Source organism: Ornithorhynchus anatinus, chromosome 5, assembly GCF_004115215.2.
Source record: "Ornithorhynchus anatinus isolate Pmale09 chromosome 5, mOrnAna1.pri.v4, whole genome shotgun sequence".
NCBI classification, from domain to species: domain Eukaryota; kingdom Metazoa; phylum Chordata; class Mammalia; order Monotremata; family Ornithorhynchidae; genus Ornithorhynchus; species Ornithorhynchus anatinus.
Genome location: NC_041732.1, coordinates 66,250,753 through 66,321,923, shown reverse-complemented (window position 1 = coordinate 66,321,923; position 71,171 = coordinate 66,250,753). Strand labels below are relative to the sequence as shown.

Below are 71,171 nucleotides of genomic sequence, written 5' to 3'. Positions count from 1 at the left end.
GTCACGCTGGACGGCCCGCCTGCCTTTCGACTCCCGGCTCGGCCGCCGAGCGCCGCCCTCGCGACGCTGGACGGCCCGCCTGCTTTTCGACCCCCGGTTCGGCCGCCGAGCGCCGCCTTCGCGACGCTGGACGGCCCGCCTGCCTTTCGACTCCCGGCTCGGCCGCCGAGCGCCGCCTTCGCGACGCTTGACGGCCCGCCTGCCTTTCGACCGCCCGGTTCGGCCGCCGAGCGCCGCCCTCGCGACGCTTGACGGCCCACCTGCCTTTCGACCCCCGGTTCGGCCGGCTGCCTTTCGAGCCCCCCCCCCCCGGTTCGGCCGCCTGCCTTTCGACCCCCCGGTTCGGCCGCCTGCTTTTCGACCCCCCCCCCCCGGTTCGGCCGCCAAGCGCCGCCCTCGCGACGCTTGACGGCCCGCCGGCCTTTCGGCCGCCTGTCTTTCGACCCCCGGTTCGGCCGCCGAGCGCCGCCCTCGCGACGCTTAGCGACGCTTTCCGGCCCGCCCTAGAGACCCGGCCGAGGCTCGGCTCCCCCGCCTTCAGCGCCGCCCGGCGGCCGGAGCCCGGGCTGGGGAGGCTCAGGGCATGGGTTCGAATCCCGCCTCGGCCCGTTGGCTGCTGGGGGACTGAGGGCCTCGGTGACGTCAGCCGTCAAACGGGGAGGCGGACTGGGAGCCCCACGCGGGACCACCTGATGGCCCTCGGTGGCCCCCAGCGCTTCCAACAGGGCTCGGCACCCAGGAAGCGCTTAACCAAGGCCGACATTATCATCCAGGCGCGGCTGACGGCCGTCAAGCGCCGCCACCGCCGCCGCCGCGCGACACTTTTACGACACTTGGAGGGCGGGAGAACGGCGGCTCCAGGAGGCGGCGGGCCGGTCCACGCTCCACCCGGACGCGGGGGGACCCTGGACTGCTCCAAGTGGCGGCCTGGGCCGGGGGGGGGAAACGGCGGCTGAGGACCGGTCCACGTTCCACCCGGCCGCGGGGGAGGCTTAGGACTGTTCCAAGTGGCAGCCTGGGCCGGGGGGGGACGGCGGCGGCGGACCGGTCCACTTTCCACACAGCCGCCGGGGAGGCTTAGGACTGCTCCAAGGGGCAGCCTGGGGCGGCGGGGAACGGCGCCTAAGGACCAGTCCATTCTCCACCCGACCGTGGGGGAAGCCTGGGACTCCTCCAAGTGTCAGCCTGGGGCGGGGGGGAGGAAAGGCGGCTACGGACCGGTCCACGTTCCACCCGGCCGCGGGGGAGGCTTAGGACTGCTCCAAGTGGCAGCCTGGGACGGGGGGGGAATGGCGCCTGGGGACCGGTCCACTCTCCACCCGTCCGGGGGGGGCCTGGACCGCACCAAGTGTCAGCCTCGGACGGGGGGGGGGAGACACCGACTCACTAGCGCCCCCGAGCAACCGACATCGAAAATGCTCCATTCTGCTCTTAGTGGGCGGCGGGAGGGAAATCTGGAGCGGGGGGGAAGTCACTAAATAATAATAATAATGTTGGTATTTGTTAAGCGCTTACTATATGCAGAGCGCTGTTCTAAGCGCTGGGGGAGATACAGGGTAATCAGGTTGTCCCACGTGGGGCTCACAGTCTTCCCCCCATTTGACAGATGAGGTCATTGAGGCCCAGAGAAGTGAAATGGCTTGCCCCAGGTCACACAGTAATCAGGTTGTCCCACATGAAGTTCACAGTCTTAATCCCCATTTTACAGATGAGGGAACTGAGGCCCAGAGAAGTGAAGTGACTTGCCCACAGTCACACAGCTGACAAGTGGAAGAGCCGGGATTCGAACCCATGACCTCTGACTCCCAAGCCCGGCCTCTTTCCACTGAGCCATGTGGCTTTTCATAGCCACAGTCGTACACGGGAGGTGCTCACTAAGTACCATTAGTAGTTGGAGTAATAGAGAAGCAGCGTGGCTCAGTGGAAAGAGCCCGGGCTTGGGAGTCAGAGGATGTGGGTTCTAATCCTGCCTCCGCCCCTTGTCAGCTGTGTGACCTTGGGTAAGTCACTTCACTTCTCTGGGCCTCAGTGACCTCATTTGGTAAATGCAGATTAAGACTGGGAGCCCCACTGGGACAACCTGATCACCTATTCATTCATTCAATAGTATTTATTGAGCGCTTACTATGTGCAGAGCACTGTACTAAGCGCTTGAGATGAACAAGTCGGCAACAGATAGAGACAGTCCCTGCCGTTTGACGGGCTTACAGTCTAATCGGGGGAGACGGACAGACAAGAACAATGGCACTAAACAGCGTCAAGGGGAAGAACATCTCGTAAAAACAATGGCGACTAAATAGAATCAAGGCGATGTACAATTCATTAACAAAATAAATAGGGTAACGGAAATATATACAGTTGAGCGGACGAGTACAGTGCTGTGGGGATGGGAAGGGAGAGGTGGAGGAGCAGAGGGAAAAGGGGAAAATGAGGCTTTAGCTGCGGAGAGGTAAAGGGGGGATGGCAGAGGGAGTAGAGGGGGAAGAGGAGCTCAGTCTGGGAACGCCTCTTGGAGGAGGTGATTTTTAAGTAAGGTTTTGAAGAGGGAAAGAGAATCAGTTTGGCGGAGGTGAGGAGGGAGGGCGTTCCGGGACCGCGGGAGGACGTGACCCAGGGGTCGACGGCGGGATAGGCGAGACCGAGGGACGGCGAGGAGGTGGGCGGCAGAGGAGCGGAGCGTGCGGGGTGGGCGGTAGAAAGAGAGAAGGGAGGAGAGGTAGGAAGGGGCAAGGTGATGGAGAGCCTCGAAGCCTAGAGTGAGGAGTTTTTGTTTGGAGCGGAGGTCGATAGGCAACCACTGGAGTTGTTTAAGAAGGGGAGTGACATGCCCAGATCGTCTCTGCAGGAAGATGAGCCGGGCAGCGGAGTGAAGAATAGACCGGAGCGGGGCGAGAGAGGAGGAAGGGAGGTCAGAGAGAAGGCTGACACAGTAGTCTAGCCGGGATATAACGAGATATCACCTAGCATCCCCGCCCCCCCCCCCCAGCGCTTAGAACAGTGCTTGGCACATAGTAAGCGCTTAACAAACACCATCATTATTATTATTAATTAAGGTATTTTCTTAAGCGTTTACTATGTGCCAAGGACCGTCCTAAGCGCTGGGGTGGATCTCAGGCAATCGGGTTGCCCCACGTGGTTGACTCAGACTTAATGCCTGTTTTACAGATGAGAGAACTGAGGCACAGAGAAGTGAAGTGGCTTGCCCAAGGTCACAGAGCAGACAAGGGGGGGAGCAGGATTAGAACCCACGTCCTCTGACTCCCAGGCCCGGGCTCTTGCCGTTTAGACTGTGAGCCCGTCACGGGGCAGGGATTGTCTCTACCTGTTGCCGAATTGTCCATTCCAAGTGCTTAGTACAGTGCTCGGCACATAGTAAGTGCTCAGGAAATTCCTTTGAATGAATGAACTAAGCCATGCTGTTTCCTTGTTGTTGTTAATAATAATCATAATAATAATGATGGTATTTGTTAAGCACTGACTATGTGCCGAGCACTGTTCTGAGCCCTGGGGGAGATACAAGATCATCAGGTTGTCCCATGTGGGGCTCATAGTCTTCATCTCCATTTGACAGATGAGGTCACTGAGGCCCAGAGAAGTGAAGCGGCTTGCCCAAGGTCACACAGCAGACAAGGGGCGGAGGCGGGATTAGAACCCACGACCTCCGACTCCCCAGCCCGGGCTCTTGCCACTGAGCGATGCTGTTGTTGTTGTAGGAGTAGGAATGAGAGGAAGAGCTGCTACCACGCATTTAGTAGCAGCATGGCGAGTCAGAAGGCCACAGGTTCTATTCGGCTTCAAAGCTCTCCATCCCCTTGCCCCCTCCTACCTCTCCTCCCTTCTCTCTTTCCACCGCCCACCCCGCACGCTCCGCTCCTCTGCCACCCACCTCCTCGCCGTCCCCCATTCTCGCCCATCCCGCCGTCGACCCCTGGGCCACGTCCTCCCGCGGTCCCGGAACGCCCTCCCTCCTCACCTCCGCCAATCTAATTCTCTTCCCCTCTTCAAATCCCTACTTAAAACTCACCTCCTCCAAGAGGCCTTCCCAGACTGAGCTTCCCCTTTTCCCTCTGCTCCCCCTCCACCCTCTGCTCCTCCCCTCAGCTGAACCCCTTTCCCTCTGCTCCTCCCCCTCTCCCTTCCCCTCCCCTCAGCACTGTCCTCATTTGTATATATTATTTATTACCCTATTTATTTTGCTAATGAGGTGCACATCCACTTGATTCTACTTGCCGTGATAATGTTGTCTTGTTTTTGTTTCGTTCTGTTTTGCTCTGCCGTCTGTCTCCCCCGATTAGACTGTGAGCCCGTCATCGGGCAGGGACTGTCTCTATCTGTTGCCGAATTGTCTATTCCAAGTGCTTAGTACAGTGCTCTGCACATAGTAAGTGCTCAACAAATACTATTGAAAGAATGAATGAATAATCCCAGCTTCTCCGCTTGTCTGCTGTGTGACCTTGGGCAAACCACTTCACTTCACTGGGCCTCAGTGACCTCAACTGTAAAATGGAGATGAAGACTGAGTCCACCGTGGGACAACCTGATTACATTGGATCTACCTACCCCAGTGCTTGGCACATAGTAAACACTTAATAAATATCATCGTTATTAATTAGTAGTAGCAGTAATAATAATAGTGTTGGTATTTGTTAAGCACTGTTCTAAGGGCTGGGAGAGATACAGGATTAACTTCTCTGTGCCTCAGTTACCTCATCTGTAAAATGGGGATGAACTGTGAGCCTCACGTGGGACCACCTGATTACCCTGTATCTACCCCAGCGCTTAGAACGGTGCTTGGCACATAGTAAGCGCTTAACAAATACCAACATTATTATTATTGTTAATCAGGTTGTCCCACGTGAGGCTCACAGTCTTCTCCCCCATTTGACAGATGAGGTCACTGAGGCCCAGAGAAGTGAAGTGGCTTGCCCCAGGTCACACAGCAGACCGGGGGGCAGCTGGGACTAGAACCCATGACCTGTGACTCCCAAGCCCGGGTTCTTGCCACTGAGCCACGCTGCTTCTCTGTAGTAGTACAGTGCTCTGCACCCAGTAAGCACTCAATAAATAGACTTGATTAACGAATGAAAGTTGTAGTATTAGGAGGAGTAGGAGGTGGACTAAGCCCTTCTTTCCTCTTCTCCCATTCCCTCCTGCCTCACCCTGACTTGCTCCCTTTATTCATCCCCCTCCTAGCCCCACAGCACTTTTCATTCATTCATTCAGTCGTATTTATTGAGCGCTTCCTGTGGGCAGAGCGCTGTACTAAGCTCTTGGAAAGTACAATTCGGCAACAGATAGACACAATCCTTGCCTAGACCGGGCTCACAGTCTAGAAGGTGGGAGACAGTCATCAAAAGCAGTAAACCATCAATTGAAGCAGCGTGGCTCAATTAAAAGAGCCCGGGCTTGGGAGTCAGAGGTCATGGGTTGGAATCCCTGTTCTGCCACTTCTCGGCTGTGTGACTGTGGGCAAGTCACTTCACTTCTCTGGGCCTCAGTTCCCTCATCTGTAAAATGGGGATGAAGACTGTGAGCCCCCCGTGGGACAACCTGATCACCTTGTATCCCCCCAGCGCTTAGAACAGTGCTTTGCACATAGTAAGCACTTCACAAATACTATTATTATTATTATTATCAATATAGTTAGAATGATAGATGTATATACATCATTGAGGAAATAAATAGAATTATAAATATGTACATATACACACACAAGTGCTGTGGGAGAGGGAAAGGGGGTTAGAACAGAGGGAGGGTGGGGGCGATGGGGTGGGAAGGGGGAGCAGAGGAAAAGGGAGCTTAGTCTAGGAAGGCCTCCTGGAGGAGGTGAGCTTTTAGTAGCAGCATGACTCGGTGGCAAGACCCCGGGCTTTGGAGTCAGAGGTTATGGGTTCGAATCCTGGCTCTGCCTGCCACTTGTCAGCTGTGTGACTGGGCAAGTCACTTCACTTCTCCGGGCCTCAGTTCCCTCATCTGTAAAATGGGGATGAAGACTGTCAGCCTCACGTGGGACAATCTGATGACCCTGTATCTACCCCAGCGCTTAGAGGAGTGCTCTGCACATAGTAAGTGCTTAACAAATACCAACATTATTAGTAGGGCTTCGAAGAGGGGGGGAGTTTGCTAGTTGGGCAGATTTGAGGAGGGAGGGCGTTCCAGGCCAGAGGTAGGACGTGGGTCAGGGGTCGACGGCGGGACAGGCGAGAGCGAGGCCCAGTGAGGAGGTGAGCGGCGGCAGAAGAGCAGAGTGTGCGGGCTGGGCGGCAGAAGGAGAGAAGGCAGGTGGGGTAGGAGGGGGCACTTATGTACATAGCTGTCATTTATTTATTTATATTCATTTTTGTCCCTCCTCTAGACTGTCAGTTCGTTGTGGGCGGGAAACCAATCTGCTTATCGTTTTATTGTGTTCTTATACAATATATTGTATTGTAAAGTGATCTGCACACAATAAGCACTCAATAAATATGATTAAATGCAGAGTAGTAGTAGAACAGTAGTAGCATTTACTGAGCTCCCACTTGGAGTAGGATACTGTACTAGTGTTCTGGTAAAGTGCAGAATAACAAGGTGTCTTCCTCCCCTGACCACTCCGACCCTCTAAAGGGGACACAGAGATAAAAGAGCATAAAAGATATCTCAAACTATGCAGAAGTGCCCAGAGGTGTAGGGGGAAAAGACCGGAGAATCCGAGATTGTGATCATGTGGAACTGGAAAAAAAAAGTGTTTCCCAAAGAATTAAAGAAAACCATTCCCAGGATGGCAGAGAAGTCACGGAGCAGCTGTGTCTAAATCGTTGATCCTCGGAGGGCAATTAGCGCAGCTTGTGCTCGACTGGTGCTCGTGCACGCAACTGGGAGTTTTCAGTCAGGTCATACGGTTGGTTCAGACACTGAAATGGCTCACAGAGCTGATTTTCATGGCTCAATGGAAAGAGCCCGGGCTTGGGAGTCAGAGGTCATGGGTTCAAATCCCGGCTCTGCCACCTTGTCAGCTGTGTGACTGTGGGCAAGTCACTTAGCTTCTCTGTGCCTCAGTGACCTCATCTGTGAAATGGGGATTCAGACTGTGAGCCCTACGTGGGACAACCTGATTACCCTGTATCTACCCCAGCGCTTAGAACAGTGCTCTGCACATAGTAAGCGCTTAACAAATGCCAACATAATTATTATTATTATTATCTTCTCCCCTCCTTCCATAGTGACTCTGGATTTAAAGAAAAAGCGTAGGTTCCAAATTTTATCATTTTCTCCCGTTTAGCGAGCCCAGGATATCTGCCACAGGAAAGGAAAGGACGATATATGAGATCTGTGCCTCTGGTTGACTTTCAGGAGAGGAAATGAGCAGTAGGCAAGAAGAGCTTTCCTCACAAAAGAGGCATAGCTTCATAGATGGTATTTGTTAAGCACATTACTGTGTGTCAAGCCCTGTTCTAATAATGTTAATAATAATAATAATGTTGGTATTTGTTAAGCGCTTACTATGTGCCAAGCACTGTTCTAAGCGCTGGGGTAGACATAGGGGAATCAGGTTGTCCCACGTGGGGCTCACAGTCTTAATCCCCATTTTACAGATGAGGGAACTGAGGCACAGAGAAGTTAAGTGACTTGCCCACAGTCACACAGCCGACAAGTGGCAGAGCTGGGATTCGAACTCATGAGCCCTGACTCCAAAGCCCATGCTCTTTCCACTGAGCCACGCTGCTTCTCCAGCCACGCTGCTTCTCCGAGCTTCTTCTAAGAGCTCTTCTTCTCTTCTTCTAAGAGCTGGGGCAGATTCAGGGTACTCAGATTGGGCACGGTTCCTCTCCCACCTGGGCCTCACAGTCAAAGTCACAGTCACGGTCCAAGTCATATCATTCAATCAGTCAATCAATCAATCAGTGGTATTTATTGAGCACTTACCGTGTGCAGGGCACTATACTAATCCTTCGGGAGAGTACAATACGACAGATTTAGTAGATGCATTCCTTGCCCACAGGAGCTTAGTATCTGCAACTTTAGCCTACAACCTTCTTAAGGCTGGCCTGGGAATGTCTTTGCAAGTGAATTTCTACCTGGCCGGAGAAGCAATATGAGCTCGTTGTGGGTAGGGAATGTGTCTGTTAATAATAATAATAATAATAATGTTTTTTGTTAAGCACTTACTATATGCCAGGCACTGTTGTAAACAGCTATTGAGGAAAGATCACTCTCTTACCGGATCCCCTTATTCTCCTTATTTCTGGCAATCCACTAACCTACTTGATGATCTGTGGCTCACTGAATTATCCTGGCAGAACTGAGTTTCTCTGGCCCCCAGCAGATGGTGACTCTAAACCACTTGGATAAATGAATTTAAAAGGCTTCATCCACTTTTTCCTGGCTTAACAGCCCATAACTGATTCGTAGCATGATTTTGCCGTAAATCTTTCCCTTTCGTCTGAATTCACACACTTTTGACTTTTAATGTGTCGCCAATGAAGCCACTGTGCTATTGCCTGTGAATTCCTCTGTGCCATACTGAAGGCTATGGACCCTCACAGCAGGAAAGAGGAAAAGAGAGAAGGATAGATATAAAAAGAGACAGAAGCCAACAGGTAGTGAGAGAGAGCTTGAGTGAGAACTAGGGTATTTTTAAAAGCTGTGAATGTTTCACAGGTTTTAATTCATCTTCCCTTATTTTAAAAAGATGCAGTCACCAAAATATTGTGGAGGCTGTGATATATATGGCCACAACAAAATTTTGCTTTTAGAGTTCTTCTATAGGTAAGCTCCTTATGGGTAGGGTACGTGTCTGCTAATTCTGTTGTGTTGTACTCTCCCAAGCACTCTGTACAGTGTTCTGCACAGCATAAGCGCTCAATAAATACCGCTGATTGGTCGATTGATCTTGTTGGCCAGCTTCTGTTTCCTAGCTCTAAGTGACTTGGTAGATATCCTTGTTTTACTGTATGTGATAACATCATCCCATTTCCCGCCTGGCTTTCCTGAACACGCTAACACCGAGTATAAATTCGTTAAATGTAGTTTCATTAACGTTATATGCTTCCGTGGAATGCTTGTGTTCGTGAGATTCAGAGGTTTGAAATATTCAGTAAGATTTCAGATATCTCACATGCTTTCAGAGGATTGAAATAGGACAACTACACTTTGGAATCAGATTTTGAGCGTATTTCAAAGGAATTTCAATACTTTTACATGTATTTCAATGGACTTCAGATTATTACATCACTCTTAGTCACAGGTGACAAATCTATCAGGGCAGGGGAGATGAGGGGGCGATTGCCCCCGAGACTTTTGAATAATAATAATAAATAATTTTGGTATTTGTCAAGTGCTTACTATGTGTCAAGCACTGTTCTAAGCACTGGGGGAGATACAAGGTAATCAGTTTGGACACAGTCCCTGTCCCTCCTGGGGCTCACAATCTTGATCCCCAAAAGGCCCATCTCCTCCAAGAGGCCTTCCCAGACTAAGCCCCACTTTTCCTCATCTCCCACTCCCTTCCACATCACCCTGACTTGCTCCCTTTGCTCTTTCCCCACTCTTCCCACCCCACGGTATTTATGTACATATCTATAATTTTAATCTATTTACATTGATGTCTGTTCATTTGTGCTGATGTCTGTCTCTCCCCCTCTAGACCTTCAGCTCAATGTGGGAAGGGATTGTCTCTCTTTATTGCCACACTGTAAAAATAATAATAATAATAGTGTTGGTATTAGTTAAGTACTTACTATGTGCAGAGCACTGTTCTAAGCGCTGGGGTAGATACAGGGTAATCAGGTTGTCCCACATAAGGCTCACAGTCTTAATCCCCATTTTACAGATGAGGGAACTGAGGCACAGAGAAGTGAAGTGCCTTGCCCACAGTCATCCAGCTGACAAGTGGCTGAGCTGGGATTTGAACCCATGACCTCTGACTCCCAAGCCCGGGCTCTTTCCACTGAGCCATGTTGCTGTACTTTCCCAAGCACTCAGTACCATGCTCTGCATACAGTAAGCGCTCGATAGATACGATCTAATGAATGAATGAATTTTACAGATGAGGTGACTGAGACACAGAGAAGTTAAGTGACTTGCCCAAGGTCACATAGCAGACGTGTGCCAGAACCGGGACGAGAACCCTCGACCTCTGACTCCCAGGCCCGTGCTCTTTACACGAGGCCTGTGGATGTCTAGCCTAGCCCATCCCAAGGGTACTTTCCAAGTGCTTCGTACAGTGCTCTGCATACGTAAGCACTCAATAAATACGATTGATGAACGACATTCATGTTAGGTTCAGAGCACCCAAAATGATGGCTTTCTAGCGTCTTTACTCTCAAGCTTTTCCCTCTGTATCCTGTAAACTCTCTGTGGGCAGGGAACATGTTCATTCATTCATTCATTCATTCATTCATTCAATAGTATTTATTGAGCGCTTACTACGTGCAGAGCACTGTACTAAGCGCTTGGAATGAACAAGTCGGCAACAGATAGAGACAGTCCCTGCCATTTGACGGGCTTACAGTCTAATTGGGGGAGACAGACAGACAAGAACAATGGCAATAAATAGAGTCGAGGGGAAGAACATCTCGTAAAAACAATGGCAACTAAATGGAATCAAGGCGATGTACATTTCATTAACAAAATAAATAATGTAAATATATACAGTTGAGCAAACGAGTACAGTGCTGAGGGGATGGGAAGGGAGAGGGGGAGGAGCAGAGGGTCTACCAACTCTGTTGCACTGTACTCTCCCATGCACTTAATGCAGAGTTCGGCATATAATAAGCACTCAATAAATACAGCTAACTGATTGACTGATTGATTTTCCCCTCCTTGTCCCTGCCTCTACTAAAATCCCTGTCCCCTTCCCTTCTCCCCCCGACCCCTCTCATAATCATCATCATCGGTATTTATTGAACCCTTAGTAGGTTCAGAGCACTGTACTAAGAGCTAGGGAGAGTACAATACAACAGAGCTGGCAGGCACATCCCCTGCTCACTATGAGCTTACGGCCTGGAAAGGGAAAGAAACATTAATCTAAATAAATTATATATATATAACTTAATATATAAAAATATGTCTATATTTATATACCTTAAAAAGCTGGCAGTCATGCTTCTGATGACCTTATCTTAATCTTTGCGTTTTTGAGGCGGCCCTCAGGTCAATTAAAAAAAGATTCAGGGGATCTAGAGACGTTTCGTGGCAGTTGTTGGCTCTTCAGACAGGGCAGGTTTAGCAGAAGACTCATGGAAAGCAGACCCCGTGCCTTTAAAAGTCCTGCCAAGTTTCTGGAGCTGCTCAAGCACGTGTTGCACGTACTAGGGGTAACATCTGTGTTGGCAGCGACCTCTGTTTAAAGAGACAGTGAATTCTAAATAAAGTTTGGATATCATTCAAACTAGAAATCAATGAAAAAATGATTGGGAAATGAGTGTCATGGATTAGGCGGTGAAGCCAAATCCATATAGAATAAGGAATTCCGTGGAAATGTTCTCCTTCTGGCTATAAATCTGTCGGATCCACAGAAATCTCAGCTTGGGTGAGGAGTAGGGGCTGGGTCTTCTGCTCAGGATTGACTCACTTTGGTGACTCAGATTTACAAGGAAAACTACTCATGTTTAACTGCCTCTTGGAGTAGGTGTGCCATCAATTACTGTGCCTGGAGTGTGAAGAAGTTTCATAGACCTTGGAGACTTGAAATTTGATCCCTCTAATATTCTCAGTCTCTGGTAGGATTATATGAAAAAGAATGTGACGTGTCCGAATGTGACGTGTCGGAATGTGACGTGTCCTCTAAGTTAAACCTGGGCCCCTAATCCTTTTTCCTGAGGGCTTTTTCATCCTAGCATTTCCCTTTCTCTGGGCGACACATCTTTGTATTTCCTCTCTGCCTTTGGCCACGTCTGGAATCCAGTTGGGGATTTGCTTTGCGCGCCTGAGCTACATCCAAGATATCTCGTTCATTTCCGGGACAGATTCCCTGTCCCTAAGCCTACTAAATTCTCCTCAGTTCTTTCTGGGTCGTGAAGATATGTTTTGCTTTTGTTGTGCTTTTTCCAGTGCTTAGTATACTGCATTGCACTAAGTGGATGATCATTAAATATTACCGATTTTACTGCAACTATCCAACTACCACTACTATTCTACTGGCCTCTTCCCACTTACCACAGATCTTTTATACAGATGATATCTTATCTCTCTGGGTTGGTTTAGATGTGAACCTGCCTAAAAGCTTATTGTGGGCAGGGAATATGTCTATCTTTTATGTTGTGCTCTCCCGAGTGCTTAGTATCGTGCTCTGCACACAGAAAACACTCACTAAATATGGTTGAATGAATAAATGAAGGCAGAGGGATGGATTGACGATTTCTGAAAGCCCCTTCCAGCTCCATGATATGATGGGGTTTCTTTATTCTCCGATCCAATTTGGACTTTGAGTTCTTGTATCCCCGTCATCTTGTACACTTCCCCTGACAATCTCCCCAGTGTTGTATCTCTGGTTACCTGGTAAGATCTTTAAAGGCAGGGAAGGATTCCCTTCGGAATAGAAATGGCTCCATTTCCTATGACCTATTTCCTTTTATTGTGGATTTGGATTAATCCACTGGAAAGGTTAGAGGTGCTGTATAGCATCCAAAATCTACAAAAACAGTTTTCAAAGTTAAAGCAGTAGTGATAAGAACCTTTGAGGGTCAATAGACAAGGTCAATTCCCATTTTGCCTTGTTTGCACTGACATTTTGCTTCCAACAGCATGAATAGAAAATAAGTTCCCCTTTTGAAGACTTTTCCGCATTTTCAGATTCGTCTGGGACTGACCGTAAAGGCTTGCGCAGTAGAGAAGTTTGTAACAAAAGGGATACACAGAAGAGTGCGAAACAGCCACAGTAAATTAACACCTTATTGGCTTTGCAAATTTTGTACATTAGAGTTGAGTAGCCTTATGAAATAGGATGGAATACCTAGCCCCACGACCACGTGTGTTCAAATCCAGGGAATCCCTAGTAAAACAGCCCATCATCGAGTAGGATGAGGCGTTCATAGAGTTCCTCTAGGATGCACAGCATCGGCCTTCAGCACCTTCTACTGGCACATACCTCAGTCAATGTAGCGATCAATATTTATTGAATGTTTATTATTCACAGAGCACTGTACTAGCTGCTTGGGAGAGTACAGCACAATAGAGATGATAGTTATGATCCCAGCCCTCAAGGAGCTTACAATATAGCGGGGGAGACAGACACGAAAATAAATTAATCCTCTGGGTTTTCACCCCACTTCTGGAAGGCAAAAATTAGTCTGGAGCATTGAAGCAATCCCTCAACTCTCTCTCTCTCTGTCTCTCTCTGTGACTTATCATCTCTCTTTTCCCATGATCCTCCAGCTCATACTCTTCATTCCTCCCAATATAATCTTCTCACGATGCTTCATTTAGTCTCTCTTGACCCCTGGCCCTCGCCTGTCCTCCTGCTTCCTGCAAATCTCTTCTTCCCAACCTCAAAGCCTTCCTAAAATCCCACATCCTTTATCAATCGATCACATTTTTTGGGTGCTTACTGTGTGTAGAGCGCTGAACTAAAAGCTTGGGAGAGTACAGGACAGCAGAGTTGGTAGACACGTTCCCTGCCCGCAGCAAGTTTGCAACCTAGAGGAGCCTCTAAGAAGCTTTCTCTGAGCCACCAATTTTTGCCGCTTTTGGGGATTAAACTATGTCTTCAAACTCTCTTCCCATCTACCAGCACAGTTGCGAACTCATCAGGGCAGGAATTATACCTACCAATTCTATTGAATTGTACTTTCATTCATTCATTCAATCGTATTTACTCCGCGCTTACTGTGCGCAGAACACTGTACTAAGCGCTTGGAATGTACAGTTAGGCAACAGATAGAGACAATCCCTGCCCAACAACGGGCTCACAGTCTAAAAGGGGGAGGCAGACAGCCAAACAGAACAAGTAGACAGGCATCAATTCCATCAAAATAGATCAATAGAATCGTAGATATATACAGATCATTAATAAAATAGAGTAACTCTCCCAAGCACGGAGTACAGTGCTCTGCGCACAATAAGTGCTCAATAAATACCAATGATAGTTTGGGCAGTCACCTTCCTGGAGGCAGGGGACTGTGATTCTCTGATTTTGTGACAGTGAAAATCTTTACTGAACCGTCTCATTAAGTCAACACTAGGCAAGCAGCTGAGCGAGCAAGATGCCCATTAATCAGTCACTGGTATTTACTGAGCACTTACTGGGTGTGCGGAGCGCTGCGCTAAGTGCTTGGGAGAGTTTAGTACTACAGAGTTGGTGGACAGATCCCTGCCCACAAACGAAACGCCAGCCTTCATGAAGAAGCGGATTAAATCACTTTCAATCAATCAATAAGATTTATTGAATGCTTACTGAGGTCCTGGGAAAGTAAAATATTCAATCACCTTGCCCCCATCTACCTCATCTTCCTATTCCTACTACACCCCAGTTGGCACACTTTGCTTCTCTAGTGCAGAAGAGAATGAGAGCTCACCTCCTCCAGGAGGCCTTCCCAGATTGAGCCCTCCTTTTCCCTCTGCCCCTCCTCCCCTCCCCATTCCCCCTACTCCCTCCCTCTGCTCTACCTCCCTCTCCTCCCCACAACACTTGTGCATATTTGTATATATTATTTATTATTCTGTTATTATTTTATATCATATTATTTATTATTTATGGAGAATATTGGATATGTTGAGAATATTATTTATTTGTTGAGAAGCAGCGTGGTTCAGTGGAAAGAGCATGGGCTTAGGAGTCAGAGGTCATGGGTTCTAATCCTGGCTCCACCACCTGTCAGCTGTGTGACTTGGGGCAAGTCACTTCTTGGTGCCTCAGTTACCTCATCTGTAAAATGGGGACTAAGACGGTGAGCCTCACGTGGGACAACCTGATTACCTGTATCTACCCCAGGGCTTAGCACAGTGCTCAGCACATAGTAAGCGCTTAACAAATACCAACATTATCATTATTATTATTACTCTATTTTATTAATGATGTGATGTCTACGATTCTATTTATCTTGATGGTATTGATGCCTGACTTGTTTTGTTCTGTTGTCTGTCTCCCCCTTTTAGACTGTGAGCCCGTTATTGGGCAGGGATGGTCTCTAACTGTTGCCGAATTGTACATTCCAAGCGCTTAGTACAGTGCTCTGCACACAGAAACCGCTCAATAAATACGATTGAATGAAATGAATGAATAACGACTACCTACTCACTGTACCTAGATCTCATCTATTTCGCCGGCAATCTCTCGCCCCAACCTGCCTCTGATCTGAAACACCCTCCCTCTTCATATCTGAGAGACAATGACTCTCCCTCCCTTCAAAGCTTTATTGAAGCCACATCTCCTCCAAGAGGCCTTCCCTGACTAAGCCCTTCATTCCTCTTCTCCCACTCCCTTCTGTGTCACCCTGACTTGCTCCCTTTATTCATCCCCCCTTCCCAGCCCCACAGCTCTAATGTACAAAGCTGTAATTTTATTTCTTTATATATGTCTGTCTCCCCCGGCCCCAGACTGTAAGCTCATTGTGAGCAGGGAATGTGTCTGTAATATCGTTCTATTCTACTCTTCCAAGTGCTTAGTACAGTGCTCTGTACTAAGCAGTGTGGCTCAGTGGAAAGAGCACCGGCTTTGGAGTCAGAGATCATGGGTTCAAATCCCGGCTCTGCCACTTGTCAGCTGTGTTACTGTGGGCAAGTCGCTTAACTTCTCTGTGCCTCAGTTACCTCATCTGTAAAATGGAGATTAAGACTGTGAGCCCCACATGGGACAACCTGATTCCCTTGTGTCTACCCCAGCACTTAGAACAGTGCTCTGCACATAATAAGTGCTTAACAAATACCAACATTATTATTAAGTGCTCCAGTCCATACTTCACTCTGCTGCCCAGGTGACTTTTCTACAAAACCCTGCAGGGCATGCCACCCAGCTCCTCAATAATAATAATAATGACGATGATGGTATTTGTTAAGCGCTTACTATGTGCAAAGCACTGTTCTAAGTGCTGGGGGGGATTCAAGGTGATCAAGTTGTCCCACGTGGGGCTCACAGTCTTAATCCCCATTTTACAGACGAGGCAACTGAGGCAAAGAGAAACTCCAGTTGTTGCCCATCCACCTCCACATCAAAGAAAAACTCCTCACTATTGGCTTTAAAGCACTCTACCACCTTGTCCCCTCCTAAATCACCTCACTATTCTCCTTCTACAACCCAGCCCGCACACTTTGCTCCTTTAGTGCTAACCTTCTCACTGTGCCTCAGTCTCCCCTGTCTTGCCACCCACATCCTGGCCCATGACCTGCCTCTGCCCTGGAACGTCCTCCCTCCTCAAATCCAATAGACAATTACTCTCCCCCTTTTCAAAGCCTTATTGAAAGCACATTTCCTCCAAGAGGATTTTCCAGACTAGGCCCCCGCCGCCCTTCCTCTTGTCCCACTTCCTTCTGAGTCGCCCTGACTTGCTCCCTTTGTTCTTGTCCCGGCCCCACAGCACTTATGTACATATCTGCCATTTATTTATTTGTATTGATGTCTCTCTCCCCCCTCTAGACTATAAGCACGTTGTGGGCGGGGACTGTGTCTGTTTATTGTTGTAGTGTACTCTCCCAAGCATTTAGTACAATGCTTTGTACACAGTAAATGCTCAATAAATATGATTGCATGAATGAATGAATGCGCTTCCTCTTCATATCCGACAATGACGCTCTCCTTCAAAGCCTTACCGAAAGCACATCCCCTCCAAGAGGCCTTCCCTGACTAAGCCCTTCGTTCCCCTTCTCCCACTCCCTTTGGCACGTTGCTCTGAATTGCTCTCTTTATTTATCCCCCCTCCCAGCCCCACCGCACTTATGCACATATCCGTAATTCTATTCATTTATATTTATGTCTGTCTCCCCCCTCAAGACTATAAGCTCCTCGTGGCCAGAGAATGTGTCCATTACACTGTCTGTTGTACTCTCTCAAGCTCTGAGTACAGTGCTCTGCACACAGTAAGCGCTTGAGCTCATTGTGGGCAGGGATTGTCACTCTTTATTGCTATATTGTACTTTTCCAAGCGTTTAGTACAGTGCTCTGCTTGTAATAAGAGTTTAATAAATACGATTGAATTGCTCCACTGGGCTGGAAGTGTGCAGAACGGCTCTGGGACTGGCTTTCCCCCAGCTGCAGGCCCTCCCTGGAATAAGAATAAGAAACCTTCCCAAACTAAGCCCCACTTTTCCTCAACTCCCCCTCCCTTCCGTGTTACCCTGACTCGCTCCCTTTTCTCTTCCCAACCCACAGCACTTATCTATAATTTTATTAAGCAGCGTGGCTTAGTGGAAAGACCACGGGCTCGGGAGTCAGAGACTGTGGGTTCCAATCCCGGCTCTGCCACTTATCTGCTGTGACCTCGGGCAAGCCACTTATCTTCTCTGTGCCTCATGTACCTCACCTGTAAAATGGGGATTAAGGCTGTGAGCCCCATGCGGGACAACCTTGTAACTTCCCCAGCGCTTAGAACAGTGCGTGGCACATGGTAAGCACTTAACAAATACCATAATTATTATTATTTATGTTGATGCCTGTTTACTTGTATTGATGTCTGTCTCCCCGCCTCTAGACTGTAAGCCTGTTGTGGCCAGGGATTGTCTCCTTTTATTCATTCAATTGTATTTATTGATCGCTTACTGCATTGTACTTTCCAAGCATTTAGTACAGTGCTCTGCACACAGAAAGCGCTGAATAAATAAGATGGATTGATTGATTGATTGATTGGCCTCCAGACCCCTCTCCCGGACCTGGCCCCGGAACAGCCCATTGTGGGCAGGGACTGTCTCTCTTTATTACTGTATTATACTTTCCAAGCGCTTAGTACAGTGCTCTGCACACAGTAAGCGCTCAATAAATACAAATGAATGAATGGATGAAGAACCCAGACCCTTCTGAGATGGGATTAGAACTCCTCTAGATTGTAAACCCAGTGCATGGCCTAGTGGCAAGAAGGTGGGCTTGGGAGTCAGAGGACATGGGTTCTAATCCTGGCCCCACCACTTGTTTGTTGTGTGACCTCGGGCAAGTCACTTCACTTCTCCATGCCTCAGCTCCCTCATCTGTAAAAAGGGGATTAAGACTGTGAGCCCCACCTGGGACACCCTGATTACCTTGTATCTACCCCAGCGCTTAGTACAGTGCTTGGCACAGAGTAAGCGCTTAACAAATATCCTAATTATTTTTATTATTATTGTCTCTATTGTTGAATCGTAATAATAATAATAATGATGTCATTTGCTAAGTACAGTGCTTGTCACAGAGTAAGCGCTTAACAAATATAATTATTTTTATTATTGCCTCTGTATTGGTGAATTGTAATAATAACAGCGATGGCATTTGTTAAGTACAGTGCTTGGCCCAGAGTAAGCGCTTAACGAATATCATTATTATTGTCTCTCTGTATTGATGAATTGTAATAATAGTAATAATGATGGCATTTGTTGATGATGATGTTGTCTTGTTTTGTTAACTGTACTAAGGGCTGGGATGGATACAAGCTAGTCAGGTCCCACAGCTGCCAAGTGGCAGAATCAGGATTCGAACCCATGACCTCTGACTCCCAAGCCCCTGCTCTTTCCACTGAGCCACGCTGCTTCTCTCTAAGCCCGTCAAAGGGCAGGGACTGGCTCTATCTGTTACCGATTTGTCCATTCCAAGCGCTTAGTCCAGTGCTCTGCACATAGTAAGCACTCAATAAATACTATTGAATGAATGAATGAAGTGACTTGCCCACAGCTGCCAAGTGGCAGAGCCGGGATTCGAACCCGTGACCTCTGACTCCCCAGCCCGGCCTCTTTCCACTGAGCCCTGCTGCTTTCCAAGCACTTAGTCCAGGGCCCGCAGCAAGCGCTCAGTATTAGCTGTGTGACCGTGGGCAAGTCACTGCACTTCTCTGGGCCTCAGTTCCCTCATCTGTCAAATGGGGATGAACTGTGAGCCTCAGGTGGGACCACCTGATGACCCTGGATCTCCCCCAGCGCTTAGAACAGTGCTCTGCACAGAGTAAGCATTTAACAAATACCAACATTATTAAATGGGCAAGTCACTTAACTTCTCTGGGCCTCAGTTCCCTCAACTGTAAAATGGGGATGAAGACTGTGAGCCTCACGTGGGACAGCCTGATGACCCTGGATCTCCCCCAGCGCTTAGAACAGTGCTCTGCACAGAGTGAGCGCTTAACAAATACCAACATTATTAAATGGGCAAGTCACTTCCCTTCTCTGGGCCTCAGTTCCCTCATCTGTCAAATGGGGATGAAGGCTGTGAGCCTCACGTGGGACCGCCTGATGACCCTGGATCTCCCCCAGCGCTTAGAACAGTGCTCTGCACAGAGTAAGCGCTTAACAAATGCCAGCATTATTGTTATTATTATTAAATAGGGGTGGATGGATGGATGACTGAATGGATGAGTGAATGAGTGGGGAGAGCCCTCCCCCCCAGAGCGGGCCCCTCCTCCGGGCTGGCCTCCAAGCCCCCTCCTCCTGCAGTGGGGCGGAGCTGGGTGGGCGGCTCCCAACTGCGTGGCAAGGCCGAGCCGAGGAGTCCAGCCCAGCCCAGGGCGGTCCAGTACAGTCCAGCGTCCCCGGCCGGTCCTTTGTCCCCTCGGGACCTCGGCCTCCTTCCCCCACCATGCGCCCGGCCCGTCCCCTGCAGCCCCTGCTGCTGCTAAACGCTCTGCTGAACGCTCTGCTGCTGGGACCCCCGCCCGCCGCCGCCGCCGAGACCGGACAGCCCAAGCCCGAGGGTAGGGGGGCGGCCGGGACCCGGGGCTGGAGGGAGGGCCGAGCGGACCCTAGCCCGAGAAGGAGCGTTCAGTAGTAATAATAATCATGTTGGTATTTGTTAAGCGCTTCCTAGGGGCAGAGCACTGGTCTAAGCGCTGGGGGAGAGACAGGGTCATCAGGTGGTCCCACGTGGGGCTCACAGTCTTCATCCCCACTTTACAGAGGGGCAAGTCACTTCTCTGTGCCTCAGTTACCTCATCTGGAAAACGGGGATGAACTGTGAGCTTCACGTGGGACAGCCTGATGATCCTGTCTCTCCCCCAGCGCTTAGACCAGTGCTCTGCACATAGGAAGCGCTTAACAAATGCCAACATTATTATCGCCTCAGTTACCTCATCTGTAAAATGGGGATTACCTGTGAGCCTCACGTGGGACAACCTGATGACCCTGTATCGACCCCAGCGCTTAGAACAGTGCTCTGCACATAGTAAGCGCCTAACAAATGCCAACATTATTATCGCCTCAGTTACCTCACCTGTAAAATGGGGATTAACTGTGAGCCTCACGTAGGACAACCTGATGACCCTGTATCTCCCCCAGCGCTTAGACCAGTGCTCTGCACATAGTAAGCGCTTAACAAATGCCAACATTATTATCGCCTCAGTTACCTCATCTGTAAAATGGGGATTAACTGTGAGCCTCACATGGGTCAGCCTGATGACCCTGTATCTACCCCAGCTCTTAGAACGGTGCTCAGCACATAGTAAGCGCTTAACAAATACCAGCATTATTATTATTAGATGCGGTAACTGAGGCACAGAGAAGTTAAGTGACTTGCCCACAGTCACACAGCTGACAAGTGGCAAAGCCAGTTAATATCTGCACCTAGTAAAATCTCCATTAACACCAGTGATCGACTGATGGATTGACCCGGGGGTCCTCAGCGGAAGGGGAAGCCAAGCCCCTCTCTGCCCTCCCCCGAGGTCACTCTTTCTTTCCTGCCCTTCTCTCCCTACCCACCCATCTCCATTCAATAGGATTTTTATTGAGCGCTTACTCTGTGCAGAGCACTGTACTAAGCGCTTGGAATGTATAGTTCGGCAACAGATAGAGACCATCCCTGCCCCATGACGGGCCCACAGTCTAAACGGGGGAGGCAGCAAAGAAGACAGAATAAAACAAAACAAGACAACATCATCGAGATAAATAGAATCAAGGAGATGTACACCTCATTAACAAAATAAATAGGGTAATAAATAATATATACAAATGAGCACAGTGCTAGGGGGAGCAGAGGGAAAGGGGGGCTCAGTCTGGGAAGGCCTCCGAGGGCCATTCCCATCCTAGGTTCTCTGCTGAGGCTTGGGAGGAGCGTGGCCTCCCTAATAATAATGGGAAGAGTATCTGTGAAGCACTTACTATGTGCCAAACGCTGTTCTAAGCGCAGGGGTAGAGACAAGGAAATTAGGATGTCCCACGTGGAGCTCGCAGTCTTAATCCTCATTTTATAGATGAGGCAACTGAGGCCCAGAGAAGTTATGACTTGCCCGAGGTCACACAGCAGACGAGCAACGTAGCGGGATTAGAACCCACGGCTTCTGACTCCCCAAACCGGGCTCTTGTTAGGCATAACGACCCTGAGGGTCTCACCGGAAACCCACCGCCTCCACAACAAAGCCTCCAGAGGCTGGGGAACAGCTCTCAATCAACCGATTATCTTTAGTGACTGCTTACTGAGTGCAGAGCACTGTACTAAGCGCTGGGGAGAGTGCACAGTAGCGCTATAACAGTTAGTAGTCACGTCCTCTGCCCTCTCTGAAGCTCATTTTCAAACCTCAGAAGACTAAGCCCCACTTTTCCTCATCTACCCCGCCCTTCTGCGTCGTCCTGACTTGCCCCCTTGGCTCTTCCCCCGTCCCAGCCCCAAAGCACTTATGTACATAGCTGTCATTTTATTTATCCCTTTGCCCTTCCTCCCTCCCAGCCCCAGAGCACTTTATTTATTTGTGTTAATGTCTGTCTCTCCCAGTCTAGACTGTGTTAGATGTGGGCAGGGACTGTCACTGTCTACTGTTTTATTGTCGTATCGTTCTTTCCCGAGAGCTTAGTACAGTGCTGTGCACAAAGTAAACGCTCAGTAAATGCCATTGAATGAATGATGTACCTCCCGGCAAGGGTGTCATTTGTGTCCCTGCCCCTTCCCCCTTCACCTCCCCTCAGCTAAGCCCCCTTTCCCTCTGCTCCTCCCCCTCCCCTCAGCACTATGCTCATTTGTATATATTTTTATTATCCTATTTATTTTGTGAATGAGGTGTCCATCCCCTTGATTCTATTTATCATGAGTATGTTGTCTTGTTTTAGTCCATCTGTCTCCCCCGATTAGACTGTGAGCCCGTCATCGGGCAGGGATTGTCTCTGTCTGTTGCCGAATTGTACATTCCAAGTGCTTAATACAGTACTCTGCACATAGTAAGTGCTCAGTAAATACTATTGAAGGAATGAATGAATTTGTCTTCAAACCACCTGTGGGTTGGAAGGGAATGTGGACTCATCCCCATTTTACAGATCAGCTCACCGAGGCACCAGGAGCATGCCTGTGACAAAGCCAGCTCACCGGATTGAAGAGTTAGAGCCAACTGGGTTCAGACAGATTCATTCAGTCATTCAATCGTATTTATTGAGCGCTTACCGTGTGCAGAGCACTCTTCTAAGCTCTTGGTAGAGTACAAAACAACAATAAACAGGCACATTCCCTCCTCGCAAGGAGCATGCAGCCTAGAGGGAGGGTGACCAATAAATGAATTACAGATATGTAATAATAATAATTATGGTATTTGTTAAGTGCTTACTATGTGCAGAGCACTGTTCCAAGTGCTGGGGACAGGATAATCGGATTGTCCCACGTGGGGCCCACTTTTTTTTTTAATCCCCATTTCTACAGATGAGGTAACTGAGGCACAGAGAAATTAAGTGACTTTGCCCAAGGTCACACAGCAGACAAGTGGCGGAGCCGGGATTAGAACCCAAGACCTCTCACTCCCAAGCCCGTGCTCTTTCCACTAAGCCACGCTGCTTACATAAGCGATCTCACCCCCATCAGTCAGCATAGCACTAGGTGTATATCTGTTGGTTGATTTGTACAGTTAATTTATTTCATTGCTTTCCTCTTTCATCTATATATTTGGCTATTTTGGGCTCTTATTCACCCTCACTAGATTGTAAACTTCCTGAAGCTAGAGGCTATATCCTTTACTTATATTTACATTTCCAGGAGCCCAGTAGAGTGTTCTGCTCACACAGTGGACTTTCAGTTGGTGATGGTGATGATGATAAATTGAATCCAACTTTACGCTCAAGCCAGGCCACATCCCCCCACGACTTGGACAACGGGGCCAGTTTTGTCTCCCATGATTCCCCGACTCACATTTCATGCAACCTAAGATCTGAGATCTTCTGGCCTTTAAGGGTAGCGGCCCCCACCGCCCCCTCACCACCATCGGGAAGTAAACTGAGTCTAGACAGAATCCTCACCATCCGCAGCACTTGGTAATAATAATAATAGTAATTAAGGTATTTGTTAAGCGCTTAACTATGTGCCAGGCACTGTACTAAGCGAAGGGGTGGATGCAAGCAGATCGTATTGGACACACATGGGGCTCACAGTCTCAATCCCCATTTTCAGATGAGGTCACTGAGGCCCAGAGAAGTTAAGTGACTTGCCCAAAGTCACACAGCTGACAAGTGGCGGAGTCAGGATTAGAACTCCTGACCTCTGACTCCCAAGCCCGCCCTCTTTCCACCGAGCCACACTGCTTCTGAGCATGCTTCTCATGCTTCTCACTTGTTGGGTGCCTGTTGTCCACAACCAGGCTTTCCACTGGATATACAAGTGGCTGAGCCTTGTATGGGGTCTGAAACAGGAGCCCCAAGGAGAAGAGTTGTTCAATCAATCGATAGATCAGTTGTATTTATTGAACTATTACTGTGTGCAGAGCACTATACTAAGCACTTGGGAGAGTACAATATAACAGTATAACAGAGTTGGTAGACATGTTCCCGGTCCACAACGAACTTACAGTCTAGAGGGGGAGGCAGACAGTAGTATAAATAGATAAATTATAGATATGTACATCACTGCCGTGGGGCTGAGGGTGATGGTGAATAAGGGGAGTGAATCAGGGTGATCCACAAGGGAGTGGGAGAAGAGGAAACGAGGGCTTAATCACAGATAGGTTTCAGTCAGTTTTAGTCAGCGTGGCTCAGTGGAAAGAGCACGGGCTTGGGAGTCAGAGGTCATGGGTTCGAATGCCGGCTCTGCCACTTGTCAGCTGTGTGACTGTGGACAAGTCACTTCACTTCTCTGGGCCTGTTACCTCATCTGTAAAATGGGGATTAAGACTGTGAGCCTCACGTGGGACAACCTGTTACCCTGTATCTGCCCCAGCGCTCAGAACAGTGCTCTGCACATAGTAAGCGCTTAACAAATACCAACATTATTATTATTATTTTAGTCCCTTGAAGGACTGCAGTGACACTGATCTGGAAAGACGATCGAAGGTGACTAGATTTCATTCTAACCTGATAGGGTTTTGGCCTTGACTGTCAGTCAAACACTGAGTGACTTTCCAGGGTCTTCCCAGGGAGTCTGGTGGGATAAAAAGTGGCAGATTCTGGGGCCAGCAGTACCAAGGAGGTGTATCAATCATCAATCAGTCATATTTCATAAGTCGTAAGTACCTAAGTATATAATTCATAGCACTTATGTACATATCTCTAATTTTATTTATTTGCACTCGTGTCTGTCTCCCCCTGCTTCTAGACCGTGAGCTCGTTGTGGGCAGGGAATGTGTCTGTTTATTGTCGTACTCTCCCAAGCTCATAGTACGGTGCTCTGCTCACAGTAAGCGCTCAATAAATGTGATTGAATGAACCAATGAATTTACTGAGCACTTACAGTGTGCGAGAGTTGTACTTAGCCCTTGGGTGAGTACAGTGTAACAGAGTTTGGTAGAGACATTTCCTGCCCATAATGAGCTTACAGTCTAGTGCATAAGTTTACAGTATAGAGGAACTACGGAACTTGACGTTAAGATTCCCCCAATATGGTGGGCAGTAGTTTCAGTCAATCAATCAATCGGTGGCATTTTGTTGAGCACTTACCGTGTGCAGAGCACTGTGCTAAGTGCTTGGGAGGGTATTATGCAGTCTACACCATGATCCCTCCTCACGTGGAGTTTACAGACTAGAAGGGGAGATAGACATTAAAATAGATAATTGAATTATAGAGATGTGATTCATTTATTTATTTTAGTGTCTATACCTATATTCTGTAAGGTTGAGGGTGAGATGACTATTAAATGCTTAATGGCTACAGAACCAAGTTCATAGGCAACGGGAGAGGGAATAGCGGGAATGAGGTTTAACCGAGGAAGGTCTCTTGGAGATGTGATTTTAATAAGGATTTAAAAGTGAGTAGAATGGTTGTTTGTCATATATGAAGGAGCAGGGAGTTCCAGGCCCGGTAATAATAATAATTATTGAATTTCTTAAGTGTTTGCTATGTGCCAAGCACTGTTATAAGCATTGGGATAAATACAAGGTGATCATCTTGGATCCCCTCTCAGGGTCACACCTGGAGAGTTTCCACTACTCTGCCAGTCTTGGCTAAGGGAGGGAGAGTCAAGAGGAGGCATAGCCATTCTGTTCCTAACTTGGGCAATGGCTAGCGAATGGAATGATAATAATGATAATGTTAGTATTTGTTAAGTGCTTACTATGTGCCAAGAACTGTTCTAAGTGCTGGGGTAGATACAGGGTAATCAGGTTGTCCCACGCAGGGCTCAGGCAATCTGCTACAAGTCAAAACTCACCCGTGCTGGGCAGCAGCGGCATGAGAGAGAGTCAAGTTTACTGAGTGGAAGGAGACAATGGTAAACCACTTCCGTATTTTTACCAAGAAAATTCTATGGATCCACTACCAGGACGATTGCAGAAGGAGAGCGGAGAGTTCTGGGAGAGATGTGCCTGTGGTGTCGCTATGGGTCGGAAATGACTCGATGGCATAAGACAAGGCAATCAGGTTGGACTCAGTACCTGTCCCCTGGGGGGCTCACAGTCTTATCTCCATTTTACAGATGAGGTAACTGAGACACAGAGAAGTGAAGTGACTTGCCCAGGGTCACGCAGTAGACAAGTGGCAGAGCACAGGATTAGAAGCCACATCCTCTTACTCCCAAGCCACTAGGCCAAGCTGCTTCCCACGATGTAAGCAGGAGGTTGGCGGTGAGATTGATGAGATCTAGGTACTGTGATCTCATCAATCTCACCGCCAACCTCCTGCTTAGTTGAGCAGGAGTGAAGTGTGCGGACTGGGTTGTAATAAGAAGTCGGTGAGGTAAGGAGGAGTGGGAGAGCTGATTGAGTGCTTTAAAGCTGTTGGTAAGGAGATTCTGGTTGATGCAGAGGTGGATGGGCAAACACTGGAGGTTTCTGAGGAGAGGAGAGACATGGACTGAATGTTGTTTTGTGTTTTTTTTTTTTAGAAAAATGATCCAAGCAGCAGGGTGAAATACGGATTGGAGTGAGGAGAGACAGGAGGCAGGGTGGTCAGCGAGGAAGCTGAGGCGGTAGTCAAGGCCGGGTATAAGTGCTTGGATCAATGGAGTGGCAGTTTGGATGGAGAGAAAAGGGCAAATTTTAGTGATGTTGGGAAGGTAGAATTTATAGCATACATGTGACATTGAATATGTAGGTTAAAGGAGAGAGATGAGTTGAGGATAAGTCCAAGGTTATGGGTTGTGAGAGAGGGAGGGTGGGGGTATCGTCTACAATGACGGGACGGTGGGAAACGAGGTCTGGGTGGAAAGATGAGGAGTTCTGTTTGGAACATATTTAGTTTGAGGGGTTGGTGGGACATCCATGTTGAGTTGTCCCGAGGGCAGGTGGAAATGTGAGACATTCAAAGATTTCTACATGATGACCCCTTTACCTTACAATATTTTCCAGTCTCTTCTTGCAAAATATAAATAATAAACCAAAAATATTTTCAGTAAGCTAGATTTTGAATAAGTATCGGTGAAGTTTTACAATACATTTCTGGTTAACAAGGAAACAAGTGGCCCATTTCTGTTTGCTGCCATGCACCAGCCAAAACTAAATTTCAAAATAAAGAAATGTGTCCAACATTAGGAATCACAAATCAGTCATATTTATTGAATGTTTACTCTGTGCAAAGCACTGTACTAACCACTTGGGAAAGTACATTAGAGTTATTAGACATTATCCCTCTTCTCAAGAAGTGTACAATCTGGTGGGGGAGATAAACACTAAAATGTCAGGTAGGGAGAAGTACAGAGTTCCAAGTTATGTACATAAATGACGGGGTGGGGAGGAGGGCATTGAGGAGTGAATGCCCAAGTGATTAGGTGGTACAGAAGAGCTTAGGTGGCAAGAGGGAGGGAAATAGGGTGGGGAGATGAAAGATTAATCAGGGAAGATTTCTCTTTTTTCTAAAAAATGGTGTTTGTTAAGCACTTCCTATGTGCCAGGCACTGGAAGTGCTCAGGATGATACAAGATAATCAGCTTGGACACAGTCCATGTTCCACATGGGACTCATAGTCTTAATCGCCATTATATAGATGAGGTAACTGAGGTATAGAGACGTGAAGTGACTTGCCCAAGGTTACATAGCAGACACGTGGTGGAGCTGGGATTAGAACCCAGGTCCTCTGACTCCCAGGCCTGTGCTCTTTACATTTTATTGCCGTTGTTCTTGTCTGTCTGTCTCCCCCGATTAGACTGTAAACCCGTCAAATGGCAGGGACTGTCTCTATCTGTTGCCGACTTGTTCATTCCAAGCACTTAGTACAGTGCTCTGCACATAGTAAGCGCTCAATAAATACTATTGAATGAATGAATGAATGAGACCATGCTGCTTATTGGCGGAGATTTTTTTTTGATGTGATTAGACTAATAATAACTGTGGTAATTTGTTAAACTCTTACTGTGTGTCAAGCGCTGTTCTAAACGCTGGATAGATAGATGATAATCAGGTCGGACTCAGCCCCTGTCCCATATGGGCCTCACAGTTTAAGAAGGAGGGAAGATGGGGAAAACAGTGGTCTGCCATGTATGAAGGGGGGAGGAATTCCAGGCAGGAAGGAGGGCATCTCCCAAGAGGGAAGATCACGGTGAGTAATTGACTGGAGAGGAGAGAGGCATGTGAGCTGATGGTGGTATTTGTTAAGTGCTCACCACGTTCCAGGCACTGTACTAAGCGCTGGGGTGGATACAAGCAAATAGGGTTGGACACAATCTCTGTACCACATGGGGCTCACAGTCTTAATCCCCATTTTACAAATGAGGGAACTGAGGCCCAGAGAAGCAAAGTGGCTTGCCCAAGGTCACACAACAGACAAGCGGTAGAGCCAGGATTAGAATCCAGCTCCTTGTGACACCCAGGCCCGGGCTCTATCCATGAGGCCTTTCTGGGCTGCAGTGGTAGAGGAGCGAGGACAAATAGAGAGAGCCGATTGAATGCCTTAATAATATTGATGGTATTTGTTAAGTGCTTACTATGTGCCAGGCACTGAACTAAGCGCTGAGGTGGTTCTAATCCCGGCTCCGCCACTTGTCAGCTGTGTGACTTTGGACAAGTCACTTCACTTCTCTGTGACTCAGTTACCTCATTTGTAAAATGGGGATTAAGACTCTGAGCCCCACGTGGGACAACCTGATTACCTTGTATCTACCCCAGTGCCTAGAACAGTGCTTGGCACATAGTAAGCGCTTAACAAATACCATCATTATTATTATGCAAGTAAATCAAGTTGGACACAGTCCCTGCTTCATGTGGGGCTCACAGTCTCAATCCCCATTTTACAGATGAGGTAATGGAGGCACAGAGAAGGGAAGAGACTTGCCCAGGGTCACACAGCAGACAAGGGGCAGAGCAGGGAATAGAACACCTGACCTTCTGAATCTCAGGCCTCCTGGGCAATATCCACTATAACATGCAACGATCAGGAGTTTGTAATCGATGTGGAGAGGAATAGGCAACTGTTGGGGGATTTTGATGAGTGGAGAGATGTGTGCAAAATACACAACAATCTCAAGGAATAGCAAGATGGAGAAACGACTGAAAATGCAACTGATCTTTCTCTGTCTTAAAAAGACAAGAGTTGGCTGCTGTCTTTCGTCAAGAGAGTCTGGCCAAACTCTGTCATTTCACCATTAATCTCTCCCTTTTATCCTGGAAGGAGATCCTGCTTCTTGGCTCCTGTCAAAGTAATGTAAAATAAAAGTGATTCCTCAAACCTCTGACATTTCTGTAGAAGCAGGAAAGGGGTTATTGGGAGTATGGCAGTCTGATGAGGAGGGGCTCAGGTAAAAGGGAAAAAGCTCTGGCTCCATTGTCAAACCACTTTGATAAGAAACTAATCTAGTTGTTTCTTATCACTAGTTATCTCTTTTCACTAGTTTACTGATCCCTTCAGCCTTCAGAGCTTGGAAGCCAGTGGTCTAAAGTTCAGTAATTTCTCAAGGCAAAGGGTGAGTGGGTGGATAAAGTAAAGCAGGGGGCAGCTGCAGGACTCAGGACAGCTGGGAATAATTACCAGACTAAGCTGACCCCCTCCATCTCCTGTTCACCCCGTGTGACTGTCCCCCACCTAGGTTGGGAGCCCCTCCCCAGCCCCCCCACCCTCCATGAACCTGGCAGGGGGACGTTGTCCGAGTCATTGTCCTTGGATTTCTCCCCAGCGCTAAGTACAGTGTGTCACACACTTAAGGACTCAGTAAATTGTGGTATTTGTTAAGCGCCAGGCCCTGTACTAAGCGCTGGGGTGGATACAAGCAAATCGGGTTGGACACAGTCCCTGTCCCATGTGGGGCTCATAGCCTCAGGCCCCATTTCACAGATGAGGGAACTGAGGCCCAGAGAAGTGAAGTGACTTGCCCAAGGTCACACAACAGACAAGTGGTGGAGTAGGATTAGAACCCATGACCTTCTGACTCCCAGGCCTGTGCTCTATCCACTTCACCAAAATGTCTTTTCTCTCACTACAGTGACAGCTGGACCCTCTCCCTCTGCTCCCTCTCTCCCAACCTTTTAGGTCTGCTGGAATTCTTGCTTATAGGGAGACAAATGGTGGGTGTCTGGAAATGAAAAATTTAAAAGACCGATGGTTTAGAATAAGGACTAGGGAGCCTCACCCCCTAAAAATCATGGTGGTATTTATTACGTGCTTATTTATGGGGGAGCAGCATGGCCTAATGGATACAGCATGGGCTTGGGAGTCAGAGGACCTGGGTTCTAATCTTGGCTCCACCAGTTGCCTGCTGTGTGAACTTATGCGAGCCACTTAACTTCTGTGCCTCAGTTTCCTCACCTGTAAAATGGGGAATCATTACCCACGAGCCCCATGTGGGACAGGGACTTGTCCGATTCAATTAACTTGTCTTTATCCCAGTGCTTAGAACAGTGCTTAATATAGGAAGAGTTTAACAAATATAATAATAATGATAATGAAAGTGTCCAACACCATGCTAAGTCCTGGGGTAGATTCAAGATAACAACCAGACATGAGTCTCCCAGGCTAAGGGGTAGAGAACTGGCATCCCTATTTTACAGAGACGGAAATGGAAGCACAGAGAGGTGAGGTGATTTGTCAAAGGTCATAGAGCAGAGTAGTGGCCGAGCTGGGGCTAGAATCCCTGGTCTCCTCTCTCCCAACCTACTACCTTCCATCTTCCTTGTCTAATGATAATACTAGTAATTATAATAATGATGGCATTAAGGTGTTTACTATTTGCTACCTCAGGATTGTCCGATTGGATGCCGTCCATGTCCCTCATGGGACTCACAATCTGTCTTATTCGATCGTATTTATTGAGCTCTTACTGTGTGCAAAGCCCCGTACTAAGAGCTTCCCAATTTTACTTGTCCGAGGATATAAAGCAGGCTTGGGTCAGAGCTGGGGACTGAAACCCTGGTCTCCTGACTCCCAAATCCTCTTTCCACTCCTCCACAGTGCCTCTATTTATATGGAGAAGCAGCATGGCCTAGTGGCTAGACCCTGGACCTCGGAGTGGGAAGGTCATGGGTTCTAATTCCGCTCTGTTACTATTTTGCTGTGTGACCTTAGGCAAGTCACTTTGCTTCTCTGGGCTTCAGTTTTCTCATCTGGAAAATGGGGATCAAGACTGTGAGCCTCATATGGGACAGGGATTGTGTCCAACTCAATTTGTGTATAGTCACCTTAGCGCTTAGTACAGTGCTTGGCACATAGTAAGTGCTTAACGAGTGCCATAATTATTATTATATGACTTTTCTCCACTGTATTTTGTTTTATGTCCTATAGGCAGAACACCTCAAACCTATTTTAAAGATGGAGAAGCTGCCCTGAAGGCTGGTCAGACATTTTGCAGGAGGCAGCTTCTCAAAGTAGTGGCAGAACCAGAGTCTAAATTCAGAAGTTAGTGGCTCGTTACAAGGGAAAAGTGTTCTGACTACTGACTTTACATAATCCCCTGAACAAGAAAATAAAATACGTATTCCGCATCCACCTTAGGTGCTGAACCACATGTTGTAAGAAAGAGTCTTGCATGGTTGACTGTCTTAAATAGAAATCAACCAGACATAGGGGAGAGAAACCTTCCAGAGCTGTAGCAATCCATCACCAGACTCCGCTGGTCTTTCCCAACTTAACTTCCAGTGGCAGATTTGTTTTCCCTTTTGGGAAGGTGTTTTTTCGTATGGTGCACTTTGATCTATGAAAGAGGATGCCCATTGAACTGGGGAAGCAGCATGGCCTAGTGGATAGAGCACAGGCCTGGGAGTCAGAAGGACTTGGGTTCTAACCCTGGCTTGGCCACTTGTTCTCTGGGTGACCTTGGGCAAGACACTTCACTTCTCTGTGCCTCAGTTCCCTCATCTGTAAAATGGGGATTAAGACTGTGAGCCCTATGTGGCACGTGGACTGCGTCCAACCTGGTTAGCTTGTATCTGCTCCACTGCTTAGTACAGTGCCTGGCACATGGTATACGCTTAGCAAATAGCATAAAAAACCCAATGGAAAAAACCAAAACCGTGTTTCACTCTCCTGCTTTTGTGTAAACACCATCTGGACCTCTCACCAGATGGACAGTTAATCAAGGGACTGTAATTCTCAGAGAAGAAGCTCACCCTTCATTATAATTCATCATCTCCAGAGGTCACAAGAATCTTTAGGGTTAGATCAATGCTCCCTTCCCTGTTCAAACCATCACACTTCCCCTTTCAAAGCTCTACTGAAGGCTCACCTCCTCCAGGAGGCCTTCCAAGACTAAGCCCCCTATTCCTCTACTCCCCCTCTCCTCCCCATTGCCCCAACTCGCTCCCTTTGCTCTACCCCCTCCCCCTCCACAGCACTTGTATATATATATACATATATATCTATATAATTCTATTTATATTGCTGCTGTTGATTCCTGTTTACTTGTTTTGATGCCCGTCTTCCCCCTTCTAGACCGTTGAGCCCGTTGAAGGCAGGGATTGTCTCTATTTGTTGCTGAATTGTACTTTCCAAATGCTTAGTACAGTGCTCTGCTCACAGTAAGCGCTCAATATATACGATTGAATGAATGAATGAATGTTTGGAGGGGCTGGATTGTTGAAGTAAAGGGCTCAGAGGCACGAAAGGGTTAACAGCATTTTCCACATCACATCAATGTGTTTCTCCGATCAGGAGGCTTTTCTGGCTTCAGGGAAGGTGAAGGTATTTGTGGGTAGGAGAGAGGCTGAAAGGAACTATAGTGCTGACGTGGAGAGAGAGGAAAAAGAGAAACTGTTGGGTAGAGCAGTGACCTGAAAATGAGGGGTTGTTCGGATGATTTCTGTGCAAGTAGATTTGGGCAGGAGGTAGTTCACACTCTTTGACTATAAGAGCTCTGTGCTGGGTCCTGAATCTCTTCCTAACTTGCCCTCAGTCGCATTTCTCCCCCGATTAGACTGTAAGCCCGTCAGTGGGCAGGGATTAGCTCTATCTGTTGCTGAATTGTACATTCCAAGCACTTAGTACAGTGCACATAGTAAGCGCTCAATAAATACTATTGAATGAATGAATGAATAAACGGCTTCGGTTTCTGCAGTACAGTGCCGGGCAGTGCTGTGCTGCCCACTGGCCTACCTCAGAGGAGCTCTGCCTGCGAGGTAGAATGGAACCTCCTCCAGAGAAGCGCATGGCCCAGTGGATAGAGTACAGGCCTGGGAGTCAGAAGGACTGGCTTCTGTTCCCGGCTCTGCCACTTGTCTCCTGAATGACCTTGGGCAAGTCACTTCACTTCTCTGTGCCTCCGTTTCCTCATCTGTAAAATGGGGATTGAGACTGGGAGTCCAATGTGGGACAAGGACTGTGTCCAACCTGATTATCTTGCATCTACCCCAGTGCTTAATACAGTGCCTGGCACATAGTAAGCATTTAAGAAATGCCACAATTATTATTATTATGTCCAGGATTTTGAGATCTGACTGCAAAGAACCCCACTAGGCCCAAGGAAGGGAAGAAAGTGGGAGTGGGAAAGAGGGAGGGGAAAGGGACAGGTAGGTTGATGGCTGGGAGCATCCAACCCCCTCCTGCACCATCTCCATGGTTTCCCTCAGAGGTGGAGAGCTGCTTACCCCCTCTTCCACCCCTCACCCCTTCCTTCCCCTGTACCCCTGCCCCTCCCTGCCATGACATCCAGATGAGCAGAGGAAGTGGCCAGGATGGGATGGGGCTGATATGACTGAAACGCTCCCCAGTCAATTTTCCAGTCCCTCCCTCCTGCTGCCCCATCTTTGAGTCTCCCATCTTCCTTAGGAGTATCCCAAGAGAAGAGCTCTCTCCTGCCTCTTCTCAAAAATCTACTCCCTCTGTGCCTCTGACCTGTCTCTTCAAATATAAAAGACACTTGCCCCCTCCCTTCTTCCTTCCCTGATTGCCATCTTCAACTGTTCACTTTCCAATTGCTTCTTCCCCACTCCTTTCACACATACTCATGTCTCCCCATCCTGGAAAAAAACCAAACAAACCTCTTCTTCGACTTCAAGCCTCCCTCCATTTATTGCCCTATCTCCCTGCTACCGATTCCTCTACAAACTCCTTGAGTGAGTTGTCTACACTTGCTTCCTCCACTTCCTCTCCTCCAATTCTCTCCTTGACCCACTCCAGTCTGGCTTCTGCCCACTTCACTCCACAGAAACTGCCCTCTCAGAAGTCACCAGTGACCTCCTTCTTGCCCAATTCAGTGGCTTCTACTCCATCCTCATCCTCCTTGACCTCTCAGCTACCTTCAACATGATGTACCACCCCCTTCTCCTAGAAAATCTTTAAATATTATTATTTATTCATACTAATGTCTGCCTCTCTCTCTAAACTGTAAACTCATTATGGGCAGGGAACATGTCTACTAATTCTGTTGCACTGTACTCTCCCAAGCACTTAGGACAGTGGTCTGCACGTAAGCGCTCAATCAGTATGATTGATTGGTTAATTGAAACATTGTCTATCCTTGCTTTCACATGTCCTCCAAGTGGCCTCCCTGACTAAGCCCTCATTTCCTCTTCTCCTACTCCCTTTGGTGTTGTCCTTGAACCTGGATTTGCACCCTTTATTCACCCCTCTCTTAGCCCCACAAGCACTTTTGTATATATCTATATTTATAAATTATAAATAAATGTATTGTTATTTGTTATTCATAATTATTTATATATTATTTATTAGAGGTCTCCCCTTCTAGACTGTAAGCTTGTTATGGGCAGAGAATGTGTCTACGGATTCTGTTTATATTGTACTTTCCCAAGTACTTAGTACAGTGCTCTCCACACAGTAGGCCCTCAATAATTGATTGATTGATTTCACTGACATTGTACTTCTCTTGTCTCCTCCTCCCTCTCTGGCTGCTCTTTTTCAGTCTCCTTTACTGACTCCTCCTCTGCCTCCCACACCCTATCTGTGGGGGTCCCTCAAAGCTTGGTTCTGAGTCCTCTTCTATTCTCCATCTACACCCGCTCCCTTGGAGAACTCATTTGCTTCCGTGGCTTCAACTACCATCTCTACACAGATGATTACTAAATCTACCTTTCCAGCCCTGATATCTCTCTTTCTCTGCAGTTACATTTCCTCATTCCTTCAGGACATCTCTACTTGGATGTTCTGCCCATACTTCAAACTTAACACATCCAAAACAGAACTCCCTGTCTTCTCACCCAAATCCTTTCTTCCCCAAGTCTTACCATACCACCGCTGGAGCATAATCCTCCTTATCTCACAAGCCCTTAACCTTGGTGTTGTAATAATAATAATTGTGGTAATTGTTAAGTGCCAAGCACTGTACTAAAAGCTGGGGTGGATACAAGCAAATCAGGTTGGACACAGTCCGTCTGTCCCAAGAGGGGCTCACAATCTCAATCCCCACTTTACAGATGTGGTAGTTGAGGCACAGAGGAGTGAAGTGACTTTCCCAAGGTCACACAGCAGACAAGTGGTGGAGCTGAGATGAGATGTCCTTCTGACTCTCAAGCCCGTGCTCTATCCACTACGTCAGCCTCCAGGTTTTACCATCTGTTTTTAACACTGGCCAGATGGAACTATTATAAGGACTTCTACCCTTCTTGATTTTCCAATTCCTTGATTATCTCCCCTATTTCTGTCTCTGCTGCCTTTGGGTAGGAGCATTATCCTTAATTCATCTCTCTCATTCAACCCACGTATTCAGTCTATCACCAAATCCTGTTTGTTCCACCCTCAGCCTCACAGCACTTATTTACCTATCAGTACCTTATTTATTTTGGCTCAGTGGAAAGAGCACGGGCTTTGGAGTCAGAGGTCATGAGTTCGAATCCCAGCTCTGCCACTTGTCAGCTGTGTGACTGTGGGCAAGTCACTCAACTTCTCTGTGCCTCAGTTACCTCATCTGCAAAATGGAGATTAAGACTGTGAGCCCCACATGGGACAACCTGATTCCCCTGTGTCTACCCCAGTGCTTAGGACAGTGCTCTGCACGTAGTAAGCGCTTAACAAATACCAACATTATTATTATTATTATTTATATTAATGTCTGACTCCCCCTCTAGACTAAGCTTGTTGTGGGTAAGGAATGTGTCTACCAACTCTGTTGCATTGAATTTTCCCAAGTATTTAGTACAGTGCTCTGCACACAGTAAACGCTCATTAAATTCCAATGATTGATTGATTCTACATTCACAGCATTGCTAAAGTCTACCCTCTCCTCTCCATTCAAACTGCTGGTAGGCTGATCCAAGCAGTTATATCCTGCCTTGACTACTGTATCAGCTCCCTTGCTGACCTCCCTGCCTCCCATCTGTCTGTGCTCCAGTCCCACTTCACTCTGCTTCCCCAAGTTATTTTTCTAAAACAACGTTCAGGCCACATCTCCCCACACTTCAAGAACATTAAACAGAAAGTCCTGACTGTCAAGCTTTAAAGTACTCAATCAGTTCTCCCACTCCTACCTTACCTCACTGATTTCCTACTATAACCCAGCCAGCACACTTTTCTCCTCTAATGCCAGCTTGCTCATTGCACCTCGATCTCATCTATCTTGCTGCCGACCCTATGCCCACACCCTGTCTCTGGCCTGGAATTCCCTTCCTCTTCTCATACGATAGGCCATCACTCTCCTTACCTTCAAAGCCTTATTAAAATCACGTCTCATCCAAGATACCTTCCCCGACTAAGCCCTCATTCCCATTACTCGCCCTCCCTTCTGCAAGCACTTGCTATTCACCCCACTCTCAGCCCCATAGCACTTATGTACATTATTATTATTATTATGTGCCGTCAGGTTGTTTCCAATTCATAGCGACTCCATGGATATACTTTCTCCAGAACGTCCTGTCCTCTGCCATAATCTGCAACCTTTCCAAAGGCTCTTCCGTTATTGTTGTTATGGTGTCTATCCATGTAGCTATTGGTCTGCCTCTTCCTTGTTTTCCCTAGACTTTTCCCAGCATTTCCTATTCTTCTCCAGAGAATTAGTCCTCCTGATTATGTGTACTTATTCGGGTTTTATTTTAATGCCTCTCTCCCCCTCTAGACTGTATGTATCTGTAATTTTATTTATTTGATTAATGCCTGTCTCCCCCTCTAGCCTTGTAAGCTCATTTGGGGCAGGAAATATGTCTGTTGATTGTTCTATTGTACTTTCTTGAGTGCTTAGTACAGTGTTTGCACACAGTAAGCACTCAATAAGTATGAATAAATGAATGAATAAATGAATGGATTGTTCTCTCCATGTGGGCAAGGAACATGTCTACCAACTCTGTATTGTACTCTCCCAAGTGAGTAGTACAGTGTTCTGCACACAATCAATGCTCAAGAAATACGACCGTTTAAGTGATTGATTGAACTCTGCTTCGCCCAGTTCAGCAGGTCACAACTGCTGCCTCCTAGGTGTCAGACAAAAAAAAAGAGTTGGTATTTGTTAAGTGCTTATTGTGTGCTGAACACTGTTCTACACGCTGGGGTAGATACAGGGTAATCAGATTGTCCTGCGTGAGGCTCACAGTCTTCCTCACCATTTGACAGATGAGGTAACTGAGGCACCGAGAAGTTAAGTTACTTGCCCAAAGTCACACATCTGACAGGTGGCGGAGCCAGGATTAGAACCCATGACCTCTGACTCCTAAGCCCATGCTCTTTCTACTGAGCTCTGATTGCTCTGCCCTCAGGTGGTTGCCATGAGGCTGGGCAACTCTGGAAACCAAAGTGTGTAAAGGAGAGATCAATCGTATTTATTGAATGCTTACTATGTGCACAGCACTGTACTAAGCACTTGGAAGAGCATAATACAAAAGAATTAGCAGACACATTCCCTGCTCACAGAGAGTTTATAGTCTAGAGGGAACCCAGCCTAGCCCAGCTGGAATTGGAGAAGCAACAGGGCCCAGGGGAAGGAGTGCAGGCCTGGGAGTCAGAAGGACCTATGTTCTAGTCCCGGCTCCACCACCTGTCTGCTGTGTGACCTTGGGCAAGTCACTTCACTTCTCTGTGCTTCAATTACCTCAGCTGTAAAATGAGGATTAAGACTCTGAGCCCCACATGGGACAGGGACGGTGTCCAACCTGATTAGTTTGTATCGCCCGAGCTTCGAACAGTGCCTGCCACATAGTAAGCACTTAACAGATACCATTTGAAAAAACAAGAATTCCCCCAGGGCAGAGTGGCCCCTTCAACAGGAACTGGCTACGTGGGGTTCATCCTGCAGATGTGAGGATTGTTGTTTCCTGAAGGTTTTCCTCACTGAACCCTGGGAGGGGAGCTGTTCTATTTCCTAGTCCCAGATGCCTCCTTAGGGATCTGCACCCAGAAAGCCTTTCTGAACCTCCCAAATCGGACTCACCTTCCTACCTCTGAGAACCGTGGCCTTCTCAGGCTGCCAAATCTAGAAGGAAGCAGTTAGCTGACTTCCTGCTGCCACCGGTAAATGTCTTCCATTCAGAACACCCCAGCTCTCCACCCTTTCTCTGCTGTACCAGAGGGGATGCAGAAGGCTCAGTGTAGTGGCGGCTGTTCCCCTCCCTGCTTCCCCATTACTGGGCCCCAGAGCCTGGGACCAACCCAGGAGAACAGAGACACACCTCACCGGGGAGCTCCTGAATAAACCCTCTGTCTACTTTTTAAAACATAGATCCCTCAGTTCAGAGAGGGAGTTGTCCCCGGAGTTGCTCCCTCAGCCTTCCTTTCCATCAGCCGTTCTCTCTGCCTAGTGTGAATTCAGCTCCCATCTGCAGCGGCCCCTATGCTTCCTTTGGATCAGGACTCCTCTGAGGCAGTGCATTTGTTATTTCAGGCCTTCTGCACATCTGGAAGGCAGTGTATTAATCTATCGATGATATTTATTGAGCACTTATTCTGTGCAGAACACTGTGCTGAGCTCTTGGGGTGTTCATTAGGGGTAGGAGGTGGAGTATAGAGTGTCTGGCTGGCAGATGCTGATTTTCTGGAAAAGAAGTCTTCTTGCCTCAAGGGACTCCGGGCTCTGGAACAGTCAGCCTCTGTTCTTAGCAGCCGCCCGTCTCGCCGCTGGAGATGATGCTAGCTTTTAAAATAGACCCCAGGACCTAAATTCTTTCCCGAGCAGTTTCCTCACTCTGGCAAGGCAGCTGCATCCTGATGAGGGTCCCTGGGAGAGTTTTCTTCCGGAGTAAACCCAAACCCCACGGCCAGTGACTCGAGGCCTGGAGCAGCTCTTTGGATAACTTTTGGATTAAAAGCAGAGCAGAGTTGAGAGTGTCTGCCCAGCAGAGGAACTAGTCAGTGGAGAAACTAAGGCTGAAAGTGAGCCTACCTCAGATCAAAAACGTGAGGATTTGAACTCCCAATCCTGAAATAGTGCTTTTAGCTTTCTAAGAGGTTGAATACTTCTGCCCAGGCATCGATCAATCGATCCATCAGTGGTATTGCTTGAGCGCTTACAGTGGGCAGAGCATTGGACTAAGTTCTTGGGGGAGTACAATAGATCCCTGCCTTCAAGGGCTAACGTCTAGTGAGGGGGCAGATGCTAAAAATAAATTACAGGCAGGGGAAGCGACCGAGAGTAAGGATATGTAATGTCCCTTCGCTGTGCCAGGTGTGCCTGTTATCTCGATTTCTTCCCCTGTCTGTCAGTCATCGGCTTGCCGAGCGGCCCCAGAGGGCAGAGCACTGTTCTGCTGCTGGAAGGAGTGACTGAATAAGAACAGGACACAGATCATAAATGCCACCTTGTGGCATTGAAGCATCATTCCAACCCCTCTTGTTTCTGTCTTTTTAAGGATGAAGGAATAATGCTTTTCCCTTCTCTTCTCTCCCTTCTCCGCTTTGCCTCTTTGATCCGCTCCCCTCCCCTTACCTTTCTCCACCTGCCCTCAGAAAACCTGTTAGTTCTTACGGTGGCCACCAGAGAGACAGAGGGATTCCGCCGCTTCAAGAGATCAGCTCAGTTCTTCAACTACAAAGTCCAGGTAAGGTCATGCTGGGCACGGGGGAGAGTTGGAGAAGTGAATCTGGAGAGGGGAAGAGGGGAAGCCCACGGAGCAGGGGAGAAACACCGGCGGCCAGAAACAAGAGGGGTTGGAATGATGCTTCAATGCCACAGGTCCCGGACGGATCCAGAGAGGCAGGTGGTTTGGACCTCCTTGGCTTGGACGGGGCGGGCTGTGGAATTTCAGCAGTATAGAAATGATGGTATCGGTTGAAAACCTTGTGGGACTCTGACCCTGTGTGGCTCTAACATGAGGAATGTGTGCGGAGGCTCCACTGCGAAGAGTTGCAATGTTCTCCTCAGAAAATAGGCGGAGTGGAGTTATATTCCTTAACCTCTGGATGGAGAGACAGAAACCGGGCCTGCTGGGAAGCTCCCAGGCAGCCCTCAGCGTAAGGTCGGAAAGGTAGTCTGAAGCTGGAGCAAGCAGTCACAGCACCCTCCACCCCAGCCCCACCCAGGATGTCTGGTTCCCTTCAAATCCCCGGAAGAAACTGGGGATGGATGATTTATAAACTCCCATAAACTGGTTTCTGAGTGGCTTCTGCCCTTTGGGTTGGGAAAGGTGGGTGAGTTCTGTTTTTTAAGTCCAGCAGCACATAACTGAGAGGCATTTCACTCCAGGTGCTTGGCCTGGGAGAGGATTGGTCAAGCGAAGATGAGCCGACAGCCGCAGGGGGTGGGCAGAAGATTCGCCTCCTGAAATCAGCTCTGGAGAAGCATGCAGACAAGGAGGACCTGGTCATCCTGTTTACAGACAGGTAAGGAGTTGGAAGGGCTCTTTTGGGGATCTTCTTGAACAGCTCAGATTTCTCTCAATAATGGTAATAATAATGATAATAATAATGATAATAATAATTGTGGAACTTGTTAAAACCCCTATTTTGTACCCCACGCATCCAATCCATCACCAAAACCTGCCAGTCTCACCTTCACAGCGTCGCCAAGAGCCACCCCTTCCTCTCCACCCAAACTGCTACCTTGCTGGTACAATCTCTCATAATATCCTGACTGGATTATTGCATCAGCCTCCTTTCTGATCTCCCATCTTCCTGTCTCTCCCCGCTTCAGTCTACACTTTACTCCACTGCCTGGATTATCTTTCTGCAGAAACGCTCTGGGCGTGTCACTCCCCTCCTCAAAAATCTCCAGTGGTTGCCTGTCAACCTTTGCGTGAAGCAAAAGCTCCTCACTATTGGCTTCAGAGCTGTCCATCCCCTGGCCCCCTCCTACCTCACCTCCCTTCTCTCCTCCTACAGGCCAGCCTACACACTCCACTCCTCTGCCCCCGTTAACCTCCTCACTGTGCCTCGTTCTCACCCACGTGCTTCCTCTGACCTGGAATGCCCTCCCCCATCACATCCACCAAACTAACTCTCTTCCCCTCTTCAAAGCCCTACTGAGAGCTCACCTCGTCCAGGAGACCTTCCCAGACTGAGCCCTCCCTTTCCCTCTGCTCCTCCTCCCCTCCCCATTACCCCTACTCCCTCCCTCTGCTCTACCCTCTTCCCCTCCCCACAGCACTTGTATTTATTTGTACACATTTATTGCTCTAATTAATTAATGATGTGCATTTATCTATGATTCTGTTTATCTATTTTGATGGTAGTGATGTCTGTCTGCTTGCTTTGTTTTGTTGTCTGTCTCCCCCTTCTAGACTGTGAGCCCATTGTTGGGTAGGAATTGTCTCTATCTGTTGCCGAATTGTGCTTCCCAAGCACTTAATACAGTGCTCTGCACACAGTAAGCGCTCAATAAATACTATTGAATGAATGAAATGAATGAATGAATGCACTGGGGTAGATTCAAGATAATCAGGTCAGACCCAGTCCCTGTTTGACATGGGATTCCTATTCTAAAGAGGAGGGAGAACTAATATTTTATCCCCATTTTACACTGAGACATAAAGAAGCAACTTGCCCAAGGTCACTTAGCAGTGCTTTGTATACAGTACGCACTCAATACATACCATTGATTAACAGAAGTGGCAGAGCAGGGTTAGAACCCAGGTCCTCCAAGTCCCAGACCCAAGTTCTTTTCACTAGGCCATGTTGGTTCTAGTGATTCTCTGGTTCTTAGGGGGCAAGGGTAAAATGCTTTTGTAGTCAGAGGTTTCTGAGCTTCCAGTTTCTCCACAGGAGTTAAGGGGGACTGATCCTTCTCCTCCCTCTGGAAGTCTTTACTAAAAGGAGGGAGACAACTCAAAATCATGGATTTCAGAAGATGGGGGTCAGAGGGCTATTAGCCTGAAAGGTCTCTCAAGAAGTTATTTAGACCATCTCTTTGTCTCCAAGCAGAACTATACTTAAATCATGTCTAGCTGATGATGGTCTTTCCTATTGCCCCCTCCACCCCCACTCACCACAAAAAATCTCTACATTCCCCCTCAGTATTCCCTCACTATCCCTATCATTTGAAAGTTCTTGCTTTGGTCAAAATCACTTTTGCTCTAAGGGTTATATTACGGAAAGAGGAGAGGAACAAAATGAGGGTGGGAGACAGAGAGACCCATTTCTCCTCACATACTGAATTATAGCATTGGGGAAGCAGTGTGGCGTATGGACTGAGTACAGGCCAACAATAATAATAATAATAATGGCATTTGTTAAGCACTTACTATGTGCCAAGCACTGTTCTAAGCCAAGGAGCCAGTAGGCCTGGGTTCTAATCCCAGCTCTACCATTTGCCTGCTGTATGACGTTAGGTGAGTGACTTAACTTCTCTGTGCCTCATATCATTATTGTTTGTCATTGCATTAGTAATAAGAATGAGAATAATAATAATAATGATAATTATGGTATTTGTTAAGTGTTTACTATGTTCCAACTTCTGTACTAAACGCTGGTGTAGATACAGATAATCAGATTGGATTATTGGGCTCATAGTTTTAAGTAGGAGGGAAAACAGGTATTGAATTACCATTTTATAGATGGGGAAACTGAGTCACAGGGATGTCACATAGTAAATGCTTAACAAATATAATTATAATTGCTATTTTTCTATTATTACTATATCCACAAATCAGTGGCATTTATTGAGCTCTTACTTTGTGCAGAGCAGTATTCTTGGGAAGGTACAGTAGAGTTAGTAGACGTGATCTCTACCATCAAGGAATTTATAATCTATCAGGTGATCTAGTCCATAGTGAAGATGGACTGATAATATGAACAGTAGCAATAAATGACAGCTGGTGATAGTGATGAGGATGAGAGGGTTGATGGTAGTAATGATGAATAATGACCATGGAGATGATAATGATGGCTGTGATTATAAGATGGACAGTGAGATCATTTTTAACTAATTTTCACACCCTTTTCCCTCCTTCTTTCTTCCCTGTTTGTCCCCCAAACTCCCTTCTTTCTCCCTGCTTTGTCGTACTCTTTTTTACTCTTTCCACAGCTATGATGTGGTGTTTGCCTCTGGCCCCAAGGAACTCTTGAAAAAGTTCAAACAGGCCAAAAGTAGGGTGGTCTTCTCTGCCGAAGAGCTCATTTACCCTGATCGGAGGCTGGAGGCCAAGTACCCTACTGTGAGGGATGGCAAACGTTTCTTGGGCTCTGGAGGTCAGAGAGATCTCTCATCTTCATGTCGCCATGGTGTTGGGGTCGAGTGGGGAGGAGTGGACTGGAGGGAGTGGGTGAGGTCCACACAGAGAGTGAGCTGACCAGTACTGTGGTGAAGTGGGGGCAGGGGGTGGTCCTGTGGCCTTGTGGAAAAAGGATGGGCTTAAGAGTCAGAGGGCCTCGGTTCTATTGCCGGCTCCACCACTTGCCTGCTATGTGACCTTGGGCGAGTCATTTATCTTCTCAGTTCCTCAGTTGCCTCATTTGTAAAGAGAGGATTAATTACCTGTTCTCCCTCCTACTTAAACTGTGAGCCCCTTATGGGACAGAGATTATGCCCAACTGATTATATTGTATCTTCCCCAGCCCTTAACTCAGTATTTGGTACCTAGTAGGTGATTAACAAATATCATTATTATTATTGTTGGAGAGACTGAGGCTGTGTTTCCAGGAGAGAACCCCAACCCCTTTTACACATTATCTGAAGACCTGCAGTGATGTCAAAGAGGAAGTTTGGGGATGGTAGAAGAGATTTTTGAGAAAGCTATTGCCTCTGAGATTTAAGAGTAGCCGATGTCAGCTATCCCCGCCTCCCCACCACAAAAAAGGAAACGATTTGGGAAGACCTCCTGGGGGAGGCAGATTTTAAAAGTGGGGAGAGTGGTGTCTGGGACAGATGAAACTCAAGTGTTTGTTCCCGGTAAACTGGAGAGAAGGCAGGAGGGAAAGGAAGGACACAGGGGGCCTGGAATAAAAAAAAGATGACGGTCTGAGGGCCCTTAATACCTACCTCTCAAAAGGCACTCAATAAATACCACTGATTGATTGATTGTTTTGGGGTTCCCACAGCTTTCATCGGCTACGCGCCAAACCTGAGCAAGCTGGTGGCTGACTGGAAGGGTCTGGACAATGACAGTGATCAGCTCTTTTACACCCAGGTCTTTCTGGATCCAGAGAAAAGGGTAAGAAGAGGCAGCGGGCGCAACTTGGGTAGAGGTGGCCAAGAACCCGAGGAAACTCAACTCTGCCTCTGTCCCTTGGGGAACCTGATTCTTGAATTGAAGCAGGTTGAGCCCTTTAGTAGAAATGAGTTCAAGAAAGGTATGTCATCGGAAGGATGGGTTGCCATCTGGCACTGTTGCTTAGGGAGTCCAAACCATTCAGTGTCAGTATATGGGTGAGGAGGACAGGGCAGGCATTGTCTTCAGTCCCCCATCTGAACCCAGCCTGGAACAGTAGTATCCAAAGCCCTGTGGTCGATGGGGGAACGAGGGACCTTTCAGATAAAGTGGAGTCCAGGAAATCTCATCCTGGAGGCCCAGACACGCAATATGAGCAGGAATCTGGAGAGGGGAGTCAAGACAGAGCTAGAACTGATTGTGGGTGAACCTGACAGACTGGGGAAGAGGAACCTTAAGCCATATTAAACTGGATTGAGGAATGAATGGGATTCAGTGCCAGGAACATACTTCATTCTCACTCCAAGCTACCAGAGACCAACTGGTCATCCCAGCGTAGCAGATTGAGTGCTCGCTTTACCCACGGCTGACACCATCTTGCCGGCTCAGGAATCCGAGCTGACTGGTGCTCTCCTAAGGAGACTAGGTTAGGGGGAAAGGGAGGGAAAGAGTGTTTAGGAGAAGCAAACGTTGAGAAGGAGAGTTTTGAAGAGGAGAGGGGCAGGAGGAAAAAGTCTGCAGAGTCCGAGGGGTGCTGACCCCTCCCAGCTCTGCTGAGGATGTGTTCGGGATTTCTCTTCTTTTCTGAAGGAGGCGATCAACATCTCTCTCGATCATCGCTGCCGCATTTTCCAGAACCTTAATGGTGCCTTAGGTGAGCAGAAGGGAGAGAAAGGCGGGTCACCGAGAGAGAACACGTGAGGTGCATGGGGCTGGGGTTAAACCTGAAGAGAAGGCAAAGGCCGGTGGTCTCAGCCTCCAAACTAAAGCTGGTCTGGTAGACCCAATGAGTATGCTCCAGTGCTTAGAACAGTGCTTGGCACTTAGTAAGCACTGAACAAATGCCATTATTATTATTATTACTATGCTTCCCTGGGTGTCTCACACTCATGCCGGTTCAGGTTCTGGAATTTGATGGGCCAACGTTAGACAGCTCTTATTCCCTGGCAACCAGCTCTGTGCTCAGTTAGATGGTCCAGCTTTCCCATGGGCTCCCCCGGCCAGCCAGGAAGTTCTTATGGGGGGCAGAGGCCTGTGAAGGCCGGTCCCCTCCCCTCATTCAGTTAGAAATCCCCAGAAAGATCTCTCCCTGCTCAGGAAGGTGTCTCGTCCAGGGTCCTGCAAATCCCAAAGACCAATCAGACCTAGATGTCAAATGTGGAAGCAACCATAGTGTGCTGGGCAGTGCGTCAGATGTACATGTGTCACTTCTTGCAACGTGGCTTAGTGGAAAGAGCCTGGGCTTCGGAGTCAGAGGTCATGGGTTTGACTCCCGGCTCTGCCACTTGTCAGCTGTGTGACCGTGGGCAAGTCACTTAACTTCTCTGTGCCTCAGTTACCTCATCTGTAAAATGGGGATTAACTGTGAGCCTCAGGTGGGACGACCTGATTCCCTTGTGTCTACCCCAGCGTTTAGAACAGTGCTCTGCACATAGTAAGTGCTTAACAAATACCAACATTATTATTGTTATTATCTCACTTCTCTGGGTCTCAGTTACCTCATCTGCAATGGGGATTGAGACTCGAAGCCCCAGGTGGGACAGCGATTGTGTCCAACCCAATTTGCTTGATCCAACCCCAGCACTTAAATAAGTGCCTGGCACATAGTAAGTTTGCTTAACAAATGCCATTTTTATTATTATTATTAACATTATCATTATTATTAATAGTAGAAATCACCTATGCTGGGACATCTGAACAAGGCAAATCAGCATGGTTCCTCTGTCTCCTGCATCCCATCCTATGTTCTGTCTGGATCTTCTGTCCCTCTCCCAGGCCAGTCTCTTCCCTTGCTTGAGTGCCATGGGCACCTAGGGGAGATCAGGGCACAAGCCGCAACCGCATGGCAGATCTTGGAAATGGTGGAATTGCCTGCTGCAGCCACAGAGAAGCTAGTTCAGCCCCCTTCCACACCTTCCATCCCAAGACTGGCCCAGCAGCCTAAAGAGGCCCACAGGCCTGCAGTGGTTCTCTCACGAGGGGGCAGGGGGATGCCCGGGTCCTTCCCAACAAGGCGCCAGGGTAGAGTAACAGTGCTGTGATCTCCAGATGAAGTGGTGCTGAAGTTTGAAAATGCCCAAGTACGAGCGAGGAACTTGGAATACGATACCCTCCCCGTCCTGATCCACGGCAACGGGCCCACCAAGGTGAGTCAGCGGCGCGGGACGATAGGTGGTCCGGAGCCGGGAGGACCCCGGGGAGAAAGCCCGGTTTCCTCCATTGCCTTTCAAGTCCCCGGTGTCTTCCCTCACCAGCTGCAGCTGAACTACCTTGGGAATTACATCCCGCGGGTCTGGACCTTTGAGACGGGCTGTACCCAGTGCGACGAGGGCTTGAGGAGTCTGAAGGGCTTCGAGGTCAGAGACTGGGGATTAGCAGATCGGGTTGGGTGGCAGGTGTGAGGGGGCAGTGGGAAACTGGGTGGAACAGGAGAGGGGGAAGCTGGGTGTCCTCTGGCCTGTGCTAGCGGCTGAACCGTTGTCCGGTTATGGAGGAGGGATCCGGGACCCCTGGGTTCCGGTTCTGGTTGCACTCTAAGTGGCTATAGGTCCATGGCCAAGCCCCCTCCTTTCCTGGTAGCTGGGTTTACCTCTCTGTGTAATGGATGTCTTCCTCCCCAAGGGAGGAAGGGTCAGGAGGAGCTTGGGACCCTAGGCCTGAAGGGGCAGAGTGACATGGCCCTAATAGGGCCCCGAGAGTGGTCCTTGTAAGAACCAAGAGGGTCCTGAGTCTCTCCTACTCACGTCTGCAGGACGATGCACTCCCCTTGGTCCTCGTTGGGGTTTTCATCGAGCAGCCAACCCCGTTCCTCTCCCTCTTCTTCCGGAGGCTCCAGGCCCTCCAGTATCCAAAGAAGCAGCTGCAACTTTTCATCCACAACCATGTGAGTACCGTGACTGGGGAGGTGCAGCGTTTGCCAGGGGAAGCAGCGTGGCCTAGTGGGTAGACCACAAGCCTGGGAGTTAGAAAGACCTGGGTTTTAATCCTGGTTCTGCCCCTGGTCCGATGTGTGACCTTAGGGAAGTCACTTCACTTATCTACCTCAGTTACCTCATCGTAAAATGGGGTTTAGTACTGTGAGCCCCAGGTTGGGACATGGACTGCGTCCAACCTCATTACCCTGTATCTTCTCCAGCGCTTAGGACAAGGCCTGGTACATAGTAAGTACTTAACAATTACCATAAAAAGGGGCAGGGGGACAAAGGGGTCCTCATGGCTGGTTTGAGGTCACCTTGGTGAGATATGCAGAGACCCACATCCCTGGACTAGCAGGATGCAATGTGTATAATTTTAATTCTGCCCCCAAGGGGCTCTGGGACCTTTTGTAGGTCAGTAGTCAGTCAGACAATCATATTTATTGAGTGCTTACTGTGTGCAGGGCATTGTACTAAGCGCTTGGGAGAGTAAAATATTGGGAGAGTAAAATTTTCCCCCCATTTCCCTCTGCTCCTTCCCCTCTCCCTTCCCATCCCCTCAGCACTGTACTCGTCTGCTCAACTGTATATATTTACATTACCCTATCTATTTTGTTAGTGAAATGTACTTTGCCTTAATTCTATTTATTTGCAATTGTTTTAATGAGATGTTCATCCCCTTGATTCTATTTATTGCTATTGTTCTTGTCTGTCTGTCTCCCCCGATTAGACTGTAAGCCTGTCAAAGGGCAGGAACTGTCTCTATCTGTTACCAATTTGTACATTCCAAGTGCTTAGTACAGTGCTCTGCCCATAGTAAGCGCTCAATAAATACTATTGAATGAATGAATGAATAAAATATAACAATATAACAGATACATTCCCTGCCCACAGTAAGCTTACAATCTAGAGGGGAGACAGACATTAATATGAATAAATAAATTATGGATATGTACATAAGTGCCATGGGGCTGGGAGGGGGGATGAATAAAGGGAGCAAATCAGAGAGACACGGAAGGAAGTTGAAGAAAAGGAAAAGAGAGCTTAGTCAGGGAAGGCCTCTTGGAGGAGGTTTGCCTCCAATATGGCTTCGAAGCAGGGAAGAGTAGTTGTCTGTCACATATGAGAATGGAGGGTGTTCCGGGCCAGAGGCAGGATGTGGGTGAAAGGTTGGCAACGAGGTAGACAAGATGGAGATATACACTGAGGTTAGCATTAGAGGAGCGAAGTGTACATTCATTCATTCATTCAATAGCATTTATTGAGCGCTTACTAGGTGCAGAGCACTGTACTAAGCGCTTGGAATGTACAATTCAGCAACAGAGACAATTCCTGCCCAATGAAGGGCTCACAGTCTAAACGGGGGAGACAGACAGCAAAGCAAAACAGATGTGCAGGCTGGATTGCACTCAGACTTTCTTTGTCTTGACTCTGAAGCTATACTTGTCCATGTGCCTAGAGACCAGCTGAAGGTAGTAGTAATAATAATGTTGGTATTTATTAAGCGCTTACTATGTGCCGAGCACTGTTCTAAGCGCTGGGGTAGATACAGGGTAATCAGGTTGTCCCACGTGAGGCTCACAGTCTTTATCCCCATTTTACAGATGAGGTCACTGGGGCACTGAGAAGTGAAGTGACTTACCCAAAATCTCACAGCTGACAAGTGGCAGAGCTGGGATTGATAATAATAATGATGATGATGGTATTTGTTAAGCGCTTACATGTGCAAAGCACTGTTCTAAGCACTGGGGTAGATTCAGAGTAAGGTTATCCCACATGAGGCTCACAGTCTTCATCCCCATTTTACAGATGAGGTAACTGAGACACCGAGAAGTGAAGCAACTTACCCAAAGTCGCACAGCTGATAAGCAGCAGAGCAGGGATTAGAACCCATGACCCCTGACTCTTAAGCCCGGGCTCTTTCCACTGAGCCATGCTTAGTAGTAATAATACTAGTAGTTGTAGCAATAAAAGTAATGTCAATTATTGATCACCCACTGGGTGCAGTGTACTGTACTGAGTAGGAAAGCACTACATTAGACACTGCCCTGCCTACAAGGAGCTTACACTGTAATGGGGTTGATGAACATAAAAATATTTCCAAAGCATGTAATGAGAATTGACTCTACAATTGAGAAACAGCATGGCTAGTGGATAGGGCACAGGCCTGAGAGTCAGAAGGCCCTGAATTCTAATCCCAATTCTGCCACAACTCTTCTGTGTGCCCTCGGTTAAGTCACTTCACTTCTCTGTGCCTCAGTTACCTCATCTGTAAAATGGTAATTACTATCGTGAACCCTATGTGGGATATGGAGATAGAGAAGCAGCGTGGCTCAGTGGAAAGAGCATGGGCTTGCGAGTCAGAGGTCATGAGTTCGAAACCCACCTCTGCCACTTGTCAGCTGTGTGACTATGGGTAAATCACTTAACTTCTCTATGCCTCAGTTACCTCATCTGTAAAATGGGGATTAACTATGAGCCTAATATGGGACAACCTGATTACCCTGTATCTATCCCAGTGCTTACAACAGTACTCTGCACATAGTAAGCACTTAACAAATACCAACATTATTATTATATGGACTGTGTCCAGCTTATTAGCTTATTCGAATCCCAGCTGTGCCACTTGTCAGCTGTGTGGCTATGGGCAAGTCACTTAGCTTCTCTGTGCCTCAGTTACCTCATCTGTAAAATGGGGATTAAGACTGTGAGCCCCACGTGGGACAACCTGATTACCCTGTTTCTATCCCAGAGCTTAGAACAGTGCTCTGCACATAGTAAGCACTTAACAAATACCAACATTATTATAATATACCTCAGCAGGTAATAAGCTTAGAATCAGCATGGCCTGGTGGAGAGAGCCCAGGCCGGGGAATCAGAAATATCATCCTGGCTCCACCACTTTTCTGCTGTGTGACCTGGGGCAAGTCGCTTCACTTTTCTGTGCCTTAGTTATCTCATTTGTAAAATGGGGATTAAGACTGTGAGCTCCACGAGGGACAGGGATTGAGTCGAACCTGATTTGCTTCTATCCACCCCACTGCTTAGTACAGTGCCTGACACTCGATGAGTTCTTAACAAATGCCATAAAAAATTGATTCAGTGTGTGTGTGTGTATATATATATATATATATAAATATACAAGTGCTGAGTAAAGGAATTAATAAGTGTCTAAGTGAATATAGTATGTATAATTGGAGAAAGCTAGGAGGTCATGAAGGACCGAGTCATTGGGATAATAAGGAAACGGGTACTTTGCCATTAGATTGCAGTCTTCTTAAGGACAGTGAGCATGTGAATTATTCCAGTGATTTAGTACAGTGCTCTGTGCTGAGTAGGCACTCAGTAAAATATCACTGATGTCTCCAAAACCTTGGGCAGAGGTGGATCTAGGTGGGACAAGTAGAGTTTACACTTCAGGCACAACCCGGAAGGAAATGCAATCAGGAGCAGAAACCAATGAGTTGACACTCCAACCATTCATTCATTCATTCATTCAATCACATTTATTGAGCACTTACTGTGTGCAGAGTACTGTACTAAGCGCTTGGAAAGTTCAGTTCAGCAATAGAGACAATCCCTGCCCAAAACGGGTTTACAGTCTAGAAGTAGGGAGACAGACATCAAAACAAGTAAACAGGCATCAAAGTATCTGTATAATTAAATAGAATTATAGATCTGTACACATCAAAAGAAGTAAACAGACATTCAGGTAAATAAATAGAATTATAGATATGTGTATAAATATATATATATATATACAAGTGCTATGGGGCTGGAGGGCTAGAACAAAGGGAGCGAGTCGGGGTGATGGGGAGGGGAGGGAGAGCTGAGGAAAAGGAGGGCTTAGTCTGAGAAGCCCTTTTGGAGGAGGTGAGCCTTCAGTAGGGCTTTGAAGGGGGGAAATGTGATTGTTTGGCTGATTTGAGGAGGGAGGGCATTCCAGGACAGAGGTAGGACGTGGTTCAGGGGTCGACGGCAGGACAGGTGAGAACAAGGCACAGTGAGAAGGCTAGCCCCAGAGGAGCGGAGTGGGCAGACTGAGTTGTGGAAGGAGAGAAGGGAGGTGAGGTAGGAGGGGGCAAGGTGATGGAGAGCTCTGAAGCCAATAGTGAGGAATTTTTTGCTTGATGCACAGGTGAATAGGCAACCACTGGAGATTTTTGAGGAGGGGGGGTGACTTGCCCAGAACGTTTCTGTAAAAAGATAAACTGGGCAGCAGAGTGAAGTGTAGATGGAAGTGGGGAGAAACAGGAGGTTGGGAGGTCAGAAGGGATGCCGATGCAGTAATCCAGTCCGGATAAAGTGAGTGATTTTACTAATGTGGTAGTGGTTTGGTTGGAGAGGAAAGGGTGGATCTTGGCGATGTCATGAAGGTGAGACCGGCAGGTTTTGGTGATGGATTGGATAATGATAATAATAACAATGATGGTATTTGTTAAACGCTTATTATGTGCAAAGTACTGTTCTCTGCACTGGGGGGGATACAAGGTGATCAGGTTGTCCCATGTGGGGCTCAGAGTCTTCATCCCCATTTTACAGATGAGGTAACTGAGGCACAGAGAAGTTAAGTGAATTGCCCAAAGTCACACAGCTGACAAGTGGCGGAGCCGGGATTAGAACCCATGACCTCTGACTCCCAAGTCTGTGCTCTTTGAGAGAGCAGAGTCAAGGATGACACCAAGGTTGTGGGCTTGTGAGATGGGAAGGATGGCAGTACCATTCACAGTGACAAGAAAGTCAGGGAGAGGACAGGGTTTGGGAGGGAAGATAAGAAACTCAGCCTTGGACATGTTGAGTTTTAGGTGGTTGGAGAACATCCAAGTAGAGATGTCCTGAAGGCAGGAGGAGAAGTGAGCCTGGAGTGAGGGAGAGAGAGCAGGGGAGAAGATATAAATTTTGGTATCAGCCATATAGAGATGATAGTTGAAGCCATGGGAGCAAAGGAGTTCACCAAGAAGGGGACCAAGAACTGACCCTTAAGGAACCCCTATGGCTAGGGGATGGGACGGGGAGGAGGAGCCCACGAAGGAGACTGAGAATGAACGGCCAGAAAGATAAGAGGAGAACCAGGAGAGGACGGAGTCCGTGAAGCCAGGATGAGATAAAGTATGGAGGAGAAGGGGATGGTCGACGGTGTCAAAGGCAGATGAGAGGTCAAGGAGGATTAAGATAGAGTAGAAGCCATTGGATTTGGCAAGAAGGAGGTCATGGGTGACCTTTGAGAGGACAGTTTCGGTGGAGTGGAGGGGACAGAAGCCAGATTGGAGGGGGTCCAGGAGAGAGGTGGAGGAGAGGAATTTGAGGCAGCGAGTGTAGGCGACTCGCTCCAGGAGTTTGGAAAGAAAGGGTAGGAGGGAGATAGGGCAATAACTGGAGAGGGCTGTGGGGTCAAGGGAGGGGTTTTTTTAGGATGGGAGAGACATGGGCATGTTTGAAGACAGAGGGGAAGAAGCCACTGGAGAGTGAGTGGTTGAAGATGGAAGTTAAGGAGGGGAAGAAGGAAGGGACGAGAGTTTTTATAAGTAAGTTTTATACTTGTTTTATTTTGTTGTCTGTCTCCCTCTTTTAGATTGTGAGCCCATTGTTGGGCAGGGACTATATCTGTTGCCGAATTGTACATTCCAAGTGCTTAGTACAGTGCTCTGCACACAGTAAGCACTCAATGAATATGATTGAATGAGTGAATAAGGTGGGAGGGAATGGGGTGTGATGTGGATGTGGAGAGGGTGGCACTTGAGAGGAGGGGGAAGATCTCTGAAGATACTGCTGGCAAGGATGGGAAGTAGAAGAGGGGATCGAGAGGAGGGCGAGGGGTGATTTTGGGGAGCTCAGACCTGATGGTGTTAATTTTCCTAATGAAGTAGATGGCCAGATTGTTGGTGGTGAGAGATGGGGAGGGGGAGGAACAGGGGGCCTGAGGAAGGAGTTAAAATGTCCAGAACAGCTGATAAGGGTGATGGGCCTGGGTGTCAGTAAGAGAAGAGAAGTAGTTTTACAAGCCAGAGGAGAGGGCAGAGTTAAGGCAAGAAGGTACAAACTTAAAGTGGACAACGTCGGCCTTGTGTTTAGATTTCCCCAAGCAGCGTTCAGCAGATCGAGCATAAGAGCATAGGAGGTGAACAGTGGAGGTGATCCAGGGCTTTGGGTTAGCGGTGTGAGAGCGACAAAGGGAAAGGGGAACGAGTGAGTTGAGTTCAGTAGAGAGAGTAGAGTCGAGAGCATCCATTTGGTCTTCAAGAGTGGGTAGAGTGGGTAGGGAGGCTAGGCGGGGTGTGATGCTCTGAGAGACATGGATGGGGTCGAGAGAGTGGAGGTCTCTGTGGGGGAATAGTACAGATTTACAGGGGAGGAGGAGTGTGAGAGAGAAAGCAAGTGAGAAGGCTGTAGTCAGAGAGAGGGATTTCAGAGTTGGTGAGGGTGGAGATTGTGCAGCGGTTAGAGATGATGAGAACCAGTGTGTGTCCCAGGTGGTGAGTGGGCAAGGTGGGGTGGAGCAGGAGGTTGGCAGAGTTGAGGAGTGATAGAAGTCGGGCGGCAAAGTACATCTAGTATATCTGGTCGAAATCTCCAAGGATCCAAGTGGGCATGGAAAAAGAGAGAAGGAAGGCAACCAGCTAGAGAAGCCCCATTAGCACGATACTGGAGGAAGTTCCAGGGCCTTTTTAAACAGCTAGAGAATCAACTCAGGGGTTGTCTTTCTCCTGTGTGGCAGCCGCTTGGATCCACCTGTGCCTTCCCTCCAATCGATGCCTCCCCAAGGCTGGGCACTTGCACCCAAGCTGGGCATACGAGAGACTGGGGGGCAGTGAAACTCGTCCCATGTGCAGAGATACTGAATTTGAACTAATTCTCTTCCCCTCTTCAAAGCCCTACTTAGAGCTCACTTCCTCCAAGAGGCCTTCCCAGACTGCGCTTCCCCTTTTCCCCTCTGCTCCCTCTGCTGCCCCTCTACCACCACCTTCACCTCCCCTCAGCTAAGCCCTCTTTTCCCCCCTTTCCCTCTTCTCCTCCCCCCGCCCTTCCCCTCCCCTCATGACTGTGTTCATCCGCTCAACTATATATATTTTCATTACCCTATTTATTTTGTTAATGAGATGTACATCACCTTGATTCTATTTACTGCTATTGTTTTAATGAGTTGTACATCCTCTTGATTCTATTTATTGCTATTGTTTTTGTCTGTCTCCCCTGATTAGACTGTAAGCCCGTCATTGGGCAGGGACTGTCTCTATCTGTTGCCGATTTGTACATTCCAAGTGCTTAGTACAGTGCTCTGCACATAATAAGCGCTCAATAAATACTATTGAATGAATGAATGAATGAATTTGCTTTCTTCTCTCTACTTCAATTCAGTGTAATCATATTATATATCCTATTTATTGAGCACTTACTGTGTGCAAAGCACTGTACTAAGCACTTGGGAGAGTAGCACTTGGGAGAGTACAATCTAACAACAGACACATTCCTGCCCACAGTGAGCTCACACTCTAGAGGGGGAGACAGACATTAGTATAAATGAGTAGATAAATTACAGATATAGACGGATATATACATATGTGCTGTGGGGATAATAATAATAATGTTGGTATTTGTTTAGCGCTTACTATGTGCCAAGCACTGTTCTAAACTCTGGGGTAGATACAGGGTAATCAAGTTGTCCCATGTGGGGCTCACAGTCTTAATCCCCATTTTACAGATGAGGTCTCTGTAAATAAATAGACCAGTGAGGTCACTGACGCACCGAGAAGTAAAGTGACTTGCCCAAACTCACACAGCTGACAAGTGGCGGAGTTAGGATTAGAACTCATGACTTCTGACTCCTAAACCCACGGTCGTTCCAGAGAGCCACGCAGGGATGGGAGGGAGGATGAATGATGGAGCAAGTAAGAGTGGTGCAGAAGGGAGTGGGAGAAGAGGAGAGGAGGGCTTAGTCAGGGAAGCCTTCTTGGAGGAGATGTGTCTTCAGTAAGGTTTTGAAGTAGGGGAGAGTACTTCCTTCAGGGTACTCTCTGAAGCAGTGTGGCTCAGTGGAAAGAGCACGGGCTTGGGAGTCAGAGGTCATGGGTTCGAATCCCTGCTCTGCCACTTGTCAGCTTTGTGACTGTGTGCAGTCACTTAACTTCTCTGTGCCTCAATTCCCTCATCTGTAAAATGGGAATTAAGACTGTGAGCCTCGCGTGGGACAATCTGATTACTCTGTGTCTACCCCAGCGCTTAGAACAGTGCTCTGCACATAGTGAGCACTTAAATACCAACATTATTATTATTATTTACTGTAGGTTGTAGGATCTCGGTGTCATCCTTGACTCGTCCCTCTCGTTCACCCCACACATCCTATCCGTTACCAAGACCTGCCGGTTTCACCTCTACAATATCGCCAAGATCCGCCCTTTCCTCTCCACCCAAACGGCTACCTTACTATTACGGGCTCTCGTTATATCCCGGCTAGACTACTGTGTCAGCCTTCTCTCTGACCTCCCTTCCTCCTCTCTTGCCCCGCTCCGGTCTATTCTTCACTCCGCTGCCCGGCTCATCTTCCTGCAGAAACGATCTGGGCATGTCACTCCCCTTCTTAAACAACTCCAGTGGTTGCCTATCGACCTCCGCTCCAAACAAAAACTCCTCACTCTAGGCTTCAAGGCTCTCCATCACCTTGCCCCTTCCTACCTCTCCTCCCTTCTCTCTTTCTACCGCCCACCCCGCACGCTCCGCTCCTCTGCCGCCCACCTCCTCACCGTCCCTCGGTCTCGCCTATCCCGCCGTCGACCCCTGGGTCACGTCCTCCCGCGGTCCTGGAACGCCCTCCCTCCTCACCTCCGCCAAACTGATTCTCTTTCCCTCTTCAAAACCTTACTTAAAAATCACCTCCTCCAAGAGGCCTTCCCAGACTGAGCTCCTCTTCCCCCTCTACTCCCTCTGCCATCCCCCCTTTACCTCTCCGCAGCTAAAGCCTCATTTTCCCCTTTTCCCTCTGCTCCTCCACCTCTCCCTTCCCATCCCCACAGCACTGTACTCGTCCGCTCAACTGTATATATTTTCGTTACCCTATTTATTTTGTTAATGAATTGTACATCGCCTTGATTCTATTTAGTTGCCATTGTTTTTACGAGATGTTCTTCCCCTTGACGCTGTTTAGTGCCATTGTTCTTGTCTGTCCGTCTCCCCCGATTAGACTGTAAGCCCGTCAAACGGCAGGGACCGTCTCTATCTGTTGCCGACTTGTTCATCCCAAGCGCTTAGTACAGTGCTCTGCACATAGTAAGCGCTCAATAAATACTATTGAATGAATGAATGAATGGTACGTGGGTAGTCAGTGGTTTGCCTGATTCATCGCTTTGGTGAGGCCGGAGCTGGGAGTCCAGATCTGGCCTGCCTAACCCATCTGCGCCTTCTTCCCCCTGCAGGAGCAACACCACAAGGCTCAGGTGGAGCGGTTTGTGGCCGAGCATGGCGGGGAGTACCACGCCGTCCAGCTGGTGGGGCCGGACCAGCGGGTGGAGAACGCCCAGGCCAGGAACATGGGCGCGTGAGTCGGGAAGCCTAGGCAGGGTCCTGGGAGTGGGCGGAGCAACGTGATTCCCGACTTCTGCTGCCCTGGGTGGGATCGGTGGCCTTTCGATCTCTGGCCCGAGAGAGGTTGAGCCAGGGATGTGGGACCTTCTGCTTTGCTCTTGTACAAGATATTGATGATAATAATGATGATGGTATTGTTAAGCGCTGACTGTGTGTCAAGACCTCTACTAAGCGCTGGGGTAGATACAATCTAATCAGGTCGGACACAGTCCCTGTCCCGCAAAGGGCTCACAGTCTTAATCCCCTTGTTACAGATGAGGGAACTGAGGCACGGAGAAGTGACTTGCTCAAGATCACACAGCAGACGAGTGGCGGTGCCGGGATGAGAACCCACGTCCTTCTGACTCCCAGGCCCGTGCTCTGACCACTTGGCCATGCTGCACATCAGGGCCTAGAGCACAGGGCAGCAACTTTTTTAGCTTTGGTGCCATCATCGGGGCTAGCTAGTACCCAAGGGGCCCCTGGCAAAAACTAGTAGTTACAGCAGTGACATTTATTTATTCCCAAGCACTGTACTAAATGCTGGTGTTGCAGCGTGGCCCTAGTCTGTGAGAGTGGACACTAGTGATCAGGACTCTGGACCTCTAATTCTAGAGAAGCAGCATGGCTTAGTGGAAAGAGCCCGGGCTTGGGAGTCAGAGGCCATGGGTTCTAATCCCGGCTCTGCCACTTGTCAGCTGTGTGACCTTGGGCAAGTCACTTCACTTCTCTGATCCTCAGTGACCTCATCTAGAAAATGGGAATGAAGACTGTGAGCCCCACGTGGGACAACCTAATTCCCTTGTATCTTCCCCAGCACTTAGAACAGTGCATAGCACAGAGTAAACGCTTAACAAATACCGACATTATTATTATCATTAGATCCCCCATTGACACTCTCTGTAGGCTGGCCTGGGTCATCATTTCCTCTTTCAGGGATTCAGTTTGCTCATCGGTCAACCAGGGATTATCGTCCCCTCTCACAAGAAGTGATTAGCAGGAGTCACTACAGTAGGGCTTCCTTGAGTGTCATTTGCTTCAGCACTTAATCAGCTTCAGAGCAGTCATTGTGCCCTCGGCCAACTAGGCCCCACCTCCAGAAATGCCCTCCTCCATTAGCCCCCACCACCCCTCTGGATTTTGGTGGGGTACCCTAGGAACAGCTGAGCAGTGCCCCAAAGTAAGAGAAGCATCTGCCCTGTCACACTCCTAGGGCTCTTGTTGGTATTTGTTAAGTACTTACTATGTGCCGAGCACTGTTCTAAGCGCTGGGGTAGACATAGGGGAATCAGGTTGTCCCACGTGGGGCTCACAGTCTTAATCCCCATTTTACAGATGAGGGAACTGAGGCACAGAGAAGTTAAGTGACTTGCCCACAGTCACATAGCCAACAAGTGGCAGAGCTGGGATTCGAACTCATGAGCCCTGACTCCAAAGCCCGTGCTCTTTCCACTGAGTCACTTCTCTTGTGTTTGTACTAGCTGTCTCCCCATCTCATCTTTTCTCCCCATATCTTTCTTTCTCTCTCCATCTCTTCCCCTCTCTCTCCCCAGCTCTTCCTCTCTCTGCATATCATCCTCTCTTTCCCCATCTCTTCCTCTCTCACCCCATCTCTTCCCCTCTCATTCTGTCTCCCCATCTCTCCCCTCACTTTCCCCATCTCTTATACTGATTTCTTCCTCTCTGTACTGATATCTTTCTCTCCCTTTTTCCACTGGGAAGCATTGTGGCCTAGTCGAAAGAGCTCAGGCCTGGGAGTCAGAGGACCTGGGTTCTAATCCCAGCTCCACCACTTACCTGCATGATCTTGGGCAAGGGACTTAACTGCTCTGGGCCTCAGTTCCCTCATCTGCAAAATGGGGATTCAATACCTGTTCTCCCTCCTACTTAGACTCTAAGCCCCACTTAGTACCTGATTATCTTGTAGCTACCCCAGCATTTGGTTCAGTGCTTGACACATAGTAAGCATTTAACAAATGCCACAATTACTGCTCTTATTATTAATATTATTATTATTATTACTTCTCTCTCCATCTCATCCTCTCCCTTTCCCTGCTCTGCTACTTGTCCTGCTGTGTGACCTGGGCCAGGCCACTTAATTTCTCTATGCCTCAGTCACCTCATCTGTAAACTGGGGATTTAAACTGTGAGCCCCATGTGGGATAACCTGTTTTCCCTGTATCAACCCCAGCGTTTAGAAAAGCGGTTGGCACATAATAAGCGCTTAACAAATGCCATAATTATTAGTATTATTATTATCTCTTCCTCTCCCATCTCTTCCTCTCTCTCTCTCTTTCTCCCCTCCACTCTTTTCTGACAGACCTCTACTGCATTCTCTCCCTTCGTCACTCTCTGTGCTTGCCCTTGACTGCCCTGGCCTCTCCTCGCCCACAGGGACCTCTGTCGAAAGGACCGTGACTGCACCTATTACTTCAGCGTGGACGCCGACGTGGCCCTGAAGAACCCAGAGACCCTGCGGCTCCTCATCGAACAGAACAAGTCAGTATCTGGAGGTGGGGCCCACCCCATTGGGCAGAGGTAGGGGTAGGGGAATCAACAGGGGCAGCGCTGGGAGTAGGACTCCTGAGTCCTAGTTCCTGCTTCACCGCCAACTCAGGGTGTCATCTGTCCTGAGCCACTTTCCTGGCTATGTTTCTCAATTTCCCTTCCTATGACCCTAGGATGACATTGCTGAGGAAGCTTGCAACATGCACTAGCCCACACAAACTATTTACTAGTTTTTCTCCCTACTGAAAGGCCTCCAAATAATAATAATGGTGGTATTTGTTAAGTGCTTACTATGTGCCAAGCACTGTTCTAAGCAGTGGGGTAGATGCAAGGTAATCAGGTTGTCCCACGAGGGGCTCATAGTCTTCATCCCCATTTTACAGATGAGGTAGCTGAGGCCCAGAGAAGTGGAACTGACTTGCCCAAAGTCACACAGCTGACAAGTGACGGAGGTGGGATTAGAACCCACGACCTCTCACTCCAAAGCCTGTGCTCTTTCCACTAAGCCACGCTGTGTCTCTAATAGTGGTAATAGTATTTATTAAACACTTACTTTGTGCAGATCTCTGTACTAAGCATGGGTGAAAATACACAAGTAGGAAGTAGATATGGACCCTGTCCCTTGAGGGGGAGTGAAACCAACCTTCCAAAGTTTTCCACCAGGCTTACATTGCTGCTTCCCCTGGGCAAGTGGAGAAGTGGCTACTTCCAAGGCTCTTAGGTGCATTGAGATTCCTCAGGGGAAAGATCCACAAAGCCTGCTGCTGTCATTGACTCCATGAGTCAATAATAAACGACACACCTAAAAATGGAATGCCGCTGAAATCAGGGAGCTAGCGGGAGGCAGAGGTCCTGGGATACTCAGAAAAGAGAAGATTAGAGAAGATTTAGTTTAGAGAAGCATCCTGACCTAGTGGAAAGAGCACAGGCCTGGAAGTCACGGGATCTGGGTTCTAATTCCAGCTCTGCCACTTGTGTGCCGTGTGACCGTGGGAAGTCACTTAACTTCTCTGGGCCTCAGTTCACTCATCTGTAAAATGGGGATTCAAAAACCTGTTCTCCCTCCTACTTAGACTGTGAGCCTATGTGGGACCTGAATAACTTGTATCTACCCCAGTGCTTAGTATAGTGCCTCGTACATAGCACTATTATTATTATTATTATTATTCTGAGAAGAAAGGTCCTGACTCCTACAGAAAACTGAGACTCTTACAGAATAAACGTAAGGGTACAAAGGATTTTGAAGCCCTTTCTTTTTCAGAAGTCCCTTGTTTCCCTTGTTTAACACCGATTCACATTAGTACAGATTATTTGGGAGATCTGGAACCTAACCCCCACCAGGTCCGATATAAGACCGGCCTCACCTTACAAATTGGTTGACCCGCTCTTTTCTCGGCATGTAGCCCAGAGCAAAGAGAGGGGCCACTGGACTAGGGCGACTTGTCCCTGGGAAGTCCCATGGAGCCAAAGGCCTCGGTGGATTTCCTCTCCCCCAGCTCCCCGTTGCCCTTCTTTCCCCAGGGCTGTGATCGCTCCCATGATGAGCCGCCCCGGCAGGCTCTGGTCGAACTTCTGGGGGGCTTTGAGCGTGGATGGATTCTACGCCCGCTCAGAGGACTACGTGGACATCGTTCAAGGACGGAGGGTGTGAGTATCTCACAGACAGGTCCCTGGGAGCTGGATGGGAAAACCAAAGCAGCCTGAAGCTTAACGAATGATCCCTATCACCAATTCCCATCTGGTTACCCATCCGCCCCCCAAGTCTTTCCCATCCCTAAACCCCTTCCTAGGATCGGAACCCTGCCATCCTCCTTAACCCTGCCTTCTTGACACTCACACAGTCCTCTAAGTGCTGTCCTTTACGCCCAAAACACACAGAGGACCCCCCCGGAGACCTTCCTTTGTTTCCTGCAATTGATTGATCCCTCTGATGCAGCCTGGATGGGGGCAGGAGGTGGGGCGCTCTGAGATGGTAGGCAGTTCCACAGCCTCTGAATGTTTGACCACTAGCTTCCAGCTCTCCGTTGGCTGAACTGAGAGAGAAACCGAGACCTCTGTGGCTAAACAAGCCATACGCATTTGACCTTATATGTGTTGGGAGTCTTTCAGCTTGGTCCCAGTGGTATCCAGTGGCCTGAGAATCTGGCTGTTCATTCATTCATTCAATCAATCGTATTTATTGAGGGTTTACTATGTGCAGAGCACCGCACTAAGCTCTTGGGAGAGTACAATATAACAACTCGGATTCCGCGTGGTACTGGGGAAATTGGCACGTCCTTGCTCTCCTTCCGCCTTGGCACGTGACCTTGTCTTTCTTTTGCAGTGGAGTCTGGAACGTCCCCTACATCTCCAGCATATACCTGGTGAAGGGCAGCAGCCTGCGGTCCGACCTTCGGCAGGAGGACCTGTTCCACAGCGGCAAGCTGGACCCAGACATGGCTTTCTGCTCCAATGTCCGGCAGCAGGTAGCCACAGCAGCCCCAGGATGGGGCATTTCACCCAGTGGCACCAGAAGAGACCCCCACATGTCCACCTTGACTTAGAGCTCTGGGAGGGGCCAGGCCAAGGGCTATGGGGAGAAGCAGCCTGGCGGAAAGAGCATGGGTTTGGGAGTCAGAGGTCGTGGGTTCTAATCCCGGCTCCCCCACTTATCAGCTGTGTGACCCTGGGCAAGTCACTTAACTTCTCTGTGCCTCAGTTGCCTCATCTGTAAAATGGGGATTAAGTCTGTGAGCCCCACATGGGACAACCTGATTACCTTGTATCTACCCCAGTGCTTGGCACATAGTAAGCGCTTAACAAATACCATCATTATTATTATGGGGAAGGGGTGCCAGGCCCTGGCTTTCTAAAAGGGGGACAGAGGATGGCCTGGAAACAATAGGGAGGGGCCTGACTTGGGCATTAAGCCTCCCCCCCATCCGCTCTGCCCCCTGGCATCCAGAACTGGGAGGTGGGTTGGGTGAGCGACGTGAGTGAGAGCTCTGCCCAAGGAGTTGGGTGACATTCACCACTATCTTATCCCCTTGCCTGGCGCACATCTGGGGACCGGGCTTGGCCAAGGACGACACGGCCCAGGGGGAGTAACCTGCTACTTCCGGTCGGTCCTACAGGATGTCTTCATGTTTCTGACCAACCGGCAGCCGTTTGGACATCTCCTGTCCCTGGAGAACTACCAGACGACTCACCTTCACAATGACCTCTGGGAGGTGTTCAGCAACCCAGAGGTGCGCCGTCCCCGCCTGACGGAGCCTTGCGTCTCGGAGAGCGCGTCCCCACTGGGAGGGCACTCTCTCAGAAAGGGGCCCACAGGTCCTTCTCAGCCCCCTGGGAAACCTGGTGGGTTGTAACTAGTGGAGCGGGCACTGGATGGTTCCTTGGAACTCTCCACTTTCCAAGCAGCACTCTGCCCCTTCTCCTCCTGCACCCCTGTGGTCCTGACATTTCTGGAAGGGGCCTGCCCGGGGCCGGGGAGCACCCTATATTTGGTAGGGGGAGGCGGGGGGAGGCAGAGATCCTAGAGCATCCATCCCCCAGGGGGGTGGGTTGGCCATTCTGCCCCCAAGCTGGAGGCTGAAGACTTTTCCCATACCTGCTCCTCCCCAACTTTCTCACCCAGGACTGGAAGGAGAAATACATTCATGAGAACTACACGGCAGTTCTGAAGGGGAAGTTGGTGGAGACGGTAAGACACCTCCAACCCGTCCCCACTTTCTCCGATGCAGGAATTCCAAAGGACGGGCAGTGACCCTCCAGCAAGAAACAATAACACCAACCCCCCCACCACACACACACACTTTCTCCCTCTCTCTCTTGCTCCCCTCTCACACCCCCAAATGGAATGGGACAAATGGACATCTGGACTAGGAAGTCCCGGGGGCTGAAAGAAGCCCTGAGGGAGGCAGGAAAGGGTGGACCTGCTACAGCTCTCCGTTGACTCTTCCCCTTCTCCAGGGTGCAACAAGCTGGAGAAGGGGAAGGGAGACAGGCAGTCCGGCCCTCCCAAGTATCCTGTCTCCTCCTCTTTTACTCTGGTCTTTGTGACAAAAGGCTTTACCCCTTTCTTCATCCCATGATGGTCAGACTTGTTCACAGACTAGGTGGGGTGAATGGTAGGCTCCTGGGCACCGAGAGAGAGAGAGAGAGAGCTTCTGCATAAAGGACAGTTGGCTGGTGACGGACCAGGCAGGATAAAGTCCAGTCCAGCTGTCCTCTTGCTGGCTGATCAGTGGCTGAGCTCCCAGGACTTGGTCAGTGAGCAGCTGTGTGGGGAAGATGTGGCAAGAGCAGATGTCCCGAGGAAGGAATCCCAAAAGGTTTTCTACCTCAGAGTCCAAAAGGAGTTTATTTGACTTCCTGCTCTGGCCACATGCAAATCTCAGAAGGAACAGGGGGCTGCCCCGGCATTGGAACGCCCCGGGGACTCATCAGTCGGGATGACTGTCCAGCTTCAGTTGAGTTCAACGTGCAGGGCGTCTTTGGTTTAGATTCCCAGCCCGGGTCTCCTCTCTCTTGTGTCCATGGGGGCCTCACCTTGGATGGGCGTCTCTCTTGGTCTTTCAGACCGTCCAGCTGGAAGGCTGAGATTTTTACTCTCCTGTCTCCCCTAGCCCTGTCCGGATGTGTACTGGTTCCCCATATTCACTGAAGTTGCCTGCGATGAGCTGGTGGAGGAGATGGAGCATTTTGGCCAGTGGTCGGCTGGTGATAACAAAGTGAGGAAACATCCTATGCATCTCTACATATTCCCTCCGGGCCCTAAACGTGCTGAATGCAGGAGTGTGGCCCAAGGGTGGGCAGTGACCTGGGGTGGGAGGCAGGAGAGGAGAACACGGTCACCCCATTGAGAAGCAGTTGTGACCTAATGGAAAAAGCACGGGTGGGGGAGTCGGGAGACCTGGGTTCTAATCCCAGCTCTGCCACTTTCTACCGGATGCCCTTGGGCAAATCCCTTAACTTCTCGTGCCTCAGCTTCCTTATCTGTAAAATGGAGATTAAAAACCTGTTCTCCCTCCCCCTTAGACTGTGCCTAGCCTAGTTACCTTGTATCTTCCCCATTGCTTATTACAATGCTTGGCACATAGAAAGTGGTTAACAAATACTATTTTTATTAGTAGTAATAATAATAATAAATACCACTCTAAGTACTGTTGTTACAGTTTCATTAGTGTCCATACTGTTTGCCTTCCTACTTAGACTCTGAGCCCCAGATGGGAAAGAGACTATCATTATTATTATTATTGTTAGAAAAGCAACTCTCTTCTGCTGGTCCCTGGAAAATTGGAGTGCTCAATCCTCTGTACCTCTGGCTGGGGAGAGAAGGAGAGTGATGAACATCATTCTCAAACAGGGCTTGGGGAAGGACAATCCAGGCCAACCAGAAGCAGCATGGTCTAATGGATAGAGCCACGGGCCTGAGAGTCAGGAGATCCTGGGTTCTAATCCCGGCTCCACCACTTGTCTGCTGTGTGACCTTGGGCAAGCCGCTCCACTTCTATGAGCCTCAGTGAACTCATCTGTAAACTGGGGATTAAGACTGTGAGCCCTATCTGGGGCACAGATTGTGTGCAACCTGATTGACTTGTATCGACCCCTGTGCTTAGCACAGTGCTTAGCAAATAGGAGTTTAACAAATACCTTTAAAAAAAAACAGCTCATGAATCCAGCACTGGTTTGGGAATCTGAAGAACTAGTGTCTGTTCCTAGTTCTGCCACTGGCTTGCTGGAGCAGAGACTTTTTTTTAAAGTGGTATTTGTTAAGCGCTTACCATGTGCCAGGTACTACACTAAGCAGTGGGGTATATAAAATGTAATCAGGATGGACATAGTCTGTGTTCTACGTGGGGCTCACAGTCTTAATCCCCATTTTACAGGTGATGAGGCACAGAGAAGTTGACTTGCCCAAAGTCACACAGCAGACAATTGGCAGAGCTGGGATTAGCACTCAGGTCCTTCTGACTCCCAGGCCTGTGCTCTATCCATTAGACCATGCTGCTTCTCAGATTTAAACACTGTGTAATCAAAGGATCTGAATAAGAAGGCCACGGTATCGGTAAAAATGAATGTCAGGGAACTCGCTTTGAAATCTGCGGAAGATGAGGAATAAAGAACTGCAAGAGTCAATTCTCCGTTATCCATGCTGAAAGGAGAAGTTATACAGACAAATCACAACAACAGAGAAAGTAAAATGGCAGGTGGAATTGGCTTCAGTTGGGCTATAGGAAGAGGCAGCCCCAGCTTGAGTGTCCAGAATAGGTGTCCCATGGTCAGTGGAGCCTGGAGAGAGCCCCTGCTATAGATTTGAGGGTGCCTCTGAGTGGAATTATTATTATTATTATATTAAGCTCTTATTATATGCCAAGCACTGTACTAAGTACAGTGGGAGAGACTAGTTAATCAGGTTGGACACTGTCCCTGTCCTACAGGCGGCTCACAGTCTAAGTAGGAGGGAATGACTTCAGACAGACGCAGCTGGTGGGAGATTCAAAACAAAAAAACGGGTAATTCACGCATGGGTAATTGAGAGTCAACTCAATTTTTACGCTCCATAGCACAGGCATGAATCATAAAACTCAGGATGATTCATTGAGTGTCTCGGAAGGAACTCCGGTTAACCCGTGTGTTGCTGGTTGGATTTCAGGACAGCCGACTTCAAGGTGGCTATGAAAACGTCCCGACCATCGACATCCACATGAACCAGATCTCCTTCGAGAGAGAGTGGCACAAGTTCCTGGTGGAGTACATCGCCCCCATCACCGAGAAACTCTACCCAGGATATTACACCAAGGTACCCACATCAGACAGGCTTCCTAAAGGGAATATTCTCCCAAAGAGTCCATTCTAGGATGCCGGAGAACAAGCCAACGTGGGCACTTTGATTCTCTCAGCTACAGTTTCCTTGCAGGAGTGTCCAGGAGCTGGGAGCCGACTGCCATCCAGTCCCCCAATCAATCAATGGTGTTTGTTGAGTGCTTACTGTGTACAGAGCACTGTACCAAACACTTGACACACATCAGACACTCTTCACATAGGGGATGTTCTCCCAAAGAGTCCATTCTAGGGTGAGGGAGATCATGCCAACACCCTAATTTTCCCAGCCGCAACATCCCTGTGGGAGGGATCAGGAGCTGAGAGTAGCCTGGAGTGTGTGGGGCTCCCGTCCAGTCAATCGATCAGTTGATATTTACTGAGCACTTACTGTGGGCTGTACGAAAAGCTTGGGAGAGCACACTATAGTAGAGTTGGTGGACACGATCTCTGCCCTCAAGGAGCTATCATCCAGTTCTCCTCTTTCGTTCTCTATGTTTTTAAATCCCCCTTGCTATGTCCATACCCCCACCACCCTTCCTCCCCCCCTCAACCAGACATTAGACAATTGGATCAACAGTTGAAGCATCATTAATATATACTTGTCCTCACTTCATTCATCGTTCTTCACTTTGGGCAAGGCAGCAATGTCCCACATGCCAGTTTGCGGACTTCACACACAGTTGCTTTGAGGGGAGGAGACCCCAGAATCCTAGCCTTACACCCGCCCCGAGAAGTATCCGGCATGCATTCTGCTTCTGCAACCAACTGGCTCCTATTTCTCCCTCCCTGCTCCCAGGCCCAGTTTGATCTGGCTTTTGTGGTCCGTTACAAGCCCGACGAGCAGCCCTCCCTGATGCCTCACCATGACGCATCCACCTTCACCCTCAACATCGCCCTGAACCGGGTGGGGGTAGATTATGAGGTAAGTGGGGCCCTAGGGCATTCATTCATTCATTCAATAGTATTTATTGAGCGCTTACTATGGGCAGAGCACTGTACTAAGCGCTTGAAATGCACAAATCAGCAACAGATAGAGACAGTCCCTGCCCATTGTTGGGCTTACAGTCTAATTGGGGGAGCCAGATGGACAAAAACAATAGCAATAAATAGAATCAAGGGGATGAACATCTCATTAAAACAGTAGCAATAAGTAGAATCAAGGTGATGTACATCTTATTAACAAAATAAATAAGGTAATGAAAATATATACCATTGAGCGAACGAGCACAGTGCTGAGGGGAGGGGAAGGGAAAGGGGGAGGAGCAGGGTGGGGGCAAAAATAGCCGGCTGGGGAGAGGCTTGTTCCCTCGGCCCGGTCCTATGCTCTCATTCCCAATCTTTTTGGACCACCTGGCTCTCTCTAGGCCATGGAAAATCCCTCTCCCTCTGTGAGGACTAGCACTGGCTCCAAATCACCGGTCCTACAGAGGCAGTATGACCTAGCAGAAAGATCTTATGACTGGGAGTCAAGAGAGTTGGAGTTCCCCTCTCAGTTCTGCCATTGTCCTTCTGTGTGACCTTGGCCAAATCATTTAACCTCTCTGTGCTGTAGTTACTGCTCCTGTAAAATGGGGATGAGATATTTGTTCACCCTACTTTTTAGATTGTGAGCCCCGTGTGGGTGGGACTGAGTCTGACCTGACTATTTTGTATCTTCCCCGGGACTTGGCACTTAGTAAGCACGTAATAAATTCCACAGTAATTATTAGGTCTGAGGTGCTGAGGCTCCAGCTGAGGTATCATAACCAGGAAAAGGGAAAAGCATCAAGGGTCTCCAATCCCTAGTAACCCTCTAATCAGGCCAAAAATGAGAATAAATTCCATGACAAGATGAAAGATCTGAGCCCTTGTGTTTGGTTTGTATACTCCCCTACAGCAGGGTTGGGGCTGACAGAATGTACCCCGGGAATTTTAAGTAAGGTGGATATCCTGGGAGGTTTGGAGTTGAGGCCTTGTCATCACCCCTTATCTCCTCCACACTTGTCAGAGTCACAGAGATGAAGCTTCTCACCAAGGCCCTGCTTGGGCCTCTCCCGGCTCCACGTCAATCGGTGGTATCGATCGAGAATTTACAGTGTGCTGAACGCTGTATTCATTCAATCGTATTTATTGAGTGCTTACTGTGTGCACAGCACTGTACTAAGTGCTTGGGAGAGTCCAATAGAAAGAGTTGGTAGGCACGTTCCTTGCCCTCAAGGGGTTTACAGTGTAGTGGGAGGAAACAGACTTGAATATAAGTACGAGATAGGGGAAAGGGCAGAGTATAGGGATATGTACATAAGTGCTGTAGGGCTGGCGTCAGCTTCTAGTGAAATTCTTCCTTGCCCTCAACCTGATTTCTCTTAGTCCTGGCCTGATTTCTGTGGGGCTTTAGGCCTTTTGGGACCCTCTTGCATGGGGTAAGTGCATTTGGCAATTGGTTCATGGTGATAATGGTATTTATTGAGCGGCTACTGAGTATATAGTGGACTATGCTAATGGGATGTACAACAGAAGCAAAAGACACATTCCCTGCCTACACGGGGCTTCCACTCGAATGGGATGAATTGTCCAGACGTAGAGTTCCCGAGGCGTGGGGATGGTCACGTGTGTCTCCCTTCCCAGCCTAACGACTCCTTTTTGTACGTCACAGGGAGGCGGCTGCCGGTTTCTGCGCTACAACTGCTCCGTTAAAGCCCCGCGGAAGGGGTGGACCCTCATGCACCCAGGACGCCTGACGCATTACCACGAGGGACTCCCAACCACCAAAGGGACTCGCTACATAGCCGTGTCCTTCCTTGACCCTTAAGAGCTACTCCCGGTCACCGAGAACCTTTCCCCCACACGACTTAACATTTACCACCGCCTGGACGCGGGGAATCCCCGGAAAACCGTGTCGACCTCGGCCGATCCCCCGGGCTCTTGACTCGGTCCCATTTCTGGGCGACAGCTGGAGATGACCCAGCCCCCCCACCATCACCATCACAGGCCGGCTCTACAAGCTCAGGCCAGAGCCGGAAGGGCGTTTTACGGGAACGTGCTTCTCGTGAGACTTTTCTCCTGCTGGGTCCAGGATGGTGTCGGGGGGGAGGCGCCGTCTGCCTTAACCGCTTTATGAAATACCAGAATCCCATCTTCCAGATATTCTTCTCAGACGTAAGCCGACCGAGACCCTTTGACACAGCTGTGGGTGTTGTGGGCCGATTGCCCCATCGGCCCCATCCGGCGTCTGCATCCGGACCCAGAGAATTACCCTGGGGTTAGGGAGAGAAGTCGTCAAGCCCATACCGGGGTGAAAGAGCCTCAGAGGCAACGTCGCCACACCTGCCCGGCGGTCCACCATTCAGACAGAATTAGAAGACGCGACTCCGGAGCTGAATCACATTAACTTACTTGCACCCTAAAGTTGAAGGGCCTTGGGAGGCCAGCGAGGTTTGAGAAGATTCCAGAGAAACTATTTATGCGAGACAGATCCACATATTGGTTGGGGATGTAACAACCGTATTCGCTCTCACACTCATTCTCGTCACTTCACCAGGTCATTCACCGGCAGTTCACCCAGGATGTGCGGTTTTAAATAGGAAGTTTTACATTAAAACTTAATAAAAACAATCCGGGGTGTGTTTGTGTATGTGAGTGGGTGTGCACATCTCTGGAGTTTTTCACATCGGGGTTTGGAAAAGGTCCTCACTCTGTAATTCACAGACCCTGCCTGGAAGAAAGTGGGCCAGATTCCATTAGGGGGAGAGGGAGTGTTATGCATCACCCTGTTAATGATGTTTTTGTGCCTTCATTTGCTCTTTATTTCCCTCAATAACTTGAATATAGGGTCTCTTTCTCCTGAATAGTTTGAACTCTTCTCAGCTTCAGAGTGATAAAAATAGAGATTTCCCACTGACGGCCACATTACACCCGATGGAGTCGCTTTATCTTGGATCCCCCAAAGTATCTCATGTGTCTCTTCAAGGTCTTCCCCTCTCTCCCAGCTCCTATCACTGCCGAGGCCACTGTTCAAGGCCCAAAATAGCCCAGCTGGTGTCCTGGAGGGGGGCCTGACTATGGAGGGATGAACTTTGATCTGGTTTACTGGAACTTTAATCTAGTCTTGTCCACTGAGGGGTTAGTGAAAGAGGGTGTAAAGACAGGGGTCTAAATCCCAGTCCAATGTTCTTCCCACAAGACCCCATTGCCTCTCCAGAAAAACAAACAAAAACTCAGCTTGCCCAATGAGAAGTTTGTCAGGCGTAGAAATACAGGGTCCTCCTCAGGGAGGGGGAGGATATTAACTGAGCTCGTCTGTTCTGGAGCCAGAGCTCAGAGCCAAACCAGCAGTCCAGGGGGAGCAGTAGGAGAGGGAGGGACTGAGGTAGCGATAGTGGAGGCAAAGTCCCCCTCAGAGACAGGAAATAAAAGAGATAGGGATTAAGCTGACTATAAATTTCCTAAAAATGATTTGGCTGCTTCTGCTGATTTTTCTCAGCGAGGCCTAGTGAATAGAGCATGAGCCCGGGGAGTCAAAAGGACCCGGGTTCTAATTCCAGCTCAGCCACTTGTCTGCTGTGTGACCTTAGGCAGGTCACTTAATTTTCCTTTGCCTCCGTTATCTTATCTGTAAAATGAGGATTAAGACTGAGCGCCCCATGCGAGACAGTGACCGTGTCCAACCTAGTATCTATCCAGCGCTTAGAATACTGTTTGGCATACAGAAGCAACATGAAGCAGAGCAGCTTAGTGGAAAGAGCACGGGCTCGAGAGTCAGAGGTCGTGGGTTCTAATCCTGGCTCTGCCGCTTGTCTGCTATGTGACCTTGGGCAAGTCGCTTAACTTCTCTGTGCCTCAGTTACCTCATCTGTAAAATGGGGATGAAGACTGTGAGCCCCACGTGAGACAACCTGATCACAC

General features: G+C 48.5%; 2 protein-coding genes across 2 annotated transcripts in view; one reads left to right on the top strand and one right to left on the bottom strand.

Annotated features, from left to right (window-relative positions):
* The window catches only part of KIAA2013 (KIAA2013 ortholog), a 9,374-nt gene extending 9,103 nt beyond the window's left edge, over nt 1-271 (bottom strand). The window contains exon 1 of the mRNA XM_029065679.2: nt 1-271. This exon is cut by the window's left edge and continues 1,038 nt beyond it. The gene's annotated coding sequence lies outside the window, so the exon portion shown is untranslated.
* Nucleotides 272-19,549: 19,278 nt separating this feature from the next.
* Nucleotides 19,550-69,881, top strand: PLOD1 (procollagen-lysine,2-oxoglutarate 5-dioxygenase 1). The gene is made up of 19 exons (XM_029066464.1): nt 19,550-19,775; nt 39,650-39,741; nt 40,386-40,522; nt 43,161-43,324; nt 44,174-44,286; nt 45,094-45,157; nt 46,552-46,649; nt 46,758-46,859; nt 47,255-47,386; nt 56,825-56,946; nt 59,367-59,471; nt 61,002-61,127; nt 61,804-61,945; nt 62,594-62,707; nt 63,100-63,165; nt 64,091-64,195; nt 66,121-66,267; nt 67,087-67,212; nt 68,923-69,881. The coding sequence occupies exons 1-19, from the start codon at nt 19,661-19,663 to the stop codon at nt 69,076-69,078; spliced, it is 2,226 nt and encodes a 741-aa protein (XP_028922297.1). The 5' UTR covers nt 19,550-19,660; the 3' UTR covers nt 69,079-69,881.
* The last annotated feature ends 1,290 nt before the right edge of the window (nt 69,882-71,171 follow it).

Excerpts from the sequence above, each read along its gene's own strand:
- PLOD1 (XM_029066464.1), top strand. The coding sequence starts at position 19,661 with ATGCGCCCGGCCCGTCCCCTGCAGCCCCTGCTGCTGCTAAACGCTCTG. Across the intron at positions 19,776-39,649 it reads CGGACAGCCCAAGCCCGAGG|AAAACCTGTTAGTTCTTACG; the intron begins GTAGGGGGGCGG and ends ACCTGCCCTCAG. Across the intron at positions 63,166-64,090 it reads AGGGGAAGTTGGTGGAGACG|CCCTGTCCGGATGTGTACTG; the intron begins GTAAGACACCTC and ends TGTCTCCCCTAG.